At 39.8% G+C, this 70,991-nt stretch overlaps 2 protein-coding genes across 3 annotated transcripts in view; both read left to right on the top strand.

The window, feature by feature from the left end:
* LOC110087250 (desmocollin-1-like) overlaps window positions 1–2,908 on the top strand; it is a 21,807-nt gene extending 18,899 nt beyond the window's left edge. Inside the window, exons 15-16 of the mRNA XM_078393690.1 lie at window positions 446–733; window positions 1,594–2,908. Coding sequence (XP_078249816.1) covers window positions 446–733; window positions 1,594–1,908 — 603 coding nt within the window. The 3' untranslated portion in view covers window positions 1,909–2,908. The remainder of the gene's footprint in view (window positions 1–445; window positions 734–1,593) is intronic.
* A 7,476-nt stretch (window positions 2,909–10,384) lies between these two features.
* On the top strand, window positions 10,385–38,826 carry LOC110087251 (desmocollin-2). 2 transcript variants are annotated; one of them, XM_020808795.3, is made up of 17 exons: window positions 10,443–10,638; window positions 15,444–15,528; window positions 17,281–17,483; window positions 18,285–18,395; window positions 19,526–19,681; window positions 20,826–20,970; window positions 21,788–21,963; window positions 24,860–24,994; window positions 25,823–26,008; window positions 26,812–27,071; window positions 28,370–28,509; window positions 30,729–30,941; window positions 31,043–31,285; window positions 32,254–32,384; window positions 33,289–33,570; window positions 34,151–34,196; window positions 34,284–36,125. In XM_020808795.3, exons 1-16 carry the CDS (start codon window positions 10,588–10,590, stop codon window positions 34,184–34,186), a joined length of 2,553 nt encoding a protein of 850 aa, XP_020664454.2. In that variant the 5' UTR covers window positions 10,443–10,587; the 3' UTR covers window positions 34,187–34,196; window positions 34,284–36,125. The 2 variants fall into 2 exon arrangements, with proteins under 2 accessions (XP_020664453.2, XP_020664454.2); XM_020808794.3 differs by lacking the exon at window positions 34,151–34,196 and having other exon boundaries at window positions 10,385–10,638; window positions 34,284–38,826.
* Window positions 38,827–70,991: the final 32,165 nt, after the last annotated feature.

The following is a 70,991-nucleotide window of genomic DNA, read 5'->3' as shown; positions in this document are numbered from 1 at the left end:
CTTGTTCAAAGAAAGTAGGCTTTTCAGTGCTGTCTTGGTTGCAGCCACATCAGATGGAGGCAGGAGCATCTAAGAGGTTGCTATCTGAACTGGTAGTGTAAAATGTCCCTGGAACTTGTTCTGGATGGAGGGAATGGTGAACTGGCAATCATGTAGATATCAAGGAAACGAGAGAGCTGTTAGCTTGATATGGATTTGAGATGAACAGAGCTCTTTTCTGAATGGCGGGGAAGCAGGGGGAAATGAGTATTCCTGGAATCTCCTAGGGAGTGGCCAAAATGATGGGAGGTTTTGGCAGCTGTGGCCCAAAAAAAGATAACTTCTGTAAGTACTCTGACTAGATAATTTGGTCTGACTTTACTGGGGACTCAGGCCTAATTTATATGGCTGTTTGGCAATCATAAAGGTTTTTAGATACGTTTTCTGTTATCTCTTCACCCCACAGGACCTGAATGTCTGTCCAGTGGAAACCATGAAAGCATCCATGAGCATGAGCACAATTGGAGAAAAAATTGTGAAGGGGGAAAGTTTGGAAATGGTGAAAGGAGGAAAAATTGTGAAGGGGGAAAGTTTGGAAATGGTGAAAGGAGGAAGGCAGAGCACAACAGAATTAGTTAAGGGGGTAGGAAATCACGTGACAGGATCTTTAAGGGATTTGGGACAACACTTGCGGAACTCATGCAAGGATATCTGTTCTGAATGGCAGCATTTCACCAATCCTCACTTAGCTGAAGTAAGTGCTCATCTTTCTGTTAATGTTAATCCTAGTCATCCCAGAGTGAAATATTTCATGCAGGTAGCTAACATTAAGTTCACTTTTTGGCATTGAATATTACTATATTAGAGATTGGCCTGCAATTAAACAAGTACTGTATATTCCACTATTGAAGACGGCAGTCGTTACAACCTTGGAACTAATTTTTGAGTTCCAAGGTTGTAAATTAGATATTTCTGAAATGTTTTCTGTAAAATTTGAGAAAGTTTTCACATTTGCAAATATTATTTTTTTTTACCAAATTATGCCAACTGTTTTAATTAAGAAAATTATAGCTAAACTTTGAAGGCTCTACTTCAAAATGAAGAAGTTCTGTATGGATTATTTATATCAAACAGCCTGTTCTTTGCTTGTTTGTGTGTGTATGCATTCTTCACTTTACACAAGGAAAGGCACTAGTTTTGTATAGACACAATTTGTGCAAATGGTAGGAATACCAACTAGGTGAAAAAAGCATGCTCACTTCATTTTTAGGCTGGAGGTGAAATAATATCATGAGGTTAAATAGATTCTTGATATACAGCCTTGAGGTGTCTTGCCCAGACCAAATAATTTAGTTATGTTTCTTCTCAACCCTTTTGTGCACACTTGATCTATATAAAAGCACCAGCAGAAAGCAAGGTGATATTAATCAGCAACTCATGCCAGCAGTAAAAAACTATAATTTATCAAATCTCCTTTTAATTTTGTTGATATGCTGAAAGAGACTAACGTAGCTACTTCTTTGGAAACTGGATAAAATGAAAAGGCAATATCTTTAACTGTACTTTCAATGTCATTAATTGCATCTTGTTAATATGCATTTTCTTTATATGCAGAAGGTGTTTCTGTGTGAACAGGATGATGAACGTAAACATCTTGAAGAATATGTACTATCATATAACTATGAAGGAAAAGGATCACCTGTTGGTTCCCTAAGCTCCTGCACGGGTGAATCAGAAGAAGAAGAACTTGATTTTTTAAATCAGCCAGAACCCCCATTTAGGATATTAGTTGAAGCCTTTGTAAAAGATAAGCATGCTTACACTGTTCCTGAAAACTGCAATTCACTTGAAAGACTACCTGTGCAATGTGCATTGAAATGCAGCTGTAATTCATCTCGAGAGGACTTGGGCAGGAAAGCTTTCCTGTAATTTGTGCCCATAAAATTTTTTGAGCAGGACCTCTCCCCCCCCCCCCGCATTTCTTCGTGTTTTTTTAAAATTCCTTTAAGTAGAAGGGATTAAAAGGATTTTAATATGAGATTTTAAAAATTATTGAGGACCTGAAATTTGTTGAGAGTGTGTAACACCAGATCTTAAGATTTAACGCCTATATTAACATCTGAACAAAAGTTTAAGTTCAATGTGTGTTAATCTTAAAAAAAAGTTTCTGGCTGAAATCCTGTAGCTTGGTATAGTAAGTCATACTAGAGTGGACCCATTGAATTGGGATTTGCTTAGTCAATTCCCCCAAAAGAGTTACTGATTTAAAGAGGACTGCACTAGTTGTGACGCAGGGCTTGACTACATGTAACAGTACTTCTGTTTTTGAATTGTGTTTAGCATGCTTGAAACTGAATTAAAATCTCCAGCTACATGACATACAGCCAGATGCATATTTTTTTCAGGTGGGAAGCAGTGTTTTTTTTTTAAAAAAGCACTCATGTTGAGGTTGTTTATTTTAAATCAATTTTGATCTATCATTTTTTTTTTTTGCCAGAGTAAATAGTGTCTATGGGTTGAGTTTTGGATGCCAAGTACAAACAGGCTTTGGGCTGCAAGATGCCTTGCAGAACTCAGCAACTATTCCTTTCCCGCTAATCTGTTTAATCTGTTTATGTTTTAGCACTGCATCTAGCACTATGCCACTTCAACATTTATATTTTTTAAAAATAAAAACCATGATTTGGACCAGGCATGATGATTCTTGAAGGATGATGTCTGCTAGAATATTTGTAGGCTGCTGATGCTGGCTTTGCTGATTAAAAGTTGCTGAGTCCTGAGTCAGCTGTCTCAAGGCAAGCAAGTTCTGCCTCAAGAAAGGTGGTACAGAGGAAAAGCTAGGACCCGTAGCACTAAAATGTCAATAAACCACATAGCTTACAATCAGACTAAAAATTGTTCCGTTAACCCCCCCCCAAAGAAAACAAAATGCATGACATTCCGAACACCACACTGGGTTCTGAAAACCCAAATGAGCTCCCAATTTAATTCAAAAGCATAGTCATATCCTTACTTTAGCATTGTAAAGTGCAACTAATAGAATCTGATGACAAAAAGTGATAGTGTCCAATGAAAATCAGCCTCTATGCTCAACAAAATGTCATTATGTATTTACTTACATAGGATTTCCAGTGTGGTGATTTCCAGTGTGGTGTAGTGAATAGAGTGACAGATTGGACTATGGAGAACAGGCTTTGAATTTCCACTTAGCCAAGAAATTCACTGGGGGCAGTGGCACTGGTAAAGCCATTTGTTAAATAGCTCACTTATCTTGAAAGCCCTATTAGGGTGGCCATAAAAGTTGATTTTGACTTGGTGGCATGTGACACTGCATCAAGGAAACCAATACTGCAACCCTATTCATGTGCCTTTCCATCCATCTTGCAAAAAAATCTCCCTCTGTATTGACACTATGCAAGCAACATGGACTTTTCTGTCATTTGCTAGACACAGGCCCTTCCTGAAGTGTGAGCCTAGGTATTTATTTCTTTTTTAATCTGTATATTATATTGAACTTTTGTATTGATTTATGAATTACCATGCTTTACGCTGTACATTGCATAGCAATCTTTATGTTACATGTTATAATTCTCAAGAACAGCCAGTTAATAATGGCAATAGTAGTCTTGGTAGTAGAAAGATTATTTATTCAGCCTCTTTTCTAGAGCTTTAGAAATAATGAATGATGTGGTACAAATGTGCATGTCACAATTTATATGTTTAAATTTACAGTACGTGTATTTGATTCTAGGTGTTGTTCCCCCAAACCAGTGCATGAGTACATAAAGTTAGGCCAATAAATATCTGTAGGATTTATATGTATATAACTGCACTGAATTGTACTTTGTGGCTTAAACTGAGGAAATTTTAAATTACTGCATTATGAAACAGCTTTTCAATTTAATAGCAAAGAAAGATACGGTATGTACGTAAATATAGAACTTCATAATTTATTTCTGAACTAGATGCACACATAATACTTGCATGGATACAGGCTCCTCCGTGTATCATTCTGCAGTGAAAGAAAAATGGAGGGAAAGGAAGCCCATAAATGTATCTGATATCATGCTTGTGAAAGGTGCTGTCAGACTAAGACAAAGATGTATCAATACATGATAAAATGGATTGCTTTTTCAACAGTAGGGACGTGGTGGCGCTGCGGGCTAAACTGCAGAAGCCTGTGCTGCAGGGTCAGAAGACCAAGCAGCCGTAAGATCGAATCCACGCAACGGAGTGAGCTCCCACTGCTTTGTCCCAGCTCCCGCCAACCTAGCGGTTCGAAAGTATGCAAATGCAAGTAGATAAATAGGGACCACCTCGGTGGGAAGGTAACAGCATTCCGTGTCTAAGTCGCACTGGCCTTGTGACCACGGAAGATTGTCTTCGGACGAAACGCTGGCTCTATGGCTTGGAAACGGGGATGAGCACCGCCCCCTAGAGTCAAACACGACTGGACAAAAATTGTCAAGGGGAACCTTTACCTTTAACTTTTTTCAACAGTAATACTGACTTTGACAAGTATTTTTAATATGTCTTATTTTGCTTGTCAAACCTGCTGGCATCTAGAGATTAAAGGCTATTTGGTGAGAGTCTTGTCCCCCAATAATTGAAGAAAAGAAAAGGTAATATTCATGTTTATGATATTCATGCAAAAGAATCAGCATTAGGGATGTTCTGGAGGAAAACATTTCTTTCATGTCAGGGTCTTTGAGAGATCCTTCTTTGGTTTTGGGTTCTTTTGGATACAGGCCATTTCCGAACCTGGAACCTCCAAATCTTTTGGATTCTGTTGTTTTCCCATTCAAGTTTACTAGGATAAATCACAGCATAATCCCAAGTTTGCATGCTTCCGTGTCCTACTCTAGCAGAGCTGAAAGAAATTTGCATGTTCCTGTGTCCTACTCCAGCAGAGCTGCAAAAGGTTTTGCCAACATTTTTTTTATTAATTTCAATTGTTATATCATTTGAGCTAAATACTGATCTTAGTCTTAACTGGCAAAAATCCTGTTCCGTAATTATGCCTGTACAAGAGTGATGATGTAAACACCAGGAGCATATTTTCAATGATTAAAGAGTTCCTGCTTCTGTCTTGTGGCTTGTCCAACTCCCATCTAATCAGCCACATTGGCTGAAATCCTATTGCTAAGGGTGATAAGTTGAATCAATGGGGATTTGGTGAGCCAACTCTTCCACAAGTTCCATTGATTCAAATGGAACAACCCTAGTTGCAACTTAGAAAATATCTTCCTGCTAGTGATATTATCACTCTTATGCAAGCATAATATACCAGTCAGGAGTTCTATCACTGTGGTAGTCGAAACAAACCAACTTGAAACCTTGGTTTACTTAGCCACTAACCATAGTCATGATTAACTAAAGTTTAGAACTGAAATGACGTACCAAGATTCACAGGAAAATCACGTGTAGTTTAGTGATTGAAGTGTTGTGCCCGAGTGAAGGAAAATAATTTCCAGGTTAAAGTACTTTTAAGAATTCTTATTAGTTCAACAAATATAGCTACTATAATGTATTCTCGAAGGCTTTCATGGCTGGGATCTGATGGTTGTTGTGCGTTTTTCGGGTTCTTTGGCCGTGTTCTGAAGGTTGTTCTTCCTGACGTTTTGCCAGTCTCTGTGGCCAGCATCTTCAGAGGACTGGAATAGGAACTCTGTCCATGCTCTGTTGCTGTTTGTTGGATAGTTGAGTATTTATAGCTGTGGGAACAGCTTTACACTCCACTCCACAAGCTTTTACACTTCACCCACTACACTTCCTGTCACACCTTTTCTACCTTAGCTATTAAGCCTGGAAAAGCAACTGAGCTGTGAGAGTCAACAATGGTTGAGCACATTGTTGGCCCAAAACATTTGTATGCTTGATGCAAAACACAGTGGCTTTTCTGATGTTCCATATCCAGACATCAGTTGGGACTGACTGTTGAATCTTCTTTCACCACTGATCACATTACAGTGCCCTCTCCTAACCTGAGGGTTGCTGGCTAAGCTAAGTAATACAGGGTTGAATATATGATATGCTGTGTGTGTCCTAAACACCAGTCTTTGAGGCCTGAGGTGGTTGCCTAATGAAAGGACAGGCCCTAATTGGTCATGACTTATACCAGAGTTTGCACTTTATAGATTTTTAGTCTGTTCTGTCATTATAAAAGTGTGAATATAAAACTGGTAATTCTCAGTAATTACTTTGAGAAAATAAATATTCTCAGCTTTGGCCATGGCCAAAGAAATATAAAAGAAATGTAGGCCGAATCAGGATTGCATACATCACATAATGAACCTTATAAGGTGATGTGTGAAGAATTGTTTCCAGTCTGCAACCCCCTTCAAATGTGTCAGGGCCTCCTGGGAGACCATATGGGCCTTGTTGAGAATGGCTGGTTTAGAGGACAAGTAAACAGGTAATTCACTAGTGATTAACTTTTTACCATGGACCACATTACACAAATATGCAACAAAGTTCTATAATAATCATATGCAGCAATAATAATAATTTATTGTCATTGAATGTATGTACACAGTATACATATACAACAAAATTCACAAAGAATACTCAGAGACCAGACCAAAACACACACATCCTCATAACCATCCTAAAACCCTGAACCCCGCCTAAGAGCACACAATATCCACACAACATGCAACACTACAGACCAAGCAAGCCACCTGAAAAAAAATACGCTAAAGTATTTTGACATTATAAATTATTACAAATCAAAGTACAATTACATGAACATGTTCAAATGTGATGTATTTTGGGTTTGTTTGTTTGTTACTCTAAATGGGACTTTTTAAAAATTAAAACATAATTCAAAATGAATTCCTGTACAGTATTTAATACTCAGACCAGAATTTAACAAGATGCTGACTCAAAGGACTTGTACTAGCACAGGGGATGTTTTTCAACCATGGACCTAATGTGACAGCATAAATCATTTTGATATGCGTGAAGGGTGGCTTCTAAGTTCTGACTTATGACGATTCTTTTCAGGGTTTTCTACAGAGAATAGAAGTGGTTTCCATTCCTTTCTTCTGGAAGCAATGTGGGACTGTGCGGCTTGTCCAAGGTCACACAGGCTGGCTCTTCTCCCTGGAGGCACAGAGAGGAACCGAACTCCCAGTCTCTGGCTCCACAACCAGATACCTAACTCACTGAGTTATCCAGCTGGCTAATATGTCTTAGGTTTAAAAAGATAGCATCATGATTCCTTCAACACTTCTCAATTTCTTTAGTGTATCAGCAGTCGAAGCTCCTTGAATGCAACAGCCACTTCTAAGGCTGTCATTCCCACCCTAGTTATGATACTGCATCCCTGCCCAACATAATACTTAGATGATACAATCCATGCTTATAAGTGTATTGTCCACACATTACTCACCTTAATAACAGATAGTTGGGTGGTATTTAATAATGAGAGTGAAAATGAAAGAGTGCAAGAGAATTCCCAAAGTTGTGGATTGTATTATAGCTATACTGGACCAAGTTTTTCTGTTGTGACTTTCTTATATGTAAGTCTAAAATGAGGTTCAGTATGAGAAGAAAAAGAACATGCTAAAAAAAAAATCAATGTTACCTAACACTGAGGTCAGCCTAACATCATAGTGATGTCAGCAAATCAGCCCACTCATGAGCCAACAAAGCAATGTAGCAAGAGATGCAATGTAAGAATAAGTCTGATTCAATGGGTTCGCAATAGTTCAGAAATATGTTCTGGGACTCCAAGCATATTCAACTAAATAATATCCTAAGCCACTTCTGCTCTCTTAGCAATGCCTTTTTCATTTCCTCTCAGGAAAGATATTTTGTTTAACCATTTCACTGATGTTTAAGCAAAAACAAGAATATGTATGCTATATAATGTTATTATTTGAATAAAACAGTTTAAGTAGTTCTCCAAAATGAGTGATTAACCTATTAAACTAAAATCAGCTCTGACATAGCTGTTTTACTAATCTGACAGGTTATTATTCTAAATATAAAGTCTTCATCTGGTTGCAAATATTAAAGATTATAACTACCAGCAAGAGTCTCTACATTTAAAAATCTTGATTTTAATTGAGTCTTACTGAATACTGATTTCATCAAATCCACCTTGCTTCCTCTTCAACATGCTATATTCTTTCGGCCCTCTCTTCATGTTTCAACAGTTCTTCCTCACAGAAGGCTTGTCAACCAACAGCATTGGGAACCAATATCAAACTCAAGAGCCTTCAACATAAAAGGTCAGCCTGAAATAGTACTCATTCAACTATTTCATCAAAAATCACAAACTTTAACTTTTCTTTTATTCCATATTCATTGGCTATTTTATAAAAACATTGACATTTCTGAGTGTTGTTAAAGGTGATGAAACATTACTAATCTGTCAGATACATATGATTTACAAATAAATTTGCTTATGGTTTATTGTTTTGACATATCAGAGTTTTATTAAAACATAAAATAGGGCTAAATTAAGTTGGTAGTTACTCCTAGAGTAGGCTCACTGAATACATGAGACGTGTTAACAGCAATAGATGTCCCAATTCATGTAGATATTCTAGTTTAGAATCAACAATTGGGTATCACCCATAATAGTGAGTAAGAATGTTGTTAAAAAGTACATATAATGGGTGTTTCCAAAAGCAAAACAAAGGTCTAGTTATAACTTTTTTTAAATGTTAGCATTTATTAGCAACAGCTTTGTGAGTGATCAGGGTTAGTAATGTAATTGTCATTGACAGTGCTTTTTGTATTGAATGTTCCTCTGATCTCAGTGTCTATAATTCTGTCCTGAGTCTGATTCATGCCTAAAATTCTGGATTGCATTTAATCTGCATCAGTTGAAGGAACTTGAAGTTCACAAAAGGTTGTGTTATAGTGAAATTGTTATCTCTTAAGGTGCCATAACATTCTCTGGCACTTTTGTTGCAACAAAAGAAAATCTCCATCCCTTTAGGAAAAAATCATATTATATTCACTAATCATGCTTTTGTAAAAGCTCTGAATACAATTAGAAGATTTACCAAGGATCTTATTTTAATTCTTAGGGAGAAAGGCAGTATATAGCTCAAGCAAGCAATTCTTGTTATCATGGAATATGGTATAGCACAAAATGATGTAACATAAAATAAATTTCATACTGTGAAATTTTCAGTAATATCAATATTCAGAGGAAACTAACTATCCAGGTTAAAAGAACAAGGCATACTTTTATCTGTAAGACTGTGCTCCAACAATATCAAATTGCATGGGCACATTTGGTTTAAAGCAGACCCTATCCCAATATTACATCCTTGTCCTGGAAAATTCCCAGCACTAATCTTTATGCTTAATATATCAGAAGGGATACACAAACTGTAAGAGTAAATTGATAAATCAGACTATGAGCCAATAGATGAAGAAACTCATAGCTCTTAAGAGTATTCTCCAATAAACTCCTCTCCCCAAATACTCCTGATGTGTTATCTAGAGTTGCAATTAAAAAAAATGATACAGAATAAATTAAAGCCATTTTTGTTATATGAGTATTGTCATTTTTGTGTACGTGGGTCTCCAATTTTTATAACAAGTTGCACTGAAATTACTGGAAACAATTAATTCCCAATATGAATTCTCTGTACTGTATTTAGGCATCTGGCTGCGGAGCCAGAGGTTGGGAGTTCGAGTCCTCACAGACTTTTAGCTGGGCTAGATAATCCATAGAGTCCCTTCCAGCTGTGCGGTTCTAAGATGATGATGATGATTAAAAGTAACTCAGTTATGCTCCATACAGAGCACACATTCTGTACCCCTGGCGAGAAGAGGCGGAAGTCGGAGGATACTGTTACGGAGAAAAAAAGAGAGGAACAATGATTTTAAAACTTCCTCCTGAAAATGGTCAAAGGACGGGATTCTCTGCCCGACACTGCTGGGGGGGGGGGCGGAGGACTGGGGGAAAAGAAAACCATTCGTGGGGCGGGAGGAGGCTCTGCTGGGTTGTGGGAAAGGCGCCGCGAATGGTCAGCCGCACGCACGGTCCAGAAGCCCTCAGGCGCCCGGCTCGCCGACCACCTGGCCCCGTGCGAAGGTTTCCCCGGACAAGGAAGAGGCCAGGCGGGTCAGGGAAGGCGGGCCACTCGCGGCGCAAAGCCCTGCGGCCCAACCCAGAGGCGGGGTGAGGGCCCAAGGCGGGTCCTCTTCCACTCCCGGGCTAAACGTAAAGAAAGTGGAAGTGGGAGCGAGGGGGGGGGAGGGGAGAAAGAGAGCCTAATTAAAAGTGCTCGCTTAGAAGAGGCGCCGCTGCTTCAGACTCTTTCTCGTTGCCGCGCCCTAGCCCTGAGCCCAAGCCTGCCCCGGACGGGAGGCGGCGGGAGCGGCAGCTGGAGCCCGAGTTACCAAGGGAGGGGAAAAACAAAGTAGGAGGGAGGGAGGGAGCGGCCGCCGCCGCCGCCTCTTCCTCACTGCTCTCTTCGCGCCGCCGCCACCTTTGTAGCCACCGGGCGGGGAACCTCTCAGACTCACCTGGTCGCCGTCGCCGGCAGCTCGTCGCCGCGCGCGCGTTCGGGAGAAAGCCCCCCCTCCCCACAGGCAACCCCGCCGAGCCGTGCTTCCCGCCAAATCACCTGTGGAGACATGGCCCCGCTCCGGCCAGCTGCCTGCTTCCAGCTCCTGGTGGGCCTCCTGGTGAGTAAGCGGGTCGCTGGCAAAGTGGCGCTGCTCCTCCGCAAAAGAGCGAGCGGGGGACGGGAGTGGCGAGGAGGGAACCGCGCAGTTCCCCGAGCCGGGGCTCTGGCTGGAAAGGCTGGCTGAGCGGCCGGCCGGCCAGGGAGCCGATCCTCGCCCAGCCCAGGACAGGCGCTTGGGAGGGAGCGAAGTTCGTTGGGTGAAGGGGCGGCCTCCCGGGCCAGCGGCTTGGGGCGTGCAGGGGACTGCTCTTGGATCAGTTGAGTGCCTTGAAAACGGGACGTGTTGCAGACGATGGTTTCCATCATACATTGAAACGGCTTCATCGTTCAGGGTTTTCTTTTATTTAATTAAAAAAACAAACATATTTAGAACCACTTCTGGGAAAAGTTGCACGTAGAAAAACGGAGAGGCAAGGTGGGAAAGCCTCCGCGTTCAGCTGCGAAAGAAGGGAGATTCTTAACAGGAGGAAGGCGATCATTTCGTTTTGGCCCCGGCCGGGATCTCACGTGTTTCCTCGGACGTAACACAGGCGACCCCTTTACTTTCAGCATGCCTATGAAAAACTCTGCTTGGCATCCTCCACCACCTTTATGGCCCAGCGAAGGCTTGTCGGGACCCTCAGGACGAGGAAGATCTCTGGATCCCCTACACCCCGCCCCGGGCAGCCGCCCAGCAGGATCGCCTTTTGTTGCTTCTGGGGCATAAGACGCGAAGAGGGGAAGGCAGTAGTCGCGCATAGGTATAGTTAGGGAGACCGTCTGAAAAACGGGAAACGATGAAAATCGTAGCCTTTTCCCTTGGAATAAAGAACGTTCGTTGTTTTCAAGGTGCGAGGAAGTTTTAAAATAATGCGGGGGTAATAATTTGAAATAGGAGAGGCCCACTGAAATTAAGCGATGTTTGTGTTTTGGAGGTTTTATCATGTTCTAGTCAAGTTATTTCATTGACAAGTCAGTCTCAGACCCTTCTTGCCGTTCCCTTTTTTTTTTTCCAAGGGAAAGACACTGGTTTGGGCATATTATGCTGTCAAGGTTTTTGATTTATGTGGATATACTTCAGTGGTAGAACCAGCAAGATACTGCTTGAATTAACTGAAAGAGGATGATGCCAAATTAGCTGAGGTGGGGTGAGGCCAAACTGGAAGAAGAATTGTCTTTGTTCTCCTTACATTCCTCTGCTGAGTACTCTGCCCTGCTGTTTGCAACTCCTGGAACCTAGGCTGCATAGTCAAAGAAACTTATTGTTTAAGAATAAGACTGAAAGTACATGTTATAGTAATGTGTTGTGTTGGGAAACATATTTGCTGTAATATTTACAGGGCATTCTTATAGAAAATGAGGAAGATATACTATATTTGTCACAGTTTGGATTATCTTGTATTTATAAGTTGAGTGCCTTATAACTTATCAGTGCCTATGAGTAAGCATCTATCAAAAGACTTGGATTTTTTTTGGCGAGTATGTACCACATTATGACAAAAAGAAAAAGATTTTTTTTAAAAAATAGCTAACTTATTTGATTAAGTAAATGTTCATTTTGAAAGTCTATTAAAGGGGATGTTTACATAATCCTGTATGTGTTAGTTGGTGTGCTCTGGTCCATGGGGTCACGAAGAGTTGGGCATGACTTAATGACTTAACAATGTGTTAGTTGAAGTTTGAGCCTAAACCTTTATAAGCAATATTCTATCTTGTTCAAAACAAGTATTTTCCCCCTAAAGATTTCTAGATCCCTCTTATGTTAAGAAATGTATCTAATTTTGAAGCACAAGAAAATCTAGCCTTTTTCCTTTGTTCAAGTTCATCCCAGCCTTTTCAAAGAGACTTTTCCAGTTAGTCACAATTTCTTTGGCAACACTAAACTTCTGTGCTAACCCCTCAGAGTCAAATTGTAGTGTTGTTATATGCCATCAAGTTGCCTTCCAGCTTCTAGTGATGCTAATAGGCCTTTTGAGGGAAGTGGTTGACCATTGAACACCCCCTCCCTCCACTGAGTTTCTGTGATTTGAAACCAGGCATCCTTAGCCTAGCCTTACACTCTTATTTGGTCTACAATATTAACTGCCAATAAACTGCAATGCCGTCTCTTGTTTCTTTTTAATTACTGAGTCTATATTGTGAATTATGGGCTTGTTCCCATTTTTCCTCACAGATAACTAAATAAATAAATTTGAGAGAGAAGTACATACTTCTCTCTCAAATTTATTTATTTAGTTATCTGTGAGGAAAAATGGGAACAAGCCCTGCAGTCTAGTGCATCCTTTGTTGGAAGCGTACTGTGTGAATTATTTCTGATAATAAATATGTGATTATAGATTAGTTACTTATGACATCAGTAATAGCAAACTGGAGTATGCTGACTTGGTATTAGTTTCTCTCCATGAGCTTTTCTGATTAATGTACTGTATTTGACATGTTAAAAACAAGTGTCCTTTTTGTTACTTAATAAAGAATGTTTAGTGATACAGTTCTTGATACATTTTCTCAGAAATTAAGCTGCACACTGCATTCCATTCCAAGTTTGTATAGGATTGCAGCCTTAACAACCAAAGCAATGAAGAATGGCAGATATGCTAGGCCACATAAAGTTTTACAAAATCCCATTCAGTTCCATTACCTGGGTGCAAAGCCTGATACATTTCTTGCCAACATATGATGCTTTAGGTGGATTTCTTTTTAATGAGAAACCTGTTGATGCATGTGGATGTTGCTACTTTGCTTTTTTGATATGCAATAGCAAGCTATATAATTACCAACATGATTGATTTTTTTTCTTAATTCTTTCATGGATATGCTGGGTGAAGTTTTCTGCTTTTAACTTTTGGCATGCCATGTAACTAATGGTATTTTGCACTGTAGGCTTACAGCAATGTTATATGTATTTTTTATATATATATTCAAAAAGTTGCTGCATGTACTTCTTTTATGTTGCATACATTATCATTTTTAAAATCTTTATTGAATAAATGTAGTGGCAACAACAACATAATAGTACATGTGATTAATAGTTTGATTTAGAAAAATGTACTGGTAGGATCTACAGTTCTTTGTTTAGAGCAGATCTGTTGCAAACAGTGGGCGAGACAGTCCTGAACAGAGACTAATTTGACACTTTAGTCTGGGTTATTTTCGTGCTGCTTTTTGATAATACAATGCTTTGAAAATCCATGTTATTAAAAATAGTTCCATTGTTGTAAAATGAAAATATTTCAGAAAATTTATTTAGTCTAAGCTGTCTTTCGCCCCATAAAAGGATTCCAGGTGGCTCAAGTTAAAACAAATAAAATTAAAAACCTCCCTGTGAATGATTGTGATACAGAGATATCTGTTTTAGAACCAGATGAATTCTGGCGCTCAGTTATTGTGTATTTGCAGTGATAGCTCTATAGAAACTGTTGAGCATAGGGGAGATATTTTTCCAATTTGTATCTCTTTTTTTCTTGACATGAGTTTAGCTGACCTGCTCTACTACCTTAAATATAGCAGCTTGCTGACAGCCACATTATTTTCAAAATTTATCATCCAATTCTGATTGAAATGGGTTTGCAAAGTTTTTGTGAGATTAGAACACTGGACAATTTTTGGTTTTCTTCTTAACCTTCTAAAGGCCTATAAGATACTGAATCCTAAGAAATTGTAATTTTGGGTGAAGAGGCAAGTCTGTTCATTTCCATACAAAGGCCTGTTGCTTATATAGGGGAAGTGGCACATGTAGTATAGACATTTTATCTGTTGTATGTCTAGTCATTCTCTGAGTATACAATATATTGCATGACTGGCAGCAAACAATGTGTGAAACCGCTTGTACATTTGCCTTTAGGCATAGGGGTTTCTGCAGTAAGATTTTGGTCATAATGTTTGGAAGATTGCTACACTCCCAAGTTCACATAGCCTTCCTCAGGTATCCTCCCCCCCCCCCCACAAATAAAAAGCATGGGAAGGAATTGGAGACACTGCTGTGCATCACCCCACCAGACTCCCCAGTGTTGATAGAAAGGGTTTACAGTTGAATCTTACCCCCATCTACCTGGCTGCATTTGATTATATGAAGCACTGTAAAAACATTAGAGCATAGGAAACTGCCTTATACTGATTGAGGCCTTTTGTCCATCTAGCCTAGTATTGTCAGCAGCAACTGGCAGCAGTTCTTCAGGATTTCAGATAGGATTTTTTCCTGATCCTACCTGGAAATGCTGGGCATTGAACCTGGGGTCTTCTGCATGTGAAGAATGTGGTCTGTTGCTGAGCAACCACCTTTTCCAGAATACAGTTGCTTCATCTAAAGCAGTGGTTCCCAACTTTGGGTCCTTAGATGTTCCTGAACTACAACTCCCAGAAATCCTGGCCAGCACAGCTGTAGGTGAAGGCTTCTGGGAGTTTTAGTCCAAGAATATCTAGGAACCCAAGGGTTGGGAACTACTGATCTGGAGAAGTTTCAAATTACTTTTATGTGGCAACAACTACAGCAAGTCATTTATAGACACCACATGTATGTGTCAAGCATGTGCATGCAAACAAAAACATACAGATTGTATTACATGATTACATTTTTTTAAAGCAATGTTGTTTCAATTTAGTTTTACTGAAAATAAGGTTGAACTGCTGGAAGGCAGACCTCCTGGTAATTGGAGATATTATTTTCTTTGAATTTTTGCTGAATAAAAGCATGTATTTCTACTCATATTCACCAGCTCAAGATGGTAATATGGTCATAGTATATCTGTGCCTTAGAGTTATCCAGCCAGCAAAGTTTAGTACGTATAAAATGATCAAAATATAATTGTAATCCCTTTTCTCCTCCAGATACTGACTTTCCTGTCTGAAGCTTGCAAGAAAGTTACTTTCAATGTGCCTCCTAAACTGGAGCCAATGACATTAATTGGTAGAGGTGAGAAACTGTAAGAATGCCTTTGAAAATAATCACTAGAACTTCCTTTCTGGTGTTAACAATTATGTTACTTGTTTTATTTTTCTTGTTGCTATATTTACATTGTAATACATCTTACATTTAAGCTTGAGTGCTATAATCATAAACATGCCTTTTTATGATTTTAAAGTGTGGCTTATTCCTGCCATGGAGTAAGCCACATAGAACATAACAGGGCTTTTTCTGAATAACTATGCACAAGATTGCATAGTGGGTTTGTAATTTTATATCAGTGCTTATTATAAACAAAATCCACTTATGAATAGGTCAGAGATAACCAGCAAAACTACACAAATTACTTCTAGAATCTGGGCTTTTTACTGATCAGTAGTCAGATCTTCTATTTGTTTGTTTTATTTGGATTTATAGCCACCTTGCATAAGGATTTTATGTGGGTTGTTACCAGAGTAAAATATTAATTAGTTTTTGAAATAAACAGGAGTATTTTAGCCACTTGTAATAAAAATGTGACCAAAAATTGATTGATGAAAGAGGAAAAAACCTACAGTTTGAAGTTGCAGTGGTTGCTGTATCCCCAAAAAGATGGAAATTCAGACCGCAGATCAGTCTGATTGTCTTCATTCAAAACATAGACATATTGCTTTTATACCTCATTCATGAATTAAAATAATGAGTTCCATTCTTGGATTCTCTAGAGAGAGAAATACTCCTCTGTTAATCCCACTGAACACTGCAAAAATTGCTTCCCCTAGATATGGAGAATTTGGAATGGAGTAGTAAATTTTACATAGCTTTGAAAGGCTGTGTGCTACAAATCTGCTGCTTATAGGTATTGTCTGTGGCATTGAAACCTCAATTTCATTTCAGCTCTGTGCTAGTGACACATTAAATAGGGATTGGGGAAGCTAGTGGGGTTATGATGTAGTGTTTAATTGGTGTAGAAATTAAGGTATAAAAAGGAGATATCAGCGTACTCATGTTGTGAGAAGATTCTGAATTTCCTTGTTTTGATTATATAGCTTTAGCTGTAACTTTTTGCTTCTTAGAGTTTAGCCTTAACTAACACTTTTCTTTAAACAGAAGCTCTTTTGTCCTTGAGGAGTTAATTTTCTCTCTGAAACATAGGAATACATTAATTTTGGTGAAAGCATAATTTTTTAACAACTCAAAGTAAAAGAGCATCTTGAATTTACCATTGTCTTACAAACCATTGTAACTGGATCAGTAAGGAAACCACTCCCACTCACAAAGGAGAGAGATTGAAATCTTTTTGGAAAAAGACAGGTCCTGCATACTGACAGTCACACTGTCCTCCATGAATAATTGGTATGCTTTTTTAATGATTCTCTGCTGGAAGCATATTCCAGGATCAGCATTATTTTTCCAGCTCCTAGTCTTACCTTAGTGGAAAGGTTTAGAAAACCACAGTTTTCAGTCCATAATTGCCACTCTAAATTGACTGCTTGGACAAAAAACAAACAAAAAAGTAGACTTCTAGCTTTCAGAATGTGACAGGATGGAAAGGTGGAATGATAGTATTAGTGAGTCATATCTGTAATAAAAATATGCCCAAAAAGGGAAAGAATGTAACACATTATACAGATACGTCTCTCTCTCTCTCTCTCTCTTTCTCTCTCTCTCTCTCTCTCTCTCTCTCTGTGTGTGTAGGGTATGAACATGTCTTGGGAAGTGAAATGAACAATTATTCTTTGCTATTTTGTTTCTTACTATAGATGTTATTTTTCTTTGCAGTAAATCTGAGACAGTGCCTCAGAACTCCTGACATAATCACTTCAAGCGATCCTGACTTCATAGTTTTAGAAGATGGTTCTATATATACAAAAAATGCTATTTCTTTGACTTCTGAGAAGAAAACATTTGCTGTATTGCTTAAGGACTTGCAAGAGCACCAGCAAAAGAAAATACATGTTCACCTGCTGTCTCATCCCAAAAAGGTGACATTCATTCAAAGCATTCATTAGAGAAATGGAGAATTTATCTAGTCTCGATTGATTGATTGATTGCCTTCGACCTTGTATTTCCAGTACTCAGTGGTCCTCAAGACAGCTTACAATTATATAATATACCAAGAGCAGCAGTGAAACAGATCCAAACATAGAATCATTAAAATTAAAATAGGTGAAAATAGGTGGTAGCCCTCACCTTTCTAACCCTTCTGTTCACATCCTCATGATCTACACGCTGAAAAGAATTTCAGCTAACAAGACAAGGGCCTTTCATATTTAGGCATTCACTGAAAACTTTAACATTAATGCCTGAGGAGGGCAGTGTGCTAGCCAGCTCTCTCATTGCTGTTTGTTTGTGGTGAGAAACAATCTGAATAGAATACGATCCTCTATGTGTGCAGATTTTCTGTATCACTGGAATTCCTAATTTTTCAGAGTATCCAGTTTTGCAGAGCCTTTTTTGGATAGCAGAGATAGACCAAAACATTTATTTATCTTCCTCAGCAAAGAAATGTGGCTGTTAACAATGTCCTGAATACTGTCACATAAACAGCTATTTCTGCCTTTCTGCTTCCCATTGAAATGTATAGTGTTCAGTCTTGCTAATTCTGTTGTTTTGTGGTGATTGCAGCTTGTTGGCTAAATGCTTGGCAAAAGTTCACAGGGGGAGTTGTCTGCAGTATATAAGAGAGAGGAAACATGGAAATATATTCAGACGAACAAACTTGCTACTTGAGTACATTATTGAGGTTTATTTTGGTTTATTTTGCTTCTGTTTTATTAACCCAGATGCACAAGACAAAAGAGACTGTTCTGAGGCGAGGTAAACGAAGATGGGCTCCTGTCCCAACTAGTATAATGGAGAATTCCTTGGGACCCTTCCCAATGCAAATTCAACAGGTACTTTTTAAGAAGTTGGATGAATGATGATGAAGAGCTCTTTCCTTTTTTTTTTTTACCTGTAGAACATATGTTTTATAAACAAGATAAGTGACATAAATCTGTGTAAGCTATTCAACTTTAGAAAATAACTTGGATTTTTGAATAGCTATGGAAATAAACACAACCAACCCAATATGTGATTATTTATTTTTCCATGTTATTAATAGGTCGTCTTGTATTAGAAAGCTGTCCAGGCTGTAGTTGTACGTATAATTTGGTCTTCCTTCCTGTTCAGGGCATGACATTTATTTTACATTTAGTTCTGCCAACACTGAAGAAATGACACTTGGCTACAATGGTTTCATGAGACCTGTTAGTGTCGCAAGTCTCAGGTGTGAAGGGGGAGCAGGTGTTATCACTCTCACTCTTTCAGATTGGTCACTGGAAGTTCCACATGGCACCTCATGGTAATGAACTATCTGAGGATCTGAAAAAAAAAAATGAATTATTGCTCTACATAAAGATGTCCTAGGGTCTATAGGCTATAAGAAGATTGCTAAAACCTTGAAACTGAGCTGCAGCATGGTGGCCAAGACCATACAGCAGTTAAACAGGACAGGTTCCATTCAGAATAGGCCACGCCATGGTTGACCAAAGAAGTTGAGTGGCCATGATCAGCATCATATCCAGAGGTTGGCTTTGGGAAATAGACGTATGGGTGCTGCCAGCGTTGCTGCAGAGTTTGAAGGGGTGGGGTGGGTCATCCTGTCAGTGCTCAGACTGAAAGTCCACATACAGTTTGCTGCAGACAAGCAGGCTAAGGACATGGATTTCTGGAATCATGTCCTGTGGTCCAATGAGACCAAGATCAATTTATTTGGTTCAGATGGTGTCAAGTGTGTGTGGTGGCAACAAGGTGAAGGGTACAAAGAGAAGTGCGTTATGCCTACAGTCCAGCATGGTGGTGGGAGTGTCATGGTCTGGGGCTACAATTCATCGAGGGAACCACATTACTTTCTATGTTACGTAGACATCTGAATAAATGTTGGCAGCAACAAATTAGAGCTGTATTTTAGTTCCAAGATGCAAGAGATAAACTGATATAGGATTTGTTTTTTCTTTTTCTTTTTTTCTTTCCTTCAATATAGTTGTCTTCTGATACAGCTCAAAAGTACAACATAACTTATTCCATAAGTGGTCCTGGTGTTGACGAGCCACCAGTAGGCTATTTTTACATTGAGGCAGAGACTGGAAATCTCTTTGTTACCCGCCCAATAGACCGTGAGGAGTATCAAGAATTCCCGGTATGTGTGCTATTTTTTTAAAGGGTATAATACAAATTTAAGTGCTTTATTTTTATAATTTATGTTCACTTATCATGTATAAAAATGTGTTTTGAACAATGGCTCAATTGTGTTTAATGCTGTTTTGTTTATCATGAATATATGGAGTAAATAAGTAAGGTTTGCTCCTTTTTGTCTGTCCTATTAATACTGACTGGTTTCTGATTTCTGGTTTAGTGGTTAGAATTTTATCTGTTGGATGAAATTGTAGTCAGATTTTGGCAGTGAAACAAACATGCTTTGATAAAAAAAGAAATCATGGATTTTATGCTGATGAAACATAGAAACTTAAGCATTTTAAGGTCTTAAGTACAGTGGGGTCTTGACTTAAGAACGACTTGAGTTAAGAACATTTTGACTTAAGAACCGCTCTCATAGGAAAATATTGACTTGACTTAAGTACTTAGATTTGAGTTAAGAACTGAAAAAAAAACCACGTGGGAGGCAGGGAAAGTGCAAAATGTGAACTTTCGGTTAACTGTTGGCCAGTGAAAAGGGTGCCTGTCTGCTTCCTCACTCCTCCCAGCGTTTAGAGAGTGGATTGGGAGACAGTCTTCAGACTGCCTGGTACTGTCCTGCCTGGACTGTATCTTCCCTGCTTTCCCTGAACCTTTCTTGACCTAAGAAAAAAAGAAACAAATATCCCCCCTCTAGTGGTTGAAGGCAGAATAGCAGCTTCCCATTAGTTTCTATGGACGGAAAAGAGCAGATACGGATCAAATAGTTTTCAATGCATTCCTATGGGAAATGCAGATTTGACTTGAGAACTTTTTGACTTGAGAACCGCCTTCCAATACGGATTAAGTTCTCAAGTCAAGACCCCACTGTACAAAAATGTCTTAAGTACAAAAATGTACTTAAGTACAAAAAGTAAAAGCCATTGGAAATCCTGTTATGACAAACTAGCAAGAAACAAATGAAGCAACCAAAAACAACCCCCCTCCAAAAACACCTAAGTGAGCTGATTTCTTTCTTATAAAACAACAAAGCTTAAATCCAGTTGTTTTCTGTGTCTGGTGAAATTAGTTGTTCACATGCATATCTGGTGTATTACCAAAGGAAACTAACTATTTAAGCATAAGGTTTTGTTTTGTTTTTAATACAGATAATTTGCTATGCAAAGACACTAGATGGCTATACTCCAGAGGTACCACTTGTGCATTTAATCCGAATAGAGGATGATAATGACAATCCTCCAATTTTTGAGCCAAATACAGTTACATTTTTAATTCCTGAAAACAGCAGATCTGGTAAGTAGATCTACAACTTATATTTCAGTTGAAGTGACCAACATGAATTTGGCCCAACTCCGGGAGTCAGTGGAGGACAGGAGGGCTTGGCGTGCTCTGGTCCATTGGGTCACGAAGAGTCGGACACAACTGAACGACTAAACAACAAGAACTTTAAACCTCTTGTTTAGACTTATGTTTGGAGAGGCCATAACATGTATATAGCGGTAGGTTTTTAAAGTATTGATTGCCCTCCACAGAGTAGTGGTGGATAGACATGGACCCAATAGAAATGCAGTAATTAGAAGAGATTATCCTGGCTTTTTAATTTCAGTTAATTTATCTGTTCCCCAAATTAGAGTTCCATAGGCCAAATAGGCAAAGCTAAATTCTAACTGCCAAAACAGAAACCCAGTAGGATTTTCCTAAAATTCTAGGCCTATATAATTTAATTATATAAAATGTCAGGAAAATTCCATACTTGCACACTGTCTAAGAGATTGATTTTGTGGATATATTGCAGGTAAGTTTTATTAACTGAATGCTGGAAATGTGCAAAGAGTGCAGGTAGTGTCTTGTGCTGCTTGGTTGCTGTTCACTTCAGTAGAGATTGTGATGCAACCACTATCACCAGCTGTAATGGAAAGAGCGGACATTGCATAGCAGCATCATTTTATGACTGTGACTATAGTTTTATTAAGGAGATATTTTTTTCCCCTGCCCTGTTTTGGGTACTGCAGGCATGCCAGTTTGTAGTGTTTTGGGATATAATGATACTACTTCACAGTATGTTATAATGGCATGTTAAATATGGTACCTTGATATTTTGTGTATACAGGTACTGTTATTGGACAGATGGTGGCAACAGACAGAGATGAACCTGATACACTACATACTGCACTGAAATACAGAATTGTGGGTCAAGATCCTCCATCTCCTCGAGGTGGAAGTACATTTAATATAAATCCAGATTCAGGTGCTATTACTTTGGCAGCTCCAGTCCTGGATAGAGAGGTAATTTTGATTAGAAGCCTAATGTTGTCAGTGGCTATTCATTATTATTCAGTATTACGATTCAGCAACTCAGAAAGAAGGCGGTGGAGAAATGGCACATGGAGGCTGACTGCATGGGCATTTAGCCCACTGCTTCGTTAACTGCAGGGACAGGTTGGTTCACTCTTAAAGACATCAATCAGGATGATATCTTTATTAGAGCAAAGTAGTCTGCCGTTAAAGTGGTCCTCTCTATTATTTTTGAGTGTAGGTAGGATTGCTTTGGTTGGATTGATTCCGGCATGTGTGATCACTAGAACTGATCGCCCTGTAAGAGAAGGTAAAGAAAATATTTTTAAAAAAATAACTGATGCAGTGTATCACCAAAAGTCAATTTTTAAAAAAGCAGAGGAAGTGATTAATTTGCCAATATCCTGAAGTGGCTCAGTTATTATGCTACTTCATGATTGTTCTATTCAAGCCTGTTGCGAAGCAGCCCAAATTAGGCCACTCCCTGCCACTAATGTGGCCGCACCCATGGATATCTTTTAAAAAATGAGTGTCTGTGTAGCAGCAGACATTCTTCAACAAAACAGCCACAACTGTTGCGAATTTGGTGTATAATCTCAGTATATCCATTTGTTCTTTTGCTCTTCCTTAGAGTTAGTTTCTATGTAGAACTATACAGTTTTGATAATAAAATGCTCTATGTGGAACTGCTTTTGAAGTCTGGAAATCTTAGCTGAGCCAGAATAATGTCAACTGGACTATTGACTGGGAATGGTTACAGGGAGCATATGAGTTCTGTTGACCAGCTTCAGTGATGACTGGTCTCTTTCCAGATACAATTTGAAGCACTGTTTGAAAGACTCTGTTGTCCCACATGTGGCTATCTAAGTTTTAAAATCCTCAGCAGAAGTCCTTATCTCTATCACAACAGGAGACACACTGTTAGAAAGCCTTCTTGGTGACACTGGACTTCCCTTCTAAAGCCTGGGAAAGTGAATTTTCCCTAAACAAATGGAGATTCTGAAAAGAATAGGATTCCCTGTTGTTTGGAGAAGCTCCATGTGTAGTAGACTTTCTTTTCTTCTGGCTGTTGTTCTTCACATGAAGGCAGCAATAAGGAGGTCTATTCCTTGCCCACTCTTTCAAATTAAAGTTTTTTTAATGCCTGAATTCGATTCATTCTCATTTCTTGGTCAGTCTAAAGCTTTGATGGGTATATGTACTCCAGAGGAAAATGTGCTTAATAGCACAAATGATGCCTGCTTCTGTAGCTTCTGACTGCATTCCCAGTGCATTCAAGTGGCAGAAACAAAGTAAGAATTGAAGAGTTTGGCAAAGCAGTCGTGAATATAGTAATAAGGGAAGATAAGTGGATGATCAGAATCTCATAACTGATGAGTCCTTATAGGCTTTACAGAAGATGTGAATTCAGCTAAATAAGTTTTAAGAAAGCAAAGAGCTTATGCTTTAATTTGGTCTTCTTGTGTTATGTGGTGCTGGACCAAAGCCATGATTGTTACCAGATAGTGCCCTTATTGTGTTGCTGAGTTTCTAAGGTGAAGAGAAAGAGAGAGACTCAAGGCTTGTACCTAGATTACAACAGAGGCTTAATAGAAAGGACATTGTTAGAGAAGACAGGGTAAAAAATCTTAGTCTTAGAAATGGGTTACAAGGGGGATACACACACACACACACACACACACACACACACACACACACACACACACACACACACACACACACACACACACACACACACACATATGGTGGGTAAGTAAAATGAATGGAAAGGATATGTTGTAAATAAAAAAGTTATCTAGTTGGTGGTTCTGAAACCTTTAATGGCATTTACAAGTAACAACAACACAGGCAAAATGGGAAAAGTAAAATTACACAGATTTCACAAATTAGGAGCGAGAAGCAGGGGACAATTTCAGAATTGCAGATAAGAAACCTGCAACAGCAGCGGTCAGGGCATTACATTCATCGCTCATGAAAATAGAAAGAATTGTCTCAGGAGAATTGGAAAAATAAGAAATCCAAGGTTCAAGAAAAAAAAATCGGAGGTGGGAATGAGCAGGGCATTGAAACAGTATATGAACCAGGGTGTCAGGTATCTCTAAACAAAAAAAAAGCAAAGTCTTTTTTCACGAGGGATATTGAGAAATCGACCGGCATGGGTGGCCGAAGGAAAAATGTTAAAACGGGCTAACATAAAAGCTCTTCTTAGATGTGGATTTACTAGGGAGTGGAAATATTTGGGAGAGTGATCCTGAGATGGAAAAAATCCAAGAGAGAGAGGGGAACATACAGGGTTAAGGTTATTGCATAGGTGATTGAATTTGTCGTGACAGAGCTTGTCCTTGATTATCTAGTTCAGCACTTTATGCCCCATGCACCTGTGCTGGTTTCTTTACCAGATTTCAGTAGTTTTCTGTCCACAGTTTTGGTGTTGCCTCTGCTTCAAGATAGAGAAACCTCATTAAAGCATCAGAGACTGGACCGCTTGTCTGAACCAGGTGGATGATATAGTCACAACTCTCTACTTAGATTTTGTATTAGGTTATATATTATCAGAGTGCTTAAATTGTTTAACATAGTCCATCTCAGTATTTCCTCAGAATTCTATAAGGTATATCAGTAGTATTACTCGGGTACTGCAGATGGATGGGGTGCTCACCAGTCATGAGAGTGCCCAGGTTGTCACTGGTAAGCATACTCATGCATTTTTATACCCTGCATAAGTGGCAGGGTATAACATTAAAAATGTTTGTGCTGGTGGACAGTATAGAATGCAGTATAACTTCAGTGAATTACTAGAAGGAAATTTTGTTCTGTTGGCCTTTCCTCCATTTTCCTGTTGTTAACTAAATTGTGTCCATATACTGTCTGTTGCTCTCTCTTTCAGCATGTAGACAAGTTTTTAGTACTGATTGAAGCAAGGGATATGGCAGGTCAGCGCTTTGGCTTGTGTAGTACTGGAACAGCTGTCATTCAGGTTGAAGATATAAATGATCATGCACCCATGTGTGAACATGGTATGGTATGTATGCCATTTTCAAGTTTAGTATTACATGTACTTTCCTTTATTTATTTTCTCCCTCTATGACCTTCTTTAAGTTTTTGTGGTGTAGTTTCCATGAATCCCAGAATTATATGTCTATACCTATCACTAGTAATTCAGCTCTGACTGCATCTCTTTGGTAAGGAATTTGTTTTTTCTTGTGTGATATGTTCCTGTGACCAACAGCATTGCTGTGCTCCCTGTCTGTTTCAGCCTGTCACAGCCTGCAGAATTCTGGGAAGTGGATTTTAAGGAAGAGAGTCCTTATGGGCTTTACAGGAGATGTGAATTCACTTGAATATGCGTTATTATTGCGCTCTAGCCTTGTAAATGTTCGGTTTACCTGTTTGATCACTACCTGAGTTTCTATGGAGGAAGCTGGAGAAATCCAGTCCTAGTCCTATGAAGCCAAGAACATACAGAATTCTGTTCTTTGACAGGGTTTCTTTATTCCCTTTAGAAGCCTGAAATGGTTCTGAGAGAATTATATGGGACCATAGGACCCCACAGAAACAACAGATGGGGGGCCATAGACATGCTTAAGTCAGCTCTTTTTTAAGCTTTTTACATATTTGGAAGATATAAAAGATGTACCTTTCAAAGCTCTGCTAGGAACTTAAATAGAAACATGATGCTTGAATTATATCTTAACTGTTAGACATTTTAGGCCATAGTGTGTAAGTCCACAATGATTTGTATAACAAACACGACATCATATCTACAAAAAAGTATCCTACAATTCCATCAAGTTCCAATGTTAAACTATGTATAATAAAACTTGCCATCTGAACTTCTTGTATATTTCAGTATGAAGCGTATGTTCCTGAAAATACAGTCGGTGCAAAAATAGTGGACATTGGTATCATAGATAGAGATGCACATGGAACACCAGCCTGGCATGCTACCTTTGAAATCATAAAGGGAAATGAAGACGGTGCTTTCAAAATTGAGAGAAATCAGAATTCAAATATTGGTACTTTATGTACTGAAAAGGTAAATGAAGATGGGAATCTCTCTCTCTCTCTCTCTCATCCATTCATCCATCCATCCATCCATCCATTCAGTATTTTAGTGATTTTAAGCAGCTCATGTTTGGCCAGCTGTGAAATTAGTTTTTAGTCACACCTCTAATGCTCTGCTGCTGAACTGTCCTTTTGTAAATCTGTAGTAAATGAAAACTTCTCCATTGTAGACTTTTCCAGGTACTCTGCTTTCATTTGTTCATGAACTATGTATTTAAGTTCATATATTTTTATTTTAAAGCAAATGAAGAGTGGTGTGTTTTTTGGTTATTAGTAATTAGGGAGGGAGAATGGAAAGAAGTAGTTGGGGCACTGAACAGCAGCATTTCGTGATGCAGCAGTGTGTTATAGGTCCCATTTCTCAGGCTCCAGAATGAGGGGAATCCATTTCTAGAAGAATTGTTACGGCAGAATTTTTGGTGTTACTTGTTCTGAGACTGTTCTCCTGCTAGTATGATTTTGCAATTCGGAGTCCTTTCTTCTACTGAAAAGAGAGGCGAAAAGTATATTTTTAAAAGGCAAGCAAAAAAGATACTGTTAGAGATTGCATAAAAATGCTCATGTCATTGATTCTTTTGTCCGGGAAGCTTCTGAGGCCAAGAGAAAAGAGCATTTCACCAACATACTGCTTTGGAATAAGAAATCACATTTTTTAAGAAAACAACTTTGGGCATGCTTTATTGTCTGTATTTTTTTTTCTGTGAATGTTGGAACATTATAATTAATATTATTAAATAATAATAACCTTTGGAATTCTTTGTGTGTCTTTTCCAGGGGTTAGACTATGAAAAAAACAAAGAGAGGAGACTGGAAATTGTTGTAAATAATGAAGCGCCATATGTTCTGGGACCAAATGCAAGACCAATTTCTACAAGTGTTTGTGTTGTTGTTGTTAAAGTACGGGATGTGGATGAAGGGCCTGTGTTTGATCCTTGTGTACTTATATTAAATGTAAAAGAATGTTTGGAACCTGGAACCATTGTTGGCCAGTATCATGCAAGGGACCCAGAAACTGGAAATAGTGAAGGCATAAGGTATTGCATTTTGTTGCTTAATTTATAATAGCTAGCATCCTGTCTATTATTTATTCATGTGTGCAGTTGCCACAGTGATTTGATGACATGACAGTCCTTCAGACCAGGCACTTCACTTGTTAGATCACTTTGTCAGTTTCCACAGCTGAAGTTCTGCACATGTAAATATTGAAGTGTATATTGGGAAGTGTTACTACTGACATTGTTGAAAACTGTCTATAGTTCTAGAAAGTCTGAAATGTTGGATGTATACAAAAAATGGATGGATAGATACAGATAAAGTTCTTCATTTTACTGTATTGGTGGGTTATGCATATCTGTTACCCAAATAATTCCTGTTCCGCTATATAGGAGCTTAAATACATTTACTTTGGGATGCTTGTGTGGCATCCCTGAATTTCCCACCAATGCTGATAATATTTTCAGAGTGCTCTATTTTCCTAGCTTCTGCTGCGGTCTGAAATGGATGCTGTGCCACAGGAGGACAGCATATTCTCTGGTGATTCATTTAAGAATCAGATTCTTGAGAGAGAAACTACATAGGTAGTAGAGACAGTTCGAATGTCATAACTCTCTAGCTCTCACTCTTGAAGAAGAAATCATAGTGTGTTTAGAAGAAGCTCTTCCAAGCAAGGAGAGGAGAACCTTCCCTGCTTAGCAATAAGAAGTTGTGATTATCATGGAATGTTTAATTTGCATCTCTCTCTGCCCCTTCCCTTAGAATCTTGATGAGGATTTTGCCATATTGAACGTATGCTTAAAAGAAGTGTGTCTGACAATATTTGTTCAGATAGTAGGGGAGGGATGTAGAAAGTGTGTGGGTGGAAGAGTGTGTGTGGCCCTGCCCATTGTTGGCATGTTGTCTTTGACCTGCTGTCCTATGGTAAATGTAAAATTTGTGGGGCCAGAACCTTCTCGTTTCTGTTCTGAAGTTTAATGGAGGATCTATGGTCTCTCCTTCCTAATGGATTATTACCAAAATGCCTGTAGGGGTGAATAGGTTTTAGAGGAGTAAATAACCTGTAACCTCAAATCTGTAACCTGAATTCTTGAATAACTGGACATCAGAATAATGTGGCAAAGACTTTCAGGAAATTGCTGCATTCTTAAGATAGAGAAGAATGTCCTGCAGGGTGATTCCCTAATATAAAGCCTCTTCAGAATCAGTTGCTGTGTGGTCTTGGTAAACAGGGGTTTTACATTAGGTTCCTTAACAAAGCTGAGCTTGAAGTTTTTTTTTTCATGAAATATATATATTTTTGGTATTGTTTTCAAACAACTGCATTTCCTTCTGGCAGGTATAGAATAATAAATGATCCATGTAATTGGATCACCATGGATGACTCAGGTCAGATCCGAACTGCTAGACTTTTAGACAGAGATGCACCAGATTTGCAAATCTATCAGTGTAATGTAACAGTTATTGCAACAGATCGAAGTGAGTATCAAATGCTACAAGTAATTATATTTGGTACTAGAAAACGTTTCCTGGAATGAAGTGGCTGAAAACCTGTTGCTTGACACAATAGATTGTAACTACAGTAGACCTATTGAATCAGCAGGACGTACTGTATGGAGAGGTTGACTCACCAAATCCCCATAGATCCATTCCACTTGTTCTAATGGTGATTTACTATACTTAACAACAGGTTTTCAGCCAATATAAATTGTATTAAAGTTGCATTAAATTTGCTGTAGTTTGTCTAATTTTAGTTTTTCTAAATTATAGCTTTCAGACAATGTGAAGCATATGCAAAATTTAGGTTGTGACTGTGGGATCATGTATTCTTACTTGCAAACATACTCTGCATGTATGCAAATTTTCTCTACCAGCTTTACATGTGGTTGGATATTACAGTGGTTCTAGTGTTAACCATGGCTGAGAACAATCATGCTATCCTCTTGGTCAAATCAGAAAACACTAAATTTTCTTAAAGGAGATTTATTCTTTGATTTTTAGAGCTGAGAGCAACACATATTTATGCTTGGAAACATATGAACTTTTACATGTAACTATCAGGTATTACAGAATTTGATAAAAGGCATTTGCTAGTAAATCTGTCAATTTCTGTTTTATTTCCTACCTGCACTTTGTCTAGCTGTAGTCTAATAGCTGATATTTCATTTTTCTCCAGTAGTTAGCTGCTGAAAACTTTTGCAGCTGTATGAGATAAAATGTTTTGCATTGTTGGACAGTAATAGTGAAATATAACTACATAAATTACTTTTTAAAGTAAAAGCATGACATTTTAAAAATAAGTTATTTTTGATTTATAGATTATATGAAAAGATCTAAAGAATTCCAAAACTAGCTGTAAACCAAGGATGAGCAAAGGAAGTGTATGAACAGTTTTCACATCAGGATTATAAATGCCTAAACTGGCAAGGTGTTTTCCTCTGCTGCCCATTCTTTGTTCATATCATAATTAGATTTCAAATTACTTACTGTATCAACTTTGTAACTACTTGAAAATGCTGCTTGTTTTTCCAGAATTTAATTTACTTACTCTCTGTTTTAAACATTTTCATAACACCATTTGGTAACGTTTACATTTACCAAATGGGAAACCAAGTATTTTAACATTGGTAAGCGCAACATTTGTTTTGTGTATCTAATGCCAGCAGCATTGGACCAGCAGTAGAACCATCATTCCCCCTTTTCCACCAGTTTCTCTATGATTTTGTTATTCTCCCAGTCAGCTATAGTTTCTGGATTGCCTGGGAGATAGGATGTCATTACCAAGAAAAGTAATCCATGCATCCCATAAGGACTAAGATAACATGAATCTGACTGAAACACATGAGACATGGAGGAGAAATACAAAATGCTTTGGGAAAGAATATAGTTCTCATAAAGCAGTGCCATTCAGGCATTAATCCTTTTGTTTGCCAAGGGTCAGGGAAGGTAACACAAACCCCTAATTCATTGCCCTAGCCTAGTGTCTATACTTATTTCTGTATTACGCCATCTCCACAACATGACCATATGCCCTATCTTAGAACATGCACAATTTGGAAGAAGCAAGGTCATTTTTTTCTGCTAATTACAAAATGTTTGCCTTGATTAATGCATGCTGCCTGTGCAGGTGGTAAAATGAAAAATCAACTTAAAATTCTTTGTAATTATCAGGAATATCAAGGAATCAGTCCAGAATCTCCTACTACCATGCTTCAGCCTTGGCCTTTCTAGATATCTTGAATTCTAGCTTCCTAGACCAAATGTCAAGAACCTCTGTCCTATCAAACCAGCATCAAATTCCTTTGTACAGAATTCTTGTAGTTACATGCACTGGCATAATGCAATAAATTTCTGTGGAACATTGACTGCCATTTTAGAAGTAGTTGTAAGCATTTAGTATCACCCACTAGTACAGTGACTGAGTGTGTGACAGTAGATGTCAATACCAGTTGCTTAACTAATGGAAATTTCTTGCTGAAGTTTCTGCCAATGGAGTTAATGACTAGCATACATTTGTAACAGGAATTTTCATGCAGACAGCTAGTATGTCAAGTAGCATCATTTTCAACCGTAATGGAAGCAGTGTCTCGAATTTCTGAATTGTGGGACATCTCAATTTATTAGATTTGGCCTCTTCTGAAAACTTGTGAATATCATTAAATTGCAAGGCTGGCACTAAAATGGTTTGTATTTCGTAGGTGGTAAAACAGGCACTGGAACAGTGGTGGTTAATCTGCAAGATGAGAATGATAATTTCCCAGTAATTGTTCAAACTGAGTATATTATGTGCAGAGACAGAAAACCAATTTGTCTTACTGCTGTGGATGCTGATTTATATCCTTATGGAGCTCCTTTTCAATTTTCACTGCCTGATCGGGCGACACAGTGGTGGCGAATAGTACAACATGATGGTATGTTTCTCATTCTTAAAGTCAAATTTTGAAGTCCTGTTCTTATTGCATTATAACGTGAAGAATGACTCAAAATAATGTTTATATTAATGGTTTTGCAGAAAATTCTGCATACCTGGAACCTGTGGGCCCCATCGATTATGGTGTTTACACAATTCCTATCAGAGTAACTGATAATGCAAATCATGGTGGAACCACTAATATAAAAGTTCAAGTGTGCGATTGTACAACCCCCAGTGATTGCGATAATACACGTATGATACCTCCACGACGAGATGCACCTAACGTTACTCTTGGTGTTTGGGCTATACTTGCAATGATTTTGGGATCACTGTTGCTGTTGTGTAAGTATATTTATTCTTCTTTTATGTGAAATGCAACATCTGCCATTAGTTGAAGAATTGCAAAATTCAAACCACCTCTATTTCTTAAACCTTATTTATTTATTTAAATAATTATTTTTAATATTGCACTAAAATGATGCTTTAAGGAAGCAAGCAAACAAAGAAAATACTACAGTTCTTCTTCATTAAGGACCATCTGGGCTCTTTCTCTTAAATGCACAGTGATAAAACAGTACAACTGTGGTGAAGAGAGAGACCTCTGTGTATAAATGGGTGGGTATATGGATAAGAGAGAGGATGCCAGTGCCATGTGGCCCAGAAAGCTCTACTGCCTTCTCAAAAAGGTTCTTCACGTGCTCTGGTTAGTCCAGTGTCATACTGTATTTTGGACATTCAGCACATCACCCTTCCCTCTAACGGGGGGAAAAAAGACAGTATCAAATGTCCATTGAGGATGTATAAAGAAAGCTGATGTTGGTGGTAGCTGGAGTCCTTGACTTAAATGAGAGACCCCTGATTTCATCATCATCTTAGAACTGCAGAACTGGAAGGGACTCTGTGGATCATCAAATCCAGCCCTGGTCAAGGAGGCAGAAATTCCCAACCTCTGGCCCCCTAAACCACTGCTCTATCCAGCAGATGTTAAGCACCAGTTATGTTTAAAACTTTGTGGGTGACTGGGCTGGTCACTTGCCTTCGTGTTAAAACTATTTCACAAGTGTAATGTGAGGAAAATTGAGTGCTGGGAGATGAGCATCATTCTGTCCTTTCTTTGGAGGACAAGTGTGAGAGTCACCAATAGTTTGTGGTCCAGTCAATTGGAAGCCTTGCCCCGCTGTCCCAGTGTGAGTTGCCTCCCCCTCATGGGTTGCACCAGTGCTTGATTATTAATTATTTTAATATTAATAGCAAATAATGTATGAGCACACACGTTTCTCACTGTATTTGTTTCTCTTCCTGTTCTCTAGTAATTTTGATAACGCTCTGTGTCTGCTGCCGCCGTTCTGTACCTGTGGGTGGTAGCAAACATGTGTGTGATGATCTAGCAAATCAGAACTTAATCATATCAAACACAGAGGCACCTGGAGAGGAAGTAATGGTAAGTTAATCTTTTCTCCCCCACTATTTGGTCTTTCAGCTTAGGCTGACATACTTAATACTCATCTAGTTTGCTTTGATATGGACAGATGCACAGAGAAGGAAGGAGTCTGTTTGAAAGCGTGAAGATATTTTTATTGATTGTTTAATGTCTTCTAGTTGCTGCTCAGCATTAGTTTAAACATAGAAGCGGAGTGAATTAAGATGGAGATTGATCAGAGACCTGAGATGTTCCAATCACAGAGCATGGCAAAAATAAAAATATGTGAAATTACCCACACTTTTGTTAAAGAAAACAAGTTTAACTAATTTATCTCTAATCCAAAGTGGAAACAGTAGTGTAAGGCTCCTCTAAGCTTGTATTTCTTGCTGAATTGGTTTGGGACTCCAAAAAATTCAGTGTTCTACTGAAGTGTCATAGAAGTTGTCTTGAATATAGGTGAAGGAAAGTAAATGTGCTGTTAAACAGAATAAAGCAAAGTGATGGGTGTGTGTCTGGATTGGTGTTCATTGCAACGTGGGTTGGATTGCAGGATGCACTAGATACTGCTGAACAGGCAAACACAGCAGATACATATCTGTGAAGATTCTCAGTCATCCAGGTGAAGTCTGGAAGTTGAGTCATAAAAACTGGACTTCTTTCTTAGTTTGAAACATTTCACTACTCATCCAAGTAGCTTCTTCAATCAGAGGAGAGTTGGTAGGAGATCCCTGATATATCCTCTAGCTTGGTTTCACTTCCCTCTGGTCTGAATAGAGAACCTCAGCAGATACTATGGAAGCATTACTTGTTTCTGTGATTCTTCTACCGTCTGAGTCAGCTCTGATATGTTATTGAAACAAGCTCCGTTTCTCTCAAAGCACTGTAATTTATTTGTGTTTTCCTCCATTCTCCTTTCTTTTAGGATCCCAATATACTTCCTGTGAAAGCAGGAAATATAGTTACTACTGATCAAGGAGTTGGTGCAGTGAAAACTGGGGGACAAGAAAGCTTTGAAATGGTCAAGGGTGTTGGACACCAGACGCTGGAGTCAGTTAAGGGAGGAGGACATCACACCCTTGAATCTGTCAAAGGAATGGGACATCATACAATAGACTCTGGAAGAGGATATGGACAATCCATGATGGATGCGTATAGATACAATTACTCAGAATGGCAGAATTTCACACACCCTCGCCTAACTGAGGTAGGCCTTCTGACATTTCTTGTTCTAGCTCACATTCTTGGTGGCATTATTAATAATCTGCTACAATGGTGATTTATTCTGAAGAAACATTTGGTATTTCCTTTATATCCACACAGTAACTTGGAACATTACTGTTCACTGAAAGCTGACCTTTAATTTGCTCTTTTGTGTTTGGATTTTTTTTTGGGGGGGGGGGAATGGTTGCATTGTTTACAAAGAGAGATCACTATGTTATCTGACCAGAGACTTGCAATTTCTGTTTTCTTTGTTCTGTCTTCTTTTATTCTTTGTAGTACCATTCCCCTACCTTAACTCAATATAGCATTATTCTTCCAGTGTTGACCAACCACTGAGGCTCCTTAGCTTGTTCAGCCTCAGAAAACTGTATGCAATATAAACTGGACCCTAACAGCGGAATCTATCATATATGTACAATTACATTTTTCACATTCTTTGAAAAAAAAACTGATAGGAAGATGATGATTACATGTGTGATCAGTAGAACTCTGATTTTTTGTGTGTGTTAAATCTTTCATAGAATGAATGATATAGACCAATCATGTGCATTTTTTATATATAGGAATCCGTTAGAGGACACACTCTGATTAAAAATTAATCATTGAAAGGTAAATCACCGAAATTATTTTTATGCCATATGTTTAGATTAGTTTAAGAAAAATTAAATAACATGACTTTTTTTTCTCTTCTCACAGAAAGTGTACCTGTGTGGACAGGATGAAGAGCATAAGCACTCTGATGACTATATCCTTTCATATAACTATGAAGGAAGAGGTTCTCCAGCTGGCTCTGTTGGCTGCTGCACTGATCAGCAAGAAGAAGAGGCACTTGACTTTTTAGATCAGCTGGAACCCAAGTTTAGGACATTAGCAGAAACATGTGTAAAGAGATAAGTGTATTGACAACACTGGAGAAAGCCATCAACTTTTCTATAGGGTAGCTGTTTCAGAACTTGAACATAGCAAGATTTCTTCTTTGTATGTTCTTCATGGGAGTGCTTAATCAAAATTCTGACATCAGGTTGTCACAATCATGGTTTCAGTACCTATGCTTCTTAGGATTGCGTGCAATTTGATCTTGGTCTTAGATTTGCATTTAAAAAGTCTTTTTTAAAACAAAAAACAAATGTAAAGTCTGCTTTTAGTTCAACTGTAACTTAAGCCTCCCACTCTTCCCCCTGACCTCCCCCACAAAAAAGCAGGTTGTTTATTCATGGGTGGTAGTAAGTTTGTATTCATCTGTCTTTCATTTAATTTTTTTTTGGGGGGGTGAACTGGTCAGGGGAGGCTGGAACAGTATTGCAGAATTTTGGAATAACCATTCCTTTTTTATATGAAAAAAATAAGGGATATTTAAAAGGATTTAATATCTGAGTTAAAGCAACAAAATTTTGTAGCCAGCCAACCAGCCACGCTCTTCTCATGATTCTTACCTTATGATTCTCCCTCTGTTTATCTGTCCCCACCTCTCTATGTCTTCTCACCTCAGTGTTCTTAGCATTTTGTAGCTACCAGGCTGAGTTGGGTATATTTAGTCTTGTTCAGATCTTTTATTAAAGGTTTTTATATTTCTGCAGACCTTGAGATTTTCCCAAGGTCTGCTTCCTCTTTTGGGAATAGCTGTTTTTGCTACCTAAAGAACAGCGCTTGGGCAGTGGGCTTGCTTTTAACATATCTGGTATACTTGGTGATACAAATTAGACATCTCCTCAATTAAAAATAAATAGGAGGGAGGAATGTCTCAGTGATTTAGCTTGTCTAAATCATTTTCCCTCATTATATTTCTATATTCTAGATCTTCCAGAATAAAGGGATCTGTGTCAGGCCATTGCAGCATAGAAATGGCATTCATGTGTCATTGAGAACAATGATAAAAGCCACAATTTCAACCCAAGATTTTAAATTTACTCTAGAGGCAACAGTGTTGTTTGTTGCATTGTTCACCTAATGATCACGGCTGTATTTTATAAAACATTGCATTAATTAAATCATAATTATAGGCATGAGTTGGGAACCACTGCTAAGATCACTCAGCTCTTAATGTTACATATTAGGCAAAGTGGAGATCCAAGCTGAGAGATATGAAGGGACAACCTTCACACCACATGGTGACTGATCCTTTGCAGTTGATGTGCATTCACATGCCTGATGTATACACTGTTCATCTGATATATTTACATATCTATAATTTTCTAAGGAACAGGAAATATGTGATACTGGAAATCTGGAATTGTGAACAAGAGTAAGTGAAGTATAGCAGCTACTGTTATGGTGTTTCCTGCTATACACTGTAGAGTGTTTTCTTGAATGAGATGGCCTTAAAAGGGAGGATTATCAGCACTGGATTGGACGGAGTTGTAATGCTTAAAGTAAATCCATATAAATAAATGAAAATCAAGTTAGCCATCACTGTTATGTTCCATTGATTTTTACCAGGTCTGAGTATCCCTAGAGCTAACTGAAATGTTATGCCCAATGTCTTTCTTTACTGTGGAAATTAATGAGTCATAATAAATATTTTATGCTTAAATTTGTTAATAGGTTTCAGTGTGACCTCTGCTTTTTTGTTTTATCAGGCACCCTTACATGTCACTGTCAGGAGAGAATTTTGATGTGGAAGACTGAGAGAATATTAGTGGAACTGGGCTAGATTCAAGAATTGTAGTTGCTTCTAGAGTGTTCTCTAGATTTTGGATACTGGGAGAAAAAGTACATGGTTTAAAGGAAAACAAGAAGTAGGATTTTAGACACTTATTGTGGTGTTGTGGATAGGGTGATGGACTAGGACTCAGTAGGCCTGGATTTGAATCCCCACTCAGCGATGAAAACACACTGGGGGGGGGGGGGGTGGAGCTGGTTGAACAACTCCTTAAAATATCTCATTTACCTTGAAAGCCCTTTTAGGGTCACTGTAAGTCATTCCTGAGTGGATGGCACATGACACAAAAAATTGTTAAGGGAAACTTTCAGTGCACTTGGAATGCAGTAGTTGTCATGAAGAGGACTTTGTCTCTAAAAGTCATTTGCACTACAGCTGCAAATATTTTCATGTGACTGGACTGTGGATGAATTTATTTCAACTTTGTGTTTCCACTTTTATGTCTAGTCCTAGTTTTACACTCTTTAATGGTATACAGAAATATTTCTTTGGATCTGTTGAATCCAGAGAAGACATTGACACAATGTTGCAAGTTATGCTAAATTTACAGTCTTAAAATGTAGCCAGTTGATCCAGAGTTTTTCTAATACACAGACTCGGATGCTGAGCGTAATGTCTACATGTGTCAGTGTGTATTAATGGATATCTCAGTGGATGAACTGCTGGATAGCTAAGACATTTAGGTATCTGTCCAGCTAGAGGCTGGAGTTTGATGAACTGCTGGATATACTGAGTAGGATCTACTTTGGACAGTGACAGTGATCAAGTTCTCAGAGTTGAGTTGAAGCAGAAACAAGAGTAGATGGGATCAAAGACACAATCTTTGTGATTTGTAGATAAAATCTTTTTCTTTTAAGAGAGGGCATATCCAAATTTTCTGATTTGTATGATTCTGTTTTTCTTAAGCTTAAAAAGCAGTGAACAGAATAAAATCGAACAGCAACAAAAATTCAGTGTAACATTGCTTCTGGCAATGAAAAAATGATTTTGATGAATAAAAAGCCTATTCCAAAGTAGCACATTAAAAAAAATTACAGCAGGATCCCCCAAGCCACAAGAAATATGTTTTTATATATATTTCTGTGGTGTGTTTACTGGAGCTGGCTACTTGAGGGAGGCAGAGACTATGCAATGTATAGCATTTGATACTTAATGTGTTTTTCAGCATTTGTGGGAGAGGGATTGGAAATGATCCCCCACAGATACTACAGTCCTACTGTACTGACGTATTTTGTATGCATAGGTTAGGCATCCTTTACTTTTTAATTTATCTAAGGATAGCTAAATACTTTCATAATACTTCAGTATTAATAGTATGAATGTGCTTTGGAATAGCTAAAAATCAGATGCAGAAATGTGTCTCATAAAACATTGTAAGAATATTAGCTGTTATGTGTGGCTGTTACAAACATTTTTAATTGATTTTTCCTCTATCCCCCAATTGTATGACATTTAATTTTGAAGGAGACAATGCTGAACAAAATAACTGGAGAGAATGGGGACTTGGAGAATAATAGTCTTCCTCAAGAATATTTAACAGAGGTCATGATTTTGATATTGAATTTGTTCCCTGATATTTATGGTAGCATCTGAATTGTTAATAATGTCATGTGTTGGTGCCAAAGTCATCATTCTAGATTTACATTGTCAGAAGCAATAACCTTAGATATAAAAAAAATTCAAGGGACAGGAGACAACAGAGTAGAGTACTTTGTGGTCAGATAAGAATTCCTTATCCCCCCTCTATTTTCTGAATTTAATGAACATTTAAATCTTAGCTTGGTCATACATTTATTGGGTGCTCTTTAGCCATTAGGTTATAAGTTGTAAAATGGGTGTGGCAAGTACTACCCTTCTTAAAAGTGCCAAGACACCGTATTGAGTGTTTTCAGCACTCTAGCAAACTGCTGTAAATAAATGCTGATTCTTGTCAGTTTCTCATTTTTAGCAACTTGAACAAGGTCCCCCAATCTTTTTTCCCCTGTGCGCTTGTTTTATACCCAGATATAGGTTGTAAGATTTCTAATAATTACAAATGTGGCATTCAACATTACAAAACTAAATAACCCATCATTTTACTATGGTACAGTATTACTGAGGGTTTTCTGTTGTTGCCATGCACAAACTTCAAGCTGCACTGATATCAGGAACTCCCTTATCCTCTCAATATTGGCAAATTAGCCCCTCTTCAAAACATTTTATTGACTCATATACATTTGGAAGGCATAACAGGCTGGTGCAGTGTGTGTGACCTAGACTGTCAAAATAGCCACCTTCAGTTCAGCTGGGTTCTCTGGCAAACTAGGTGCTATGGAAAAGATACAGTACAATACTCCAGAATTACCAAATTTGCCAGCCTAAAAATATATATGAAAATAATGTATAATTAAATCTTAATATGTAAAGTTGAGTGTTTTGTATTGAAATATTTATAAAACTCAAGTAGAAATTAATTTGTTCTGTCCAACTCTTGTTTTCTAATTATGTGAAATACCTTGTTTTATTTCATGTTTTAAATGCATTTTGTACATGAGTGATAAAAAGTGGCTATTATTTGAAAATAAAGGGACCTACTACTGAGCTAGTTTCATCCTCTATTTAATTATTACTATTAAATATTATGGCAGAGTGGCCATGCTGTTCATCTGGAGACTCTCAGTAGTTTTCTGACGCCAAGAACAAGCATTTTCTCCAAAACTAGTTGACAAATATGCTGACCCTTATTGGAGAAGTCCTGTTATTGGAACTGAGGGCCAGAAATTCATTGTGTCAAATAGCTGAAACAACATACAGCAGCATGAACACTTGGGCATTCTCAGTGAGGTATCTACAGATTCATTGCACAAGTGGAAGTCATGTTGCTGGGGTAGAGATCCCTTGCATAGTGTCTACAGTGGGTCATCCTGCAGCAGGGTTTATGCTGTCACTAAATAGAATCTTAGCCCCATCAAATGGAGCAGAAGAAAGGCCTGTAAAGATCTGGGTTCAACCAAGCCAACATTTTGGAACTGTGGTTCCTGGTGCAGCAAGATCTTCTGGGCTTTTGACATAGATGTAAGACTGCCTTGATTTATGATGATTGGTAGGTATTCCAGAATTTGTCAGGTTACTTTAAATATATATTAATATCTAGTATCTTCTTGTGTAGCTAGACTGGTGCACTGGGAATGACGTCCCACCCAGCAGCAAATTCTTACTAATTAGAGAGTTCCTTGTTGATTTTGGAGTGCACATGACTTATATGCAGTGAGAAGAAGTTGATCACACCCTGAAAATCATAACCTTTGACAGCACTACTGGTGACAATTTTGCTGTGGTGGTGGAGCGCAACAAGAAGATTCTGGCCATTATTTGTTAGAGTAATTTCAAGGCCCCACAAAGTAAAGTAAAGGTAAAGGTTCCCCTTGACAAATTGTCCATCCGTGTCCAACTCTAGGGGGCGGTGCTCATCCTTGTTTCCAAGCCGTAGAGCCAGCGTTTGTTCGTAGACAGTTTCCGTGGTCACGTGGCCAGTGCGACTAGAAATGGAACACTGTTACCTTCCCACCATGGTGGTACTTGTTTATCTACTCGCATTTACATACTTTCAAACTGCTATGTTGGCAGGAGCTGGGACAAGCAACGGGAGCTCACTTCCGTCACATGGATTCGAACTGCTGGTCTTCTGACCTTGCAGCCCAAAGGCTTTGCAGTTTAACCTGCAGTGCAACCATGTCCCTTGTGACACCATGTCCCTTTTTGTTAGAGTAATTTCAAGGTCCCACAAAGTACATACCATTATAGTTACAGCTTCAAAAAGAAAGTATCTCCCATTGCTCAGAAGTAATGAAAAGCACACCTCTTAGTTACTTTTGAAAAATCAGTGCTGCAAGCTATTGGCCTGTAGTGCAGAAAACACTCTTTGCATTCACTTTATCATCATCTCAACACCTACAAGAGCACAAGGCATGATACGCCCTACCACTTAAACCATATGATTTTTCTAGACTAAATTGTTCAGGTACACATGACTGATACTTTGAAGAGAGAATATAGTTATAATTTCAAAACATGCATTTTGCTTTTTTTCTTTTAATCTCTGGTTTTAGGTACTTTCTGGAAGTCCAGGGAAATAGAACTTTGGATGCATTTTTCTTATGCCGAGATTCTAAGCGGATCTTTAAAGCAGTGGACTTGAGATCCCAGTTTTGGTTACAGCTTGCCATGCTATTAAGCAGAGAGACAGCTGATGACAGATGGGCATGAAGTAGCAGCAAAATGTTGGAACAGTGTGAGCTTGATGGCTCAGGATCTCAACTCTTTCTGGTCACGCACCTAATAAAAAGAGGTATCAAAGACAAAGTTGGTTCCATAAACCAGCATCCTTTCCCATCCTCATAGAGGTCCAGCTGTGGAAGCCACTGTGCCAATCTGATGACATGATAGCTTCATGGAATCTTATGACTGAGATACATGACTGGCATGTTGTCAAGTCATGGCAACCTCTACAGTCATTGCAAGCTCCTCATGCAATAATGGCTGGTAGGCAAGACTAGCTTTTGGACTAAGAAGCAGCGGTATTGGGGAAAAGAGACAAGGGGAATCAGTTGTTTGCCTGTATCGGTTGTACAAATTTAGTTTTAAAATGTGCTTGGTGTCCTCCTCATTCTCTTTTTGAGTTACAGTCCTGTCTGTATTTACATGGGAGTAACACTTTTCAATCCAGTGTGCGTACTTCTGATGACACTTGCCTCGGATGACATTGTGAATCTCAGTTCTGAACAGAATCTCTTCCTGATGCTTGGAGACGTTGTACATTAATCAAGTATTTGCACTTGCTTTTTTGGCTCTCCCAACAAAATGGATGGGTCATTTTTGCCTAGGAAAAAAGCTATGTCCACTACAAAACTGGATGGATTTGTGTGAAAGCAGGAAAAAGCATTTACAGCGGCAAAGAGCAAGTGACTGAAATTTGGGGGTGTTGTCAACTGCACAATGGTCCTTGAAGGACTGATGTGAGCTAGAAAGTCTACATTTGGATTAATCTGTGTCTGATGGGTGAAATGTCCCTTCTCTTAGCATGAACCGCCCCCCTGGACTTGTTCCAGCTGTGTGTGTAAATCTTGTATCAGAATTTTGTACACAAAATGCCAGGCAGATACACATTTTAAATTCTGTTTTGAAATTTATAGTTTTGTGATTCCTTAGTTCTGTGAAGATTGATCTGAAAATATATAAATAAACATGTAATAAATTCTATTGAGACAATCTTGCCTCTAACCTTGTATGCTGTACACATATACAGAATGCATCTGGTGAATTGTGCTGTAGTCCAAGAAAGCCCATCCTATAATAAATGGACCCTGAACACTTCATACATAATAGTGTGGTGTATTTATTCCTTATATATAATTCACATGTCTAATTTAAGGCATGAACCATTGCAGCTGGTGAATTATACATGTGGAGTCATCTTAGGTGAAATCAAAAAGCCATTTGGATCATTATCAGTTATTTAAATACAAGAAATGCTGACTTAAATCTGGTTTTAACAGTGTGGCAGTGAATTCTAATGGGACACAGTACAGAGCTAATAACACATTATGCAAGGAACCAGAAAACAATTACCTTGACGATTTCTGTTAATTATATTGCTGAGGTTTTACAGTGGGTAGATTTAAAAGCTAAAAGCAAAACTGAATAAAAAAACTCTTGATCATTTTGATATGTTCCATTTAATAAGATCTGAAATAATGCAAGGAAGTGAGCAGTTTATTGGGTGCTTTGTTAAACAAGTGTTTTTGAGGGTGGCTAATTCATACGGCGCCCTGGGCAATCTTTAACAGTGCACATCCATAAACATTCACAGTTTTTCCAGACAATAATCTGAACAAACACATTTAAGCAAAGCAAAGTGTGCTGCCTATATACTGCCCCACAGTGCTTAAAACACTCTGGGTGGTTTACAGTTGATGTTTTCAGGCTACGCAAGCCCATGGTTCATACATATAATTGTGTTAAAGTGACATTTCTACTGAATACAAGATCCCGATTTAAAGAGCGGTATTAGGCTGGCCCCATCTTTGCTGTCATTCTGTGAGCAGGTGAAGACCTCTGTCTCCAAGCAAGCCTTCCCTGAGTGACTCGCTGCTTGAGAGGGTTTTTTTTAAATGGATTGTTGTACCTTACTGCTTTGAATGTGACTTTGATGTTGATTCTGTTTACTGTCTTTCAGGGCGGTATTAGTATTTGTATACTTATTATTTTAGCTTTAAATATTGCATTTTTAAGATGTAAGCTGCCTTGGGTCCTTCTTAAGGAGGAAAGCGGGGTAAAAATATTTTAAATATATAAATATTAGAAGGAGCCCTGTGACTCTTACTGTGCAGAACATCTGTCACAAGAAACAGTATCTGACAAATTTGGAACCCCACAAAATTTCCCAAGAGTAAGAAATAAGGCAATAGGATAGGCTTAAAAAGAATGATTCCATTACATTTGGGGCCTGCTTAATTGTACAGGTCCTTCATCAGGGAAACCCAGATTAATGAATTTACCAAAATTGACTACTGCTTTTTAGCCACCTGACATATCCATCTTCAAGGGCTCACACAATGCAGTAATGCAACCTGGCAGTAATTAGGGCAGAGATGTAGAACGCATGGCCTTCCAAATATTGTTCAACTACAACTTTTACCATCCATCACCACTGCCTGTGCTAGCTAGGGATTATAGGAGATATACTCCGGCAATATATATGCAGGGCAATGATTGCCCACCTTTAGATTACTGAATAAATTAACCTGCTTTCTGCAGGAAGTACACAATCACATACTCATATCCCCTTCTCCCACCTAAGCTTCCAGAAATCAGGCCAGATTTAGGACAATCTTGAAAACATTGAACCTGCTGCTTGAGGGAAGGAAGTGGGGTGTAGCACTATCCAGAACAGGTTGTACTCCCCTTGCCTGTATCGTTAGTTCCATCAAAGTGAACCTTGTTTTCATTCCTGTTCAAGATAAGGCAAATGGGTGCTTATATCTGTGCTCCAAATATGACAGCTGGTGCCAGCCAAACACTGGCAGCATAAGAAGCATGGGCATAGAACAAGAGAGAAAGGTTAATTATGTACATCTGCGGTGCAGCAAGCTAAGGCAATGAGGTCTATTCTAATTTCAGGCTACAAACATGTGCATACATATTAACCAGGAGGGCTCCTCCCTGTTCCAGTTGGCAAAATTGCACAAGTTCTCTCCATCTTCTGGGTTTTCACAGAAACAAGATTGATAGATGATGGGCTTTTGTTATTGTTGTTTTGTTTTCTGCACATGCAATCCAGATGATAGGTTGATAGGAGGACCCTTGAAATTGGGACAAGTTTTGTAAATAAGGGGGAGGATGTATCTGGGAAAGCATTCTTCATATGACAGCACTTAGCATTAGTTGCTCAATGTTATGCCCCTTGTTTATTTCTTGGAGTTTTTCTTAACTTGTGAGTCATATTGAAAACCCTTTTGCAATCCTTGTTCTTCAGGCTTTTGGTAGTGCAATCATTTGGGTTGAGAAAGCAAGTTTGAACAATTGGATGTGCTTTTTCCATGGTAACAAGGTTGAATCACACGGATATATATCTCCCCCACCATGTGCCAATACATCCTCCTTCTGGGGAGTTACATACTTCTGGAAAAGAGTCAAAGACCCCAGCAGATAAGATGTGTAACAGACCCTGCTTCCCTCTGGAATGCCATGTTTCCATTTACTTTTTTTCCCAGCTGTTTTCATGTGTTGATCTTTCTGTTGTGTGGTCGTAATGCTTGACACACACGCATGAAACAGTGAAAAGAAAAACAGAAAGAAATGGGTACTTTCCCCCTTACTCTCTCCTGCAGTTTCAGCTGTAGTAAAATGGTTAGTCCTGCTATAAAATTTAAGCTGCTACAATGCAAATGATGAGAGGTGTTGTAACTAAAGCTTTTGTGGCCTTATGAATATTTGGACTGCTGCTTCCACCTCTGGCTATACTGACTAGCCCAATAACATTTGTTGGGCTATATACTGCCACTCATATTCAGTGTGTACCTCCTCTTTGGAAATCACAGTCTCTGTATGAGCAATAGAAACAACACCCTATAAGATGCTACAGAAGAAGCAGAAGAGGATCCAACATTCTCTCCCCTCATCAAGAGTGGAGAAATAACTCTTGGTCTATGTATGTTGTAGCTACCTCTCACAAAAGTATGAGCCTAGTGGAAAGACTCTCTCTGCCTGCTATGAGCGTCAAACATGCGTGTCAGGGTTTGATTTTGAATTCCTGGTTGCTGTCCCTACATTGGCTGCTAGGGGGAGCCAGAGGAGGGCAAATCCTTGGATTGGTGGGCCAAGCCTTTTACTCTTTGATGAGGAAATGGAAAACTAATGGGATCTTATAAAAAACAACCTCTTCCTCAGTTGTTTGTCCAATTTCAAGCAGCAGTTATAGGACTTAGGTGCACAGAACACCTTCTACACAACCGGCAGTTGTGCGAATGGCTTTTATAAAAATAACTTCTTGTCATGGAGCTAGAAGCAAGTAAGTTGTTGTGCAGATTTGCCACCTGTTGTTCCGCTGAAAGGGGGGGCAGCTGAAACTCTGCTTGTCATAGTTGTCAACAATTCTTGGGAGCAGATTTGAATGCTAATCAAAACCTCCTATCTTGTAGAGAAACAGTATCCACTTATAATTCTAGTTACACAGATGGAACATGGAAAAATTTCTGGTTTTGTTTTGGCTTTCATTTGTTGTTACGTGAACAAGCTGGTCCTATTTGGCTGCATTTTCAAACATTATTAGACAAGCAACATTTTTGTACTTAAAATTCATTGTGCATTCTTTATCCTATGCCAAAATGAACTTTTATTTCAAAAAATGGAATGGAATGGAATGACCCTTGAGACCTCTGTAAAGGGGAATCTGACCTTTGATGTCTGAGGAGGCTCTGCCAGAAGTAAAACAACCCCCTTCCCACACACAAAGGAGAAATAAGCATTGATCATCATGAGCACTACTGGGTTAACTGCCAGAGGACACCATCTGGTGGTCCTCTGAAAAACCTTCTGATTTTCTAAAGTGGCTTTTTTTGAGGGGGTGTGTGGAGGAAGGGGCAGGAGGAGGGCAGGGAAGTGCATGTGGCAGTGAGAAAATCCTCTTTTGAAGTAACTTGTTAGAAGTAATGGTATTTGTGCAGAAGCAGTATCATAGCTAATGAGGTTAATCCAAGGTGTGATTATAGCTATTTGTGGGGTCTTGTGGGTTTTTTTAACCTGTAAACTTCCCAGAGTAGTGCTTGCACTTGTAGCATGGTACATAAATAAAACAACTACATAAATAAAAAAAGAATACCAGTTTATTGGCTGAAAGCCTGCATAGGTAAGCTGAGAACAGGCTGCACGTGGAAATTACATTAGTCTCACACCCTGAAACGATTTCCTTCAGGCCAGGGGTGGAGTGCATATATGGAGGTGGCAGGAGGGATCTTGCCCAGCAACAGGTAAAATTTCCTTCAGAAATATTTTCCTTTGGCACATTTTCCCAGGAGCATTCCAAAGAATGAAACTGCTTGTAGGAACAGAGTAACAAATTCATAAGTACTGTTGGACCTCCTTCACATTTCACAAGCCGAATATTCTACAAGGAACCAGTCAGATGTGGCAAGTTTTAGGCACATTTCTAGAGATGGCACAAATATAAAAAGAAACCAGGAAATTTGTTAAAAATCACTGATTTGTTGATTCGGGTTGGTTTAGGTTCAACCAAACCAGACAACCCAAACTTTCCTGAACCAATGAATTTTTCCCAATTTAATGAACTTCTTGGGTTGTTTTCTCCCCTACAGCTTGCTCCACCTCTTTCCCACTGCCCCTGTTGCCTGCCACCATTCAGAGAGATAGCAGCCCATTCCCTTCCTGAAGCATGGACTGCTATCTCTGTATCTGCAGGTGTGCACAGGCAGCCAGCGAGCTGGCTGATTTTAAAAATATATACATTATTTTTTAGCTGGCTTGTCAGCCCACCAGGAGGGCTCTGCAGGAGTCTCCACCTCTCAGCTGATGTCTGCAGAGGCTGCTGGGTTTTTTATATGATAATAATATAATAATATACAGTATTATTATCATTTTTCGTTAGCTGGCCTTTTAGCCAGCCAGGCTGCTTTTTGTGCATGTCTCCACCTATCAGCTGAGAGGTGGGAACATTTGCAGAAGCTACCTGTGGAGCCCTCTCAAAATGGCAGTGGCAGTAGTGGTGGATGGAGGGAAAGATAGGGAGGTAAGGGGGCAGTGGGAAGGGGGGCAGGCTGTGTTGGCGGTTTTAAACAGCCACTGGCCTGTCTAAAGAAAAAAAAAATCTGAAATGAACTTATGACTTGATTTGTGTTTCCTAATTCCTAAATAATTCCTAAATTTGTCCCAGATTCATGGATGTCCATGAACCATGAACCACGACGAACTGCCATTTTGATTGTTTGTGCACATCTTTACACATTTTTTTCAGTCAGTGAAATGTATATGAATGTCCCTCATACTTCAGTTATATACTACAGATGAGTGTAAAATGGAGCCGATACAGAAAAACATGCACAACCCATGTGAAATCGTCATTTAGTTTTCTTCACAGAAGTTACTTCCAAGTAAGGAATTCATCCTGTGTGAAATGGCTCTTTGCAGAGCACCGGGAACAATCTCAAAGAGAATGAAGTAATTGCAGCTTTGCCCACACATGCATTTGTATCAACTATTCTTTCTTTGCTCATACTTGTGAGAAGAACTGATTGGCATCACAGAAGAGGAAAATCTTTGGCAGAAAGCTCAGTTCTTTAGGTACTTTAAAAAGTCACAGATATTGTTCAGTTGGAAGGACGATTATTTCTTAATAGTTGTCCTATTAAAAAGCCAGTAAAATAGGGTCCTGATCCTTGTTTCTGAGATAAATCTCAGAAAGCTGAAATCTTGAACCTTGTGAGATATCCAAAGAATTATGATTGGTATTTTTGCTCCCCTTCCCCGCTTAGTTTTTCCCCCCCTTTTATTCGCCCCACCCTTCTAAATCAATGGATAAGAATTCATCTGTGACAGCTCTGGGATAGGGACAAATTGCTAGTTAGTTTGAAAGTGAAGTTGGAAGACAGGAGAACTACTGTAACCTTTGAAACCAGAGGCTCTCCCAGACCTTCCTTTAGCAATCCCCAAACAACTCTATTCTCCTAATGCCAAGAAGCTGATGGTGTTGATGTACCAGTGAAGATGGTACATGCCCAGGAAGGGCTGTGGCAGGAAATAAAAGGCCTAGATTGCAACAGCCTTGGATGATCAGTCCCTGCTTCAGGTGAGTGAACTGAAGGTGTCTATCTGTGGGCCGGAACTCCCCAAAATCTGACTGGGGAATTCTTGGAGAATGCTGCGGGCCGAGAGATCCCTAATCCAGGGCTGCTTAGTTATTTTTTCACATGAGTGATACAGGCAATGCTTTAATAAGAATAATAATTTTTGACGATATAACAATAACATGAACATGCTGTCAAGTTAATTCCAATATTCTAGAATCTTCTAGATATAGATTAATCAGAACTAGTTTACCCTTCCCTTCCTTTGGGGAGACTCAAAGGCTGTGCAACTTGACCAAAACTACACAAGCTGACTGTCCTCCTTGGAGGCCCAGGGGGGAATTGAACTCCCAACTTTTGGCTCCACAATCAGGTATAAAACTCACTGAGCTACCCAGTCAGCTGTTCAACCATCCAAGTAAAAGAAGGTTTAGGGTTTTTATGAAATCAAAATATGGCAGACTCTTCAATTCTTTTTTGCTTTTCATATTCCTTTTTATACAAAATGAGGAAAAGCTAAAGCAAAAGACCTTGGTCCCAGAGCACAATTTTAAAATAATTCAGTAGCCCATATTTATAATTATGAATTAGAATTCAATGGCTTGAATGCAGCACTGTTTTCCACTCTGTTCTTATTATAATAGCCAAGATTAGCCACAAGATGTCAGTACACAATATGAAATGGAAATGCCTTTGTCCTTGCGTATATTAAAACTGATGCCATGACACCCTGAAATGACATAATAAATTTAATTTTTTAAAAACCATATATCAAGGCATAGATAAATTAGTAAAATGTGAATAATTTATGTGTCAAACTGTCAAACAATACAGACTTTCTGAAGCTTACAGCCAAGTACTGGGGCGGCATTTTGATAAAACCTTTCAGTCGGATCTCCAACGCACAATTGGATCTCCAACGCACACTAGTGCCACTTGGCATTCTTTTTGTAGTGGCATATTTCACTCCTGCCCCCTGGCAGTGAGCCGGGCACTCATTTCACTAAGCTCCAAAGGAGGAAAGCCTGAGTCAACCTTGAGCTGGCTACCTGAACCTATCAGGATCAAATTCAGGTCATGAGGAGAGTCTTGGAATCTTACAAAGAAGGAACTTCAGCTACTGCATCCTGAGGCTCTCTGCTACTGAACAATTTTCCCCCACACTTGTTGTCCCCATCATAGTTTGCTTTTCCCTGCACCCTTGCTTCACAGAAATCATAGAAAAGTGAAATTGTAAGGGGCCTACAAGGCCACCAAGTCAGTGCCTCCAGTGTTGGTGCACTCACCAACTCCCGAGGTAACTGGTTCCACTTTTTACTGCTCTAACAGTTAGGATCTTTTTCTTGATATTCAACCAAAATCTGGCTTCCTTTAACTTGAGCCCATTGTTGAGTGTCCTGCACTTTGGGATGATCGAGAACAGGTCTTGCCGCTCCTCTGTATGACAGCCTTTCAAATATTTGAAAAGTGCTATCATATCACCCTTCAGTCTTCTTTTCTCAAGGCTAAGGTAAAGGCAAAGGTTCCCCTTGACATTTTCAGTCCAGTCATGTCCGACTCTAGGGGGTGGCACTCATCCCGCTTTTCATGCCATAGAGCCAGCGCCTGTCCGAAGACAGTTTTCCGTTGTCACGTGGCCAGCATGACTAGGGAATGCCATTTTACCTTCCCACCGTGGTGGTACCTATGTATCTACTCGCATTTGCATGCTTTCGAACTGCTAGGGTGGCAAGGAGCTGGGACAAAGCGACGGGAGGTTACTCCATTGCGTGGATTTGATCTTACAACTGCTGGTCTTCTGACCCTGCAGCACAGGCTTCTGCGGTTTAGCCCACAGGCTAAACATGCCCAGTTCTTTCAGCCTTTCCTTGTAAGGCTTGTTGCTCTCCTCTGAACTTGTTCCAATTTGTTAGCATCCTTCTTGAAGTGTGGTGTCGAGAACTGGACATAATACTTAAGGTGAGGCCTAACCAGTGCTGAATAGAGGGGGACTAGCACCTCATGGGATTTGGAAATTATATTTCTGTTAATGCAGCCTGAAATAGCATTTGCCTTTTTTGTAGCCACATCACACTGTTGGCTCATATTTAGCTTGTGATCTACAACAATTCCAAGATCCTTCTCATTCATAGTTTTGCTGAGCCAGGTATCCCCCATCTTGTAACTGTGAAATTGGTTTCATTTTCTGAGGTGCAGTACTTTGTATTTATCCCTGTTGAATTTCAATCCGTTGCTCTCAGCCCAGTTCTCTAGCCTATGAAGGTCATTTTGAATTTTGTTTCTGTCTTTGAGGGTATTAGCTATTCCACCCAATTTGGTATCATCTGCAAATTTGACAAGCATTCCCTGCACTCCCTCATCCAAGTCATTAATAAAACTATTGAAGAGCACCAGGCCCAGGTCTGAGCCTTGAGGTACCCCACTTGTTACCTCCTCCCAGTTAGAGTAGGATCCATTAATCATCACTCTCTGAATACGATTCTTGCAGTACTTTGTGTATCCACCTGACACTTGATCTACCCTTGCTAATCAGAATATCATGGGGCACTTTGTCAAAAGCTTCTTCCCCTTAAACATTTTCCAGGATCTTGTATCACAGTGCTAACCTCTTCCATGATCCTTTAGGCACCTTAACTTGGGGACATCTAGTTTGTAGGGATTTCTGCTTCCTGGTTTCTTTTCCCTACAGAACCTCTTCACTCCTCTGGCCAGACTTCTACCAAACCCACATAAATTATCTCTACAGAAGGCATTAATCCCAGGCAAATACAAATACAAAACATTTCTTTCTTTCATGGAAGGAAGATTGCAATCACCCTGTTGCAGAATATGTGTTAGTAGCTTCACAGTATTTCACTATTTTTTCTCTATATTCCAGCAATGTATTGATAGCAAAAAAAAACTATATAAAAAGGTAGCTTAGCCCACTGCTCAAAAGAATACAATTTCAAGTTTGAATAAACTTTTATTTTTGATTACACAATCACAGCAAACCAATTTATAGGGTGTACTGCCATCATGTGGTTAATTTCTGAATCTGCAGGACCCTGAAATTCTCATTCTATCTACTGTTACAGTACAGTATTTGATTTTTGGATGGGTTATAAGTACAATATCTGTTTCCTCATAATGTGCATCCCTAGTGGACACTGAAAATGTTTCTCATAGTGGAGCTGATTGTCTAGCTTCCATAACTTTTAAAGTCATCTTCTTTACTTGGAAGTTGGTTCTTACACTAGTATGTGAACACTTTGGAACTAAGTCCCAAGGGTTGAAATGTAGTACTGTGTCCAGAAAACTGGGTGGCACTTGGAGAGTAGAAGGACACTTTGAGCCATTTCTCTCTCTCCAATTTAAGAGAATTGTAGGGGTGCTGTGGGGCAAATTTGGACTCCTGGAGTCCTGGTGTGGCTTTGGGGTGCATGTTGTCCACCATGTCTTTTAGGCACTGTTGTTATGTGCTGCTGAGTCACCACCTCCAACTTATGGCTACCCTATGAATGAGCAATCTCCAAAATGTCCTGGCTTAAAAACTCTTGCTGCTTCCAGATGTTCAACCACAACACTGGATGACCAGAGTTGTACTGTAATAACATTTCCCCACTGAGAATTAGGAATTAACCAAATTCATCTAGTTGGGTAAGATTACAGAAGAAATTTACTTACGGGTATGTGCTATTTTGTGGATGTTGTTTATAGATGTTTTTCCTCTGCTGCTAAATAGAATCAATACCAAGTTGTTATACATACTCTCTCTCTCTCTCTCTCTCTCTCTCTCTGTGTGTGTGTGTGTGTGTGTTCATGTATATACATACACATAGAAAAGCACAAATATGCAATTTTTCATTGACCCTGTTTATTTATCATTTTATTGAGAAGGAGAAGCTCAAAGTAACTGTAGCAGATTTCGCATTTCAATGGATTTGAAAAATAATAATAGAAACCTCCTTCTTTGTAAGCTTTTCTACATTGGAAAATATTATATATCAGTGTAAAGAGAAAATTCACTACCACGTTCAATACAAATGTCTGACACTCATCCTAAGCATCTCCCTTTGTGTTGCTCTTCTGAGTGTCCAAAGAAGGGACTATTGACCTCCCAGGTGCTAGAATGCCTTTATCCTTCCATTCTCCTTGTGCCATTCTGAACTGATTATTCTGTTTGGAGGCAAGAGAGTCCCTGCCCTGCCCAAATAGCACAGGGCTTGGAGAAGTGCCTTTTTGGAACTATAATTTCTTGAAAATGGGTTGGGGGGTAGCTTAGTTTCATTCCATGGGACCACATGCACCACTACTTACTCTCTGGTCATTTTCCTGTTCCAGAAATGAATCAGGACTTGGACAGAATCACCTGCCAAGATGATGGGCAGGATTGGCTCTCCCATTAGCCAGGCTGTCACCTTAGGCAGCTGAGCACTGGGAATGGTCAGGGTATGTAGACAGGTGGTGACAGTATGGATAAAGATGCTACCCTCCCACTTCTCCTCCCCTCCCCATCCCAGTGAGTGTTGTGGGAGTTGGGAGGTCACAGACAATTCTCTTCCCACCTCAGTTGGCAGGAGAGCTTGTACATTGCTGGTGACAAACTCTTCAACAAGTGCAGGCAGCCATTCTGATTTATCACCTTCCGGGGATAGAACATCTTAATTACTCTACCCTCTCACCCTAGAATCTACGTCTCCCAGGTAGTGTGATCTGTCCCTGATGATGGAATTACAGAGAACATGTTCACACCAAGATTATCAGATCCTCCTTCTCTTGAACAGAATAACAACAACAATAATAAAAAAACTAGGTCCAAAGTGTGGCCTGTGAATTGAGTAATGCCAGAAATCCCTTGTGGCAAAGCCATTATTGCCATGGAGGCAATCTTAAACAAAGCAGTCTTAGCACTGATGTTGACGTTGAACAGCAAACCAAACCAAAGGGACTCCAGCACCATCTGTAAAGTTAGCACAGCCTGCTCATGAAGGGCAGCTTTGGAACAGTGGTGGATACAGAACATCCACATATTGCTATTCTATCTCAAGCATCCAAGTTCAGATCCACACTCTCATCCCTGGCACAGTGGCATAACGTGGGTTGTCAGCACCTGGAGCAAGGCAAGTTTTGCACCCCCTTGAGGCTGCTCTGCACCAGCAGAACCCCCTCCTCACACTGCCCCCTCCATGTGGCCCGCCCACCCACTTTGTTTACAGAAGGGGAAGGAGGCCAGGCTGCTCCAGGCCATCCTCTACAAGGAGATGGGTCTACTCGGCTGTCGCCAAACCCTGCCAGCACTGCCACCACCTGCTCAAAGGGGGAAAAGGAACAAGCAAGGCAGCCGCAGTCAGAAGAGAGGAGACAAGGGGAGAGGAGGCTCACATGCTTTCTCGCCTGCTGTGTGCTCCTCCTCGCCCAATGGCTCCATGGTAGGAATGAATGCACCCCAAAGGTGCAAAAGGCATAATGGGGCTGCCAATTTGAGCCTAGGCTTCAGTCATCACCATTGCCATCACCATTGCGGCCACCATTGCTGCCACTGTTGCCTCCTCTCCCATGCCTGGGGAAGCCGCTGCACCAGGGGGCTTGTGCTGCAAGGTGGTCATGCTGGTCTGCTTCATCCTAGAGGCCTCTTTGCTGTGGGTCGTGCTGTGGATGAATGTGCGGCACTCCTTCAAAAGCTTCATCATGTCACTGGGCTGGGGTTGGCTGTGGCACCTCTGCTCCTCCCACATGCCTGTCCTCTTTGGCACCTTCTTGCTGCTCTTCTGTTTTGACAACACACCTGGCAAGGTGCTGGGCAGGCAGATTCTTCAGTTCTGGTGCCTCCTCCCGGGTGCAGGACGGTCTCCCTTGCATGGGTTCTATGCCATTGGCACCTCCCTTGGAGTCCAAGTTATGCTTGCCCAGGCTGCCTGCCTCATCTGCCAGGGACTGGAGTACTTTAGTAGCCTTTGAGTGAGTGTAGGGACACTGGATCTTTGGAAAGTGTGGCATGGAGAGTCTCTGGGCACATGTGTTGAGTGCCTCCATGGCACTTTGGTCTTGATCTGTGTCTTAATCTTTCCTCTCCCTTACTTAAAACCTTCTCATGGTGTCCCTAGTCAAGGGGAATGAGTTTAGGTCAAGGGCAAGTTTCTGCCTCCCTAAAAATTTTGTACCCAGGTGACCACCCTTGTGGCCCCTCACACACTATGCCACTGCCCTGGCAGACTGCAGAGTGGGACAATTGGTGAGGGGGGCAGAACTACAACAGACAACATCAGCCACAACTTCCTTTCCCCCAGGTCTTGCCTTCTGTTACACAGATGCTCTAGGCAGAATTGAGAAGTTTGACCCAGCCAGTTTCATTGTGCCAAGTCTCTAACCCAGGCCAGGTCAGCACATTCTTCCAAGGTCAAGCCCTGAATAGCTGTTGTTTCCCCTGGAATACTATAACAATGCCTGGAATTCACCAGCTATATTTTCAACCGAAGAAAGCTGTCATTAGGCATGTGCATAGTGAAGACTTAAATTGGGTGGTACCAGTATCATTTTCATTCGTTTCATGTGCTGGTTTTCTGTCTGAAATGACTGTTCAGGTCATTTTGTTTTGTTTCCTCCATTTGTTTGCTTGGACCTTTTATGCACATGTAGCCTCTAGAGAGTGAAGAGTCCTTTCCCAGTGAGTGCTTATTTTCAGGGGATGTTTTATTTTTTTCATGTACAACAAACTACATTTCTTCAAATACAGTCATGTCATCTTCTTCTGGTTGCTGCACAATGGGGGAGGGCAAGGTTCCACTTAACTGGGGCTTATTTTTTGGGTAGGGCTTATATTGTGAGCATCCAGAAAAATCATACTAGGGCTTATTTTCAGTTTAGGTCTTATTCTCGGGGAAACAGGGTATAAACACTTTCCTGGTAATTTGACAGACACCAGGTGAAAAGAATGCATAAATGAAACAGGGAAACAAAAGAGACAACACCCTTCTTTTGCTTAAACATGACAGTAATTCTTGAGAGGATGTTTTTAGGATCTTGATGAAAGAAACAAAAAGGAGAAAGGGAGCCTCTTCTGTGAGTCTTTCACTTCTTTTGAAATGAAATGAAAATGACGTCCCTACCTGTTGGGACAGCTAATGCCCTTGTGTGCTACCTTTTTCTATAATGGTGTGATTCCTGCCTGCCTTCTATACCAACCCCTTGCCCTGTACAGTTCCAGTGGCTGCATCCCTTTGGCAATAGGCAACACTTTTAAGTATAACATTTTTTCAGATATGCAGAACCAGACAGTCCAAGTGGGCACTTGCCCTGTTCTTCTTTTCTTACTCAGATGTTGGATTGGCCCTTACCTTCAGGTCCTGAACTGTCCTCTGAAGGCCACCCTACCCACATCAGGTCTGTTCCTCCCAATAGCCCAGATTTTATCTCAACCATGGAAGTGGGGTAGGGGAATGCCACAATTCCCCAGTTTGCTCAGATTTGCCTAAAACAACATATGTAGTACGTGTGAGGAAATAGGAGGAAACTGGGACTTGTAGTCATACAAAGATGGAGTCTATTAGGTTCTGTGTAAGAGGAGTTTGAAAGCACTGAAATGTTCTCTTTAGGGAGAGGTGATCCTAACAGTATGTAGACAATGTATTAGGGTACAGCTGGGCAAAATGTGGTCCTCAAGATGTTGTTAGAATGCAACTCCCAGGAGCCTTAGCCAGCATAGCTAATGGAGATGAGTATTGGGATTTGAAATCCAGTGACACCTGAAAAGCTGCAGTTCACCCATCCTTGTGCTGGATGATGGCAGGAAATTACATGCAATCTGTCATGGCTGGACTTCGTAGTAATATATTTGAAGGAATATAGACAAGTAGTGACACTGAGCCATCTCAGTTCCATGCATAATAAGGGGCTGCAAGGGAGAAAGGATAGCAGTTTTGAAGGGCCAGGAGACCCGTAGATGTCTGTAGGCTGTGGAGCTGGAGAAGCAAAGATGACAGGCAAATTGAGATCAGAATATGGCAGTGGATAGTTAAGGGCAGTGGGGCAAGACTGTGGAGGATTCTCAAGGATTAATGGTGCTTTAAGAGATTTGCAGTGGTGAATAAGCCATTGCAGGATGGCTTTGTCTGAGTACTGGCACAGGATACTATTTCAATTGCAGAAATGCAAAGCTCTGTTGCAGCCCTTGTGCAAAAACACACACCTCTCATCAGTTATGGGCAATCATCATTTTTAATTGTGGCTAATCTTTTCCTGCAAGAGAAATATTACCATATGCCCTGTCAAATCAGTGTGAAATGAAAGCACTAAGCAGGAGCTTGAAAAATAAGTATCAAAACCCAGTTGCCCACCCTGGTCTCAATTATCTCTATACAAAGTAGACTAAATACAATTAAATAATTTTTCTAAATGAATTATGCAAACCATTCTTCTCTCCATAAATTCTTTTCCCAAAGAATCATTAAGGGTCATTAATGAGCCAAGAAACCATTAGAATTTTATTCTATATTGTTGGGTTCACATGCTTTTCTCTTAAACAGAACAATATTCTAGCATGTAATCAGATCTGAATGAGTCACATAAACTGATTTCCAAATATTTATTTGGAAATTAAGCCTTTTGTAGAGTCTCTTTTTGCAGAAGAGAGGTAGTAAAAGTCTAGCGAATTATGAAACTATTAAACAAATTAAAGTGTAAAATGCAGATGCCTGTTTGGCTTTTAATAGGGAGGCACTATTTCACTTCAAACAGCCTCAGTTATTTTATAGAGCTGTAAAAGTGTGGACTTGGAATGGGTCCCAAAGATCATCTAGTCCAACCACCTGCCATGGGTAAAGCTAAAGCATCTTTGATAGACAGCCATCCAATCTCTGTCTCTAATGTGCAAACCGAAGTAGGCCCATCACCTTGTCAAACAGTTCTTTCCAATGTATATACAGAGGGCAAAAGTTGTACGAGCTCATCAAAAATTTATTTTTCAGTAAAACATGAATTTCTTGAGATATTTAGTGTGGAGACAGGCAGGCATCTGAGGTGCAATTCTACATCACCATACCTCAGAGTAAACCTCATTTTATATAGTAGGATTCTGTGTGTAGACATGCCTAGAATCAAACTGTTAAGACTTATTTTAACCATCAAAACTGAGTCAGTTATATTAATTGCAGCAATACACCTTCTTTGATTCCGTCCCATACTTGTGAAATACACATAATTCATTAAGGCAGCAATATTATATACACTTACCTGGGAGCAAGCCTTACTGAACTCAGTGGGATTTTCTTTGAGTATGAAAAATTGTGCCATAAGTGATTTTAATCCCTACTTCATCCATAAGAATGCCATTTGAAATGTGAGAGAACATGCTTTTTAAATTGCCCACATATGAGCAGAACCATTGCTAAGCTAAAAGTACATTTGCACATATCCTGTTCTCAGACAGGAGAAAGACAAAATTTCTGGAAATCTAAAAGGAATCAAAATCTCCCAAACTGCACCCACTCCGCAGGCTATAGGATCAGGCCTGTATGATCAAGATAACTGATTGTAGAAAGAGATTTGATGGATAGGGACATGGTAAAAACTGTTGAATAGAAAAGGATGCTGCCTAGGATGAATTCAAATGGAAAGTCCACAAGTAGTTCAGAGGTAATTCTTGGGAAAAGCCTTCAACCCACATAGCTCTCATCTAGTGCAAATCCTGTGCCCCTTATTTCACTTGTACAAAGAGTTTCATGTGTTTCAAAGCCAGCCAGAGGTCTAGGAGATGTATGACTTCTTCTTCTTCCCTCTCTTCTGGGAGACCACATTTTGGAAGGAAGCAGAAGTCTGCCTGTAACCTTTGCCTCTCTCATTCATTGGCAAAGGGAGATGGTTGGGCAGAGAGCTAGTGGAGACAGCAGTGGGGGAACTTGGCAACTGTCAATACTGCTTCTCAGGTCTTTTCCCAGAATGCAAAACGCAAAGCAAAGCCCGATAGCGCTTAAAGCACTCTCTGGGTGGTTTACAAGTTAGCGTATTTTTCTGTTTACTGGCCTCCCTAATAACTCATTTGGCTAACATGGTTTATTTTTAACTGTTATGGTTGGTGTCTTAGAAAGGGATCATGAGAAACTGTGGCATTATATCTGAATACAGTTTTGGCACCTCCTACCTAGGTGTACAATGGATGTAAAGGTGAACAATCTCCCTGGTTTGCAATTTATGATTGTGATGAAATGACAACTTGCCTATAGTTTATTTGTAATGGATTTAGTATACACTGGCTGAAATCCTTTTTTTTAAAAAAAAAATAACACAGTAAGTTGCAGTAGTGTAGGCTTGTTGAATCAGTAAGGATTTTATGAGTCAACTCCTGTATAAGCTCCATAGATTTAAATGAACTTCCTCTAATTGTGACTTACCAGGCAAAGTCCTGTTGCATAACTTTTTGCCCAGTACAATTGGCATTGATAGCCAGAAACATTAAATTTACACTAAGAAGCTTTCTATCCTCTCGTTTCTATCCTCTCGTTCCTTGGACTTCTTTCCCCCCTGAAGTGAGCTTTTGGATTCCTTGAGATGGGGGGGGGGGAGTCTGAAATGTCAAATATTGCCACCAGGTTGCTGCTGCTGGGGATTGAGACCACTGCCACAAAGCTAGCAACATTTTTTTTAAAAAAAATTCAAAGGCTCCCCCACATCCTGTGGCTCCCAAAGGCTTTTCCCAGGGCAAAAAGGAGTCTAATGGAGCTTCAAAACCAAAAGGTGGGGTGGGGGATAGGAAACATTTGATTGGTGTAAGTTAATTTTTTCCTGTGTCTGATCCACCAGGCACATAATTACACAACAGGATTTTGCTACTATGTTAAAGTAAGCCAAAACTAAAGAAGGCTCATTTGAATGAATGGAAAATATGGAGGAGTTGATTTACCAAGTCCCACTGATTCAGTGGGCCTACTCTAGTGTGACCTACCATGCTAAACAGCAGGATTTCAGCCTTGTCTGTTTGTTTAGAGGTGTTGTGCACTATTGTTTGTTATCTCGCTGAGTAGTTGGAGCATTTTAATAAGGTACTTACTAAATACCAAGTGCTTTATTTTCCTGTTAGTTTCCCTCAATTTCATGTGAATGTAGAATTTCAATTAGAGTCTCCATTCTACAAACATTCATGTGTGACCCATTCTCATAAAGACAAAGCTACTACTAACAATTTGGAAGACAAATATGCATTGGCAAGCATTACTGGGTTGACTTTTTGCTAAACACCTTTAGAAATATAAAACATATGAATGACATTCTGAAATCTATTTTAGGATGTGAATATTTTTATCACTAGCCAATAACTCCCACATTTCAATAGCAGCAGTAGTAATGGAATCCAAAAGATCCACTGTCCAAATGGTGAAAAACAATATTGGAAAATGCTAAGGAAAAATATAGCAGGGAAATACAGGCAGCAGGATTATTTTTCAAGCCCAATCATCATGAATTTCTGGCACAAGTGTATAACAGAGGGGGAATGAGAGCCTAGCAGCAAACAGAGAGGAGGAGGAAGTCAAGGTAAAAATCACAAAAAGGTACTACAACGTTATGCAATTGTAAAATGCCCTTATGAAATGCTCAGCCTCCTCCTGTAACATTTTATTCAGAAGGAAGAGAATACATTTTGCAACTGGAGGAGCCATTTAAGCATTGCAAAGGGAGGGAAAAAAAGGAGAAATTGATCACCAAGAAAGAAGACACAAATACGCGCAAACTTTGCAGGTGCGAATTTATATAAATAGAAATAATTATTATAATTTATTTTTTATACTCAGATATAGCCATGCGAACACAGTGACTAGCATCCTGTTCAGTATTTACTCAGATGCAGAACTCTGAAGCTCCTGCTGCAATCTAATGAGGTACCATTTGCAGACAACCAGGCCCATGAACAGCAAACACTTCATTAAGCTGCTGCAGAACCTCCTGCAGTCCACGCATGTAAATATTGAACAGAATACTGCCCTACATGCAGTGTATCCATGCTCATGTAAATGGAATAAAAATGCAATCAACACAAGATAGTATATTGTGTCCAGGTCACTGTGTACTTGCCCAGTCTTCCCTTCTATTTTGTAGTTCCATCTAAAAGCTAATAATTATTTTTAATATGCATCTGGGCATATATATTAGTACATGCAAATTTTATGCAGATCTCTTCCCTCTTTTTCAGTGATTAATTTTCTCTTTTTTCAGGCACCATAAAGTGACAACCCTAGACACAATGACTGTTGTTTCCAGTAATTTTCTCTGTGTACGATACATCCATTACAGAGGTTGTTCCTTTTAAACAGTTTTTGCTATATTTCATTCTATTCCCTCTGACATATAAATTCTCGTACCTTATCCAAATAGTCTGTCCTGCCAGGAAGACATGGCCCCTTCCTATCTACACAAGAAATCATCTTAATTTTTAAACACTATTAATATCTGGAGGAGGGTTGCCAGTTCCCACTAAAGCTGCTGTGAGCCACAACATTCTCATTAGCTTATTATATAAGATGAGAGGCCAAAACCATATTCCCAATCCATAATGTCTTTAAGTGGAAGAGAATAATAACCTTCATGATGGTTTTGAATACGCCACAAAATTCATGTGCTTCTGTTTCTGACCTGTCCACAGTGCACCACAGGTTCATTATGCAGCATTTATTTATTTAAGTGATGTGTAAATATCTGGCTTACCTTGAAAGCCCTATTAAGCTTACGTATTCTAAGTCAATTCTGATTTGATAGCGTGTAATAAAGACATGACTTTAATAGCTATTCTTTGGCAAAGTATTTCCTTCAGCCAATCAACATATTGCGCTGGTCAGAAGAATGCTAAGATCAGGAGCTTCCATATTTATTTATTTATTTATTTATTGGACTTATATACCGCCCCATAGCGCTACAAGCACTCTCCGGGCAGTTTACAATTTTTAATTATACAGGCTACACATTGCCCCCCCAGCAAGCTGGGTACTCATTTTACCGACCTCGGAAGGATGGAAGGCTGAGTCAACCTTGAGCCGGCGACCTGGGATTTGAACCCCAGGTCGTGAGCACAGTTTTAGCTGCAGTACAGCGTTTTAACCACTGCACCACGAGGCTCTTTGGTTTCTTCTCATATGGTTTCTTCTTCCAAGGAAGAGTCACAGCTGCATGCTGGCATGTTAGCATAAATAGTGTGAGGCCATTCCTAATGACCTGCATATTTCTAGAAAGATGTGTAGTGGGTCACTGCTTTTTCTCACAGCAGTTGCTGTTGTTTCATACTGGTAAAATACCAATAGCTAGAGCTTGGAAGTATGTGGTTGCAAACTGTGTACTTGTAATTAGTTATTCCTCCCAGTTACCAAGGTAAAACTACAATACAGTTACAATGCTGCTGCCTCATGCTTTTGTTGTGCATGCTGAGGTGACACTAAAGCAGGTGAAAAGACAACCTGTTTGTACTTTCGGTCAGTTGCTGGCAACACTCAGATTTTTAGAAAAGAAACTACAAGCAAATCCTCTTAAAGAAATGGGAATGTAAAATTATTTTTTAAGTTGTAGTATTAACTTACATTTCCAAGCGTGAGAACTATGATGGTAAGTAATTCTTTTACAAAAGTGTTGCTCCAAACAGCACTTCAGTGTCCTCAAACATGCAGGTAACACTACATATGAGTAATATTCAGTCATTTAACCAAAAAAAAAAAAAAAATAATAAACGTATTGAAAATAGCTTAAATCTTCCTCAAGTTCCCCCCTTAGCTGCAGTTGTATAATATATGGAAAATGTTTGTTATTAGCTTTAACTATTAGCTCACATTACTCATGGCAATTATGCAGTTACAATTGTGTTTATTGTGGTGCAAATTTGATTATAAATGCTAGAAGTTATTGTTATAAAATATTAATTTGCTTGTAATGGTACATTTAGGAAAAATGTACTGGTAATTAGACTAGAATGTTGTAACTTGCTCTGTACAACACAAAATTGCTGCAGAGGAAAAGCGACTCTCAAAAGTAAACACCCACTTGAATGTACTTGCTAGAGGTTAAAAACAAACAGTCTTTGTACTAATGCGTGGCATCAAAGATCCAGAATTAACATCTGAAATCTGTAAAGAAAATTAAGCAAAATTGCTAAAGCCCAGCTGAGAATAACAGCATCTTTTTTTTACACCCAGTTATGAAATTCTTTCAAATGCCTGATGAATTGCTACTATGGAGGAACATTCTAGTACTTCATCCATGAAGAAGAAAGAGGCTACTGATGAGATGATGAGGACAATGATGACAAAGCAAAGTAAATATGTCAGAAATTACATGATCAACCTGATATAGCTGGGTGTATGCAGGCTTCCCCATGCATGGATGAGGAACTGAAGATGTGTATACGTGCTTCACACAGAGTTCTCCCTCCAACCAAATGTGTGGGACCAGTCTGAAAATGTGAAATTGCACTGATCAGCTGTTTGGGGGTAGACAATGAATGGATGGCCGTTTTTAGGTCCTTCTGTTGTCTCTACCAAATAGCTAATTGATAGATTGCAAATTTTCTGTTAGAATCCGATGCTGTGTCAAGCCCCAGAATTTACAAGACATCATAATGCCATCACTGAGTTTTCAGATAAATTGTTAATTGTGCAATCACCTACCCTGATCCTCAGAACATTTTTGAAGGGGTGTGGGGAAGACGTCCAGACAATGCTAGAGTTCTTGGCTGCAGAACCAGAGGTTAGGCATTTGATGCCCCCACTAAGGGCTTGATCTTATTGACAATAAGAACCACTGTTGTATTGCATTCTACTTTATTTTTTTTAAAAAAAGGTGTCTCCATGACATAAGTGGAAGCATGGATTGTTTTGCCAGGGAAGTGTGTTTTCTAGTTTGAAAGTGATGTAAAATACTCTTCCTCCAGAGGAACATTTAATTTAATACATATGTGAAACCTGATTTAGTTCAATAGTTTCCGCATATGCATATCCCTCTGTAACTAAAAATTGTGCCTGTGGATAAACAGCAGAAGCAGTGGAAGAAGCAGCAGTAGCAACAAGAGCCAGAGCCGTGGGAAGGCAGGATGGGTACAGGGAGCCTGAGAAGAAGGGGAGGACATGGCCAGCCTTTCCTTCGCAGTCACTCCCTGCTCCTGCTCTAAATTATTTCCCTCCTTGGCAAGCAAACCCTGCCTCTCCATTTGCCCAGGCTGTGCGAGCGCAAACTCCCTTTTCTTTGGCTTTTGTGGTTTTTTTGGGCTGTTTGGCCAAGTTCTGCAGGTTTTTCTTCCTAATGTTTTGCCAGTCTCTGTGGCTGCCATCTTCAGAGGACAGGAGCTAGAACTCTGTCTGTGCCCTGGTGTAGTGTGTGGGATGTTGAGTATTTGTAGCTGTGGGATCAGGTTTTTGTTCTTTTCAGAAGATTGTGTGTTTCCTGTGATCAGGATGTTTTTTGTTATGGGTGTTTTGTTGTGACAAAGGGGGAGATGTGTCATTGTGATTGATGGGTATCATTAGCTAGTCTTTTGTGTGCAATGATCACCAGTCCTTGTGGCTGGGTAGAGTTCATTGACTTTTTGCAGGCTGTATTTTTCAGTGCTGGGAGCCAGGCTTTGTTGATTTTTAGACTTCCTTCTTTTTTGTTGAAGCTGTGCCAGTGTTTGTGGATTTCAGTGGCTTCCTTGTGTAGTCTAACATAATGATTGCTGGTGTTGTCCAGTACATCTGTATTTTCAAATAGTATTTCATGTCCAACTTGTCTCTGGGCATGTTCAGCTACTGCCGATTTTTCTGGTTGTTTTAGTCTGCAGTTCTAGCTCCTGTCCTCTGAAGATGCCGGCCACAGAGACTGGCAAAATGGTAGGAAGAAAAACCTCCAGAACATGGCCAAACAGCCTGAAAAACCCGCAACAACCATTGGGTCCCGGCCATGAAAGCCTTCGAGAACACATTCCTTTTCTTTCCTTAACCATCCCCAGTTTCCCTCTACAGGCAGGCTTTCATAGAGCAAAATAAAAAATGGGCAGAGAAAATGCAGGAGAAACCAGTTGGGCTGCTTGAGAATCCCTCTCCCTCTCCCTCTCCCTCATGTCAACACAGCAGAAGGGGGAAGTGGCCAGCATGAAGGCTGGGCAGATGGGCACAGGACAAAGCCTCAAATACAATGATTCTGAAAGCCAATGTAGCCCCCTGAGATACAACAGAGATTAAAAATGGATTAAAGGTTTTCCAAAGAGGTCTCACACACCGACCCAAATACCATGTGACATCATGTGATTTCTAAATTCATTCCATTTAGAACAGATCGTATTGCAAGTCGAATATAAATGGAACCAAGCCTTATGGCATGTAGGAAAAGAACCAGCCTTTGTGGCCTTGGGCAAGCTACACAGTCCCAGAGTATCCACAAGGGAAAAAAGGTAAAGCACTTAAGAGTACTCTGTACCTAGAAAACCCTGGAAAGGGTTGCCATAATTTGGAGCTGACTTGACGGCACATAATTTTTATTATTAGTTTTGAAAACTTGGCATGTCTAAGGTGTGTGACCAAGGTGACCCCATTCTTCATGGCAACTGTGTTATTATTACAGCATCATAAAGACTGAAGCTGAATAACACGGTTGTACACCTCTCCTCTCAGACATGGAGTCAGACATCCAAGGCTTGAAGCTCATGAAAATGTGTACCATTGCCTCTGCTAGTCTTTTTGCCTTGTCTTTAAGTGCCTCAGGGATGGCAAACTGTGAAGTATTTCAAAGGGTTTCCACAGGTTTGCAAACCATATCACAAAAGTTGTCTGGGATAGCAGATTTATTTAAAGCACACCCTGTAAACTGAAGCCTCATATTCCCTATAGGTTTTCTAGTAAGCTACCCCAGAAGCTGTACATGCTGCCTAAGCCTTTCCTCGGGGCTAATGAGTGCCCCAGAGAGGACTGCTCAAGTGGTACAATGCCTTAGAGGAGGCTGCTTAATCTTTTCAGTTTGAGTTTAGAAAGATGCCTGATAAAGGCAGAGGGAAGCAATTCCTTCCATGTTCTCACTCTGAAAACTCTTGCAACTTCCCATGCCAAAGGTTGCTGTATGTAAGAAAAAGATGTTTGCCTAATACTAGCTGTTATGTTGATGTTCCTGAATAATTAGTGATTATTAATGACAAGAGTTTGAAATGTCTTGATTGGTGGGATCAGTGCTACTGCAGTTTGATTCCTGTGAACAAGAGGGCACTGGTGACTTAATATTTCTTTTACTTTATTAGGAATGTGAGTGGCCCCAGAAGTCCCACATACTTGCAGAAAACACAGGATGTGTGTGTTATTAAAACTGGGAGGAATCAGCAATGAACCCAGTACAACTTTTTCCCCAAACACACAAGTTAACTGGTTGCTCTCGACTAACCCTACTGCCAGAGGTGGGAAGCCTTATGTCTCATTTTCTTCTGACCTCAGGCAGAGGATAAAACCCTTCTCCTCTAAGAGGTTAAGGACACCATATAGGTGGACCAATCAGGGGGTGTGGCAGCAAGGGTGTACAGTGACTACCATCATCTGCTCTCTCACAGAGGTTTTGATAATCTTGGCCTCATCCACATCTGCAGCCTCTGGCACAGAGGTTCCTGTTGGTTTGGCTGAAGGAGCTTTGGGTGGGTGGCAGGGGATGCTGTTTCAGGATGATTCCTGGAATAGTGGGAGTACCTTCTGGAGGTGGAGTCAGACTCTCAATCACAGTTGGGGTCTCACCAGGATCTTGATGGTTCTTCCCTTGCTGGTAGCATTGGTCATGAAGACAAACATGTTATCCCCAATGACCCCCATCACTGTCTCTGCTGAGCTTGCCACACCCTCTCAATCTCTTCTGGTGCCACAGTGACACAGAACCACTCACCAGTCCAGGCAGTCTTGGCACTTCAACACCTCCCAGCCAGTTTGTGGATCAGTCACCAGCAACTCCAGCATTTTAGCCTGACAGGCCTCCCAGTCTGCTGACTCTGGAGCTTCCCCTAACAGTCTGACTCTCCCACCTCCAGATCTCCCTTTTAATCTCCCTCCTCTAGAGGTGTTCTCTCCCTCTCTAGCAGTACCACTCCCTCAGGTTGTTTGACAGCTGCCAGCAGCCCTGACAGATCATTGTTACCACCCCAGTCCACCCAGGGAACTACAGGTGGGAAAGTCATTGGAAGGGGTTTGTGGCCCCTGTTTGCTTTCAAGGATGGTGTCCTCACTGGTCCCACAAATAAATATACAAATTGAGCACAACTGGAGATACAAACAAGTCCCTTCACCAAAATATCATTTATTTCAGCATTTCCATTTTATCTCTGAAACTGAATCCTTGTACATCCATCAAAGTTTACATCTTTTGTTTCAAATAACAGTGGTACGTCTTCTGTTGTACACTGAATCAGAATCACTGAAGACTATTTTGTTCATAACAAAATATGATGCATAATGATTTCCCAAATGTCTCCAATATATTTGTGGGTGGAAAAGATGGGGTGTGTGATTCACTTGATTTGTCCTGGGGGGGGGTCTGTCTTCCTGTCTTCCTGTCTTCCTGTCTTCCTGTCTTCCTGTCTTCCTGTCTTCCTTCCTTCCTTCCTTCCTTCCTTCCTTCCTTCCTTCCTTCCTTCCTTCCTTCCTTCCTTCCTTCCTTCCTTCCTTCCTTCCTTCCTTCCTTCCTTCCTTCCTTCCTTTCTTTGCCGATGTATCCCAAATCTAGCTTTGTTCCAGGATGCTGATAAGCAAAATGGTTGCTACCATGCCCATTTTTGTAAGAGGGAACTCTTTTCTTGAAAAGAAAAGATCTCAGCTTAATTTTACTTTCTCTTCATAATACTGCATTGCATCCAAGGGTAAGCATCTGCCAGTCGCCTGGGGAACATTTTTTGCAATCCCTTAGACCATTTTTGCTGTTACAGCCTCTGACTCCCAAATCCTCCAAATTGGCTAGTGAAAAGTTTTAGAAATGTTTTACTTTCTAGAAAAGGCCTTTTTCAAACAGGCTCGCAGTGCAATAGTAAACTGCCCCCCTCCCGAAAGTTCTGAGCCAACTTGCAATTTATGGGGGGGGCATATTTGGGAGGTCAAGTTCAGGGGGGAGGACTTGGAGGCCGTTTCTGTTTTTGAGAGCTTCACTGGTTACCCATGAATGGCAATTGTCCACTTCTATATTCAAACCAATTTCTAAAGTTGGTCAGCAATTTCCTACAGCGTTCCTAATTTCACTTCAGTTGTTATTTAATGTCTTCTTGGTTTTCTGTTTATCAGTACAGTGGAGATCTAATGCAGAGGTTTAGGAGAAGTAACTAAGCAAAAGTTATTGACATGGAACCTACACTGGAATTCATTAATAGAAGTTATCCTATTTTTGTGCTACACCTCAGAGCCTCCTACCCTCTACCCTGGAGCAGATTTGATGGGGCACAAGAGGCTGCAGGACAAAAGGGACATTATTTTGCTGCTTCTGGTTGCAGGGAGTTTCTACAAGTGAAAATTTCTCAGTGAATGATCCTACCAGTTATGAAAACTGAAAGATAGACTGAAGGCCCATCCAGATGGGGCAGACTGCCTACTCCCTAATGATTGTTTTCAATTGCAGTTTGCCCACAAAGAGAGGAGAGTTTAACAAGTTTTACTTGCAGACTGCACAGAAATAGGCTATGACATTCATTTGTTCATTTGTTTAGTACAGTATGCTGCCTTTCTCCTCATAAGGGAGAGCCAAAGCAACTCAGTTTCTTCTGGAAATCTTTCTGATTCTGAAAAATAAATCCTTGCACATCTACTTCCCAGCTAGATCTTATATGACTGAGCTTTTTCTTAAAACTATTTTTGAAAATATAATCAATGGAGAAAATTAAAGGCTTCTGACTGAGGTCTTTAATATGGAAATGAACTTTCCATTAGAAGCATCATAGCAGTAAACTCCTCCACCACCACCTCCTTACAAAACACAGTACAAAAGAAACCACATCTTTTAAAAGTATAAAAAGCATGGAGAGGTGAGGAGAATGGCATTTAAAATTAAAGAATTAGCTTTACCTCATCTGGATAGTGGGAAAAATCCTGAAACCGCCAGAGTGATCCTGGATGCTTTTACAAGACAAAATTTTCTCTCTCTCTCTCTCTCTCTCTCTCTCTCTCTCTCTCTCTGTGTGTGTGTGTTGGTGTGTGTGTGTGTGGGTATAAGCTGGTATAAGCGCATCTTTTATCATTTTGCTACCCCTAATTGAGATAATTCAGAGATTCGGGTTTAGATGACAGTACAGATCCTGATTTTGAGAAGTGGATATTGTTGAAAAAAAGTTATACAGTATCTTTACAGAGGCAGGTAGCAGTCTAGGTATATAATCCTGACATGCAACAACAATTAAATGTCCAAGGAATGGAACTACTATAACAAAAGAGAAAAGGAGGTAGTGTAGGAGATTCCAAAAAGTTAAGTTTGAAAATTATTGATGTATTCAGCCAGCTTATGGCATCTATAGGATGTCTACCCTAGGGAAGCACTCAAGTACTTACTTTCTCCCATATCTTTTCAGCATGAGACAAAATACTTTTCCGTTTTCCTTCCTTTGGCAGAAGGTTTCAATTTTATACCATCCTTACAACTTTATAATTTGCAGGACTGCTATTTTTATCCTATGGAATTGTATTCTGTTTTGAAATAAAAATGCAGAATAGAAAAAAGAAAACCAGATATAACAATGCAATTTTTTTACAGTTGTTTGAGGTTTTTTGGTAGTATGATTTTACTGGCAACTTTGTTTTTATCAGCTGTTACCTGCCCTAGGAACTGCTAAAGGGTAGTGTATAAATTCTTAATGTAATTGGATAAATAATTCCTGTCACAGATCCTTCCCAAGGTACTCACTGGGCACCATTCCACACTGCTAGAGGCTGCCTTTCACTTGCTGCATGGCTAATTCATGAGGTTTGTGATAGCTTCTCCTCCACTGGCTTAAGGCAATGGCAGTGGTTCTTTTGGTAAACTATTCCTGAAAAAGTGTAATTCTTCTAAAGAACAGTACCCCGTCACTGGAAGGGACACCGTGCAGTTTCCAGATGTTGCTGAATTGGAGTTCCCATTATTCCTAGCCATTGTCCATGCTGACCATAACATCCAGGTGTCACATCTATGCTACACTTAGTCTACAGATTAAACTATACCCCAATAGCTGTATGAAATGATATGTCATGTATTGCTTGGCAGCTTAGCATTCATGAGCATGCATATACAGGGATTCAAAGGCAAGATGAAGATCTAAAACTCATTGTTAGTCTCAGCCAAGGTACATTCACCAAATCAATTGCTGAAGGATGAAGATGGAAGCTGATCTCTGTGTTTATCTCCATCCCAGGGGTTAAAAAAGACATTATATTTGATTCCAGAATGTGTATCTCTCTGAAATCAAACCTTCTGCACGGCTTCTCCTGGGTCAATATTATATTAGTGAGGGGAGGGAAAGAAGTCCTTCTTCTATGGTGAGTACTAGGACTGTCCTTGTCTGTAAGGAAGTGATATAACCCTCTCTCATGCTTTTGTTGAAAACTAAAATATTCCCTTGAAAACTCTGGGGTAAAATCAGTGGTGGGATTCAAATAAATTAACAACAGGTTCTATGTCCTAATGACGGATAACTAACTAACTAACTAACTAACTAACTAACTAACTAACTAACTAACTAACTAACTAACTAACTAACTAAATAACTAACTAAATAAATAAATAAATAAATAAATAAATAAATAAATAAATAAATGCCCAGGACAGTGGGATCCGATGAGGGTTTCTTCCACAGTGGTCTCCCTACTGCCTATCATCAGAACTACTTCTCACATGATTAAGACATCTGGATAAGTGTATCTGTTTGGACATACCGCTGCTGTTACCCTCACCGTGGGCATGTGCCAAACACACACACACAAACAAACACACACCTCACAGTGGGTGCTTATGACCAAGTTTGACAGAAAACTGACACATCTCTCCTTCCCCTTTACCTCCTATTTCACCCTATAGCTCACCAGCAGAAATTGCTTCCCTCCCCTTTCCTGTTCCTGAAATGACTGATAGCCCTGCTTGTTGTTACCTGGAGGCCGCCTTTGCATACCTAATGTGGTTTCTAGGCAGAGCAACAGTCTTATGTGGTACCTTTAACTTGAAAAAAATCAGTAAAACGAGGAGGGTTGGGTGTTTGACTGAAGTGGTCTCACCCCAAAACTTTTTCCCTCTGTATCCTGCCCTCATGCCTTGTCAATCACCCCCCCCCCCCCGCCTCAAGGCCATAGGCTTTCCTCCAGTGACGTCAAGGACTCATCTTCCCCCCCTTTCCCCCAGTGATGCCTCTGCTCTTTCCAGGGCTTTATCTCTCTCACCCACACCCCACCTCAGATGGCTCAGTGTGGTACGGGAAGGGAGGCAGCTAATTGTGCCCCCCTCCCCCGCTCGTCGCTGGTCACCTGGCCCCTCCTCCTTCATTCATCTCAGGCCAGCAAATGGTTCTACGAACCAATAGTACATTTAGGAACCGGTTCTATAGAATAGGTGCGAACCTGCTGAATCCCACCTCTGGGTAAAATGGCTTGCTGACAGCACTGAGACCTTCTGGACTTAAGAACTTCTTTAAGAAGCAATACTCTGGAGTAAACAGAAAGTCAGTTCTTTGAAACCTACTCTCTAGCTACTATGCATAGGATCGTGGCTTGCATTGATGCATGTTCCACACAAACAAACCCCTACTTGGAGGCCACAGAAGCCATCAAAATATACTGCATTAATCAGAAGATACTGAACACTGAGAGGTATGAATTGTTTAAGCCAGTGGTTCTTAACCTTGGGTTACTCAGGTGTTTTTGAACTGCAACTCCCAGAAACCCCAGCCAGCACAGCTGGTGGTGATGGCTTCTGGGAGTTGCAGTCCAAAAATACCTGAGTAACCCAAGGTTAAGAACCACTGGTTTAAGCCCATCTGCTATATTTCTAGGTATAAACCATGTGAAAATTGGCCATTTGTGAATACTGTGAAACTCACAATGAGAGTTGGAGGACCTAAACCTACCTGTGTAGACATGAAGTTGTGGCTGCCCTTTTCCTTGCAATCAACTAAATGCACTATTGTGCTGTTCAAAACTCAAGTCTTGCTGTATTAAATATTCACTGCAATTTACTGCAGAAATAGCTAGTAAGTTTAAGAAGAATGTGGGGCAATATGCTTGATTCAGTAATTTTCTAAATGCCATGAGTTCACTGGAACACATTTGTCATTTTGCTCCTAGCCCCCAGCCCCATATAGCAAAGCAGCAAAACATGGTATGTGGACTAAAGTCTATGTCATTTCCTTGCCCCAAAGTAATCTTTCTGTATTTGCAATAGAATTTGGACAATATAATGTAGTAATAGGATTCCAAGCCTGCAAAGCAATATTGCTGGGCGTTTTGACTCCTCCACTAGATTGAA

This window comes from Pogona vitticeps, chromosome 4 (genome assembly GCF_051106095.1).
Source record: "Pogona vitticeps strain Pit_001003342236 chromosome 4, PviZW2.1, whole genome shotgun sequence".
Lineage (NCBI taxonomy): Eukaryota > Metazoa > Chordata > Lepidosauria > Squamata > Agamidae > Pogona > Pogona vitticeps.
This window is presented reverse-complemented; position numbering and strand designations above follow the sequence as displayed.

Coding starts and splice junctions, on each gene's coding strand:
- LOC110087251 (XM_020808794.3), top strand. CDS start 10,588: ATGGCCCCGCTCCGGCCAGCTGCCTGCTTCCAGCTCCTGGTGGGCCTC. Junction 19,682..20,825: donor AGGAGTATCAAGAATTCCCG/GTATGTGTGCTA, acceptor TTTTTAATACAG/ATAATTTGCTATGCAAAGAC. Junction 27,072..28,369: donor GGAAATAGTGAAGGCATAAG/GTATTGCATTTT, acceptor TCCTTCTGGCAG/GTATAGAATAATAAATGATC.